The sequence below is a fragment of the Phacochoerus africanus genome, chromosome 12 (assembly GCF_016906955.1).
Source record: "Phacochoerus africanus isolate WHEZ1 chromosome 12, ROS_Pafr_v1, whole genome shotgun sequence".
NCBI classification, from domain to species: domain Eukaryota; kingdom Metazoa; phylum Chordata; class Mammalia; order Artiodactyla; family Suidae; genus Phacochoerus; species Phacochoerus africanus.
In genome coordinates this window covers 71,712,377-71,783,687 of record NC_062555.1, presented here as the reverse complement: position 1 = coordinate 71,783,687, position 71,311 = coordinate 71,712,377, and the positions used below count along the sequence as shown (strand labels likewise).

At 48.2% G+C, this 71,311-nt stretch overlaps 2 long non-coding RNA genes and 1 pseudogene across 6 annotated transcripts; 1 reads left to right on the top strand and 2 right to left on the bottom strand.

Moving 5' to 3' along the window:
• Positions 1 to 32,708: 32,708 nt before the first annotated feature.
• On the bottom strand, positions 32,709 to 37,190 carry LOC125112801 (uncharacterized). Its single transcript, XR_007131261.1, has 3 exons — positions 36,897 to 37,190; positions 34,147 to 34,657; positions 32,709 to 33,393 (listed from the first exon to the last, which is right to left on the bottom strand). It is a non-coding gene; the product is annotated as an uncharacterized LOC125112801 (long non-coding RNA).
• On the top strand, positions 35,182 to 38,622 carry LOC125112800 (uncharacterized). 5 transcript variants are annotated; one of them, XR_007131260.1, is made up of 5 exons: positions 35,190 to 35,808; positions 35,928 to 35,963; positions 36,252 to 36,524; positions 37,189 to 37,381; positions 37,857 to 38,376. It is a non-coding gene; the product is annotated as an uncharacterized LOC125112800 (long non-coding RNA). The 5 variants fall into 5 exon arrangements; XR_007131258.1 differs by having other exon boundaries at positions 35,190 to 35,839; XR_007131259.1 differs by having other exon boundaries at positions 35,182 to 35,808; positions 35,928 to 36,524; positions 37,857 to 38,377.
• Positions 38,623 to 69,842: 31,220 nt separating this feature from the next.
• LOC125112494 (UPF0669 protein C6orf120 homolog) overlaps positions 69,843 to 71,311 on the bottom strand; it is a 5,584-nt pseudogene continuing 4,115 nt past the window's right edge.

Below are 71,311 nucleotides of genomic sequence, written 5' to 3'. Positions count from 1 at the left end.
TATAAGGAAAATGGCTAGTTTCGATATGGATCCGCCCGTCCTTATTACTAAGTGTCTTTCGGTTTCTGTCGGACCTCAAGCTGCCTGCCTGGGCATCGGGGTGGGCATGGCAAAGGGGTTCTGAGAGAGGGCACTTCCTGGCAGGCCCTCCGTTGATTTCATCATCTAGACTCTCGCCCGCTGATCCCCGTGACAGCCAGGTCAGCATCAGGTCAGAGTCCAGAAGGGGTTCCCCTCTTGATGTTTGGAAGGACCTTGCAGGGGTCCCCCATATTTAATAATCACCTGGACGGACGCATTGATTTCCAAAGAGCATGCCACTGCGGAACAGCAGCCCAGGGGAGAAGCTCGATAAGTGCCCTCTTGACTGGGCACTGAAACTCTTAGTAAGAAACTCCTGGTGTCCAGAGCTGTAGAGGCACACTCCACTCTGGGTAAACTCTTAAAGAACGGCTACGCGTGAGAGCTATTATTATTATTATTAACCTTTTAAAGACATAAAACCCCTCTCTCTGCAGGGCTCATGTGCTTAGGCTCAGCCTCCAGGCGGCCAACCTCGGAGTGGGGCTGCGGTGGGAAGGCGGTGGGAGGCGCAGCGAGCTGGGCTGTTGTCCTGGGGAGGTGCTGCGGGCTCCTTGCAGGCAGAGGTCGGTTATGGGACTTTAGGAGCAGATTTCAGCACCCTGCTCTTATCTCTTTGCCATCAGTTTTGTCAAAATGTTAAAAATCACCTATCTGGAGACACCCATGTGGAGGAGAGAGGGGGCCTTTGTTTAGGTAGGAGCCTCCTCCTAACTCAGCCCAGCAACCTTTCCCTTTGAAGATCAGCCCCCCGCCCCCCTGGAGATGCCTCTGGGGCCGCAGTGCTGAGAGCCTCAGGAGGTCCCGAGATATTTTGAGGACTTTAACCTCCAACCAGTGTCCGCGTCCAGCCCTCCTCCTCCATCGTGGGTCGGGAGAGGTGCCCTAGGCCATCCAGCCTGCAGCTTCTCCGCCACCCAAACGCGTCTCCCCGGAGGGTCCTTCCCTTAACTCCTCTCTGCCGACACTTTCCCCCGCTGTGTGGACAGTGGCTGCCCGGAGGGCATCCCCTCTAAAGACATGGCACCTTCCTCAGGCCCCCACCCGGGTTCTCCTTGAACCGCGTCTCCCGCTTGGAATAGGCCAGATGGGGGCGTGCTCCGTGGCTCGTGGAATCTGTCCTGGTAAAATGTACAACTTACTGAACAAAAACCTCTGGTTAAAAAAAGAGATTTTCCTTGTATTCCTCGATTCTACGAAGAGGCAGAAGTGGAAAAAAAATGTCCTGAGAATTGGAGTTTCCCCCCAATTTATTTTCTTAAAATTAAAAAAAAAAATTGAGATATAACGGACCTATAATATTCCGTTCTGTACTGGCTTCAGAGGTGCAGCGTAATGAGGTGATCCGTGTGTATACTGCGACGTGAGAGCCACAACTACGTCCGGTTATCATCCGCCACCAGCCACCACGACAGATTTTGTTTTCGTGTGATGAGAACTTCTAAGACCCCCTCTCAAAGCGACTTTCCAATATACAGCAGTCACAGGTGTACTACTTGAGTTTTTCTTCTAGACGGAGACATCATCATTTCTGAAATCCAAGTCCCAAAGGCAATTAATTGGGACCTTCTTAGCTGGTATGTAACATATACTTTCGAAAGTAGGGGTCCTGTATTCATGACACCGGTGATTAGGAGAGTCCCGCACGGATGCATCCATTCTTCCCACCTGGAGTCAACAGAAAAAATCTATCACACAGACTCATCGGCAAATAGGTACTGGGTGTTTTTGAGTGAGTGGCAATTGCAGATCCCCTGGGATCCCAAAGTACACATGACCTGCTGGCTCATGGTTCTGCTGGCAAACGGGCCCCTTCCCTGTGCTGGTCACCTGGCATTGTGCAGATGGTTATCAGGACATTTCAAATGCCATCCTCCTCTACATCAGTGGCTTGGGTTTGTTTTATTGACACAAGCCCCCCCCCCATCACCATAGTAACCCTTCTCATTCCTGCAATAATTCTCCTCCGAGATAATACGGTGCTTTAGGAGGGCTGAACAGAATTCATGTGGGGGCTGGGTTGTAATGTGAGAAAGCCACCCCTCTCTGAAATGCTGTCATGGTTGGGACTCTACTCGTAGTGTGTGTGACCTCAGATTCCTTAAACACGGATATTGCTGGGCTTTATGATAAATATACTTGTGGACATTAATTAATTTTGTTTATTTATTGACTTAAAAAATTTTTTGGCCTTGCCCATGGCATGCAGAAGTTCCTGGGCCAGGTGTCAAACCCACACGACAGTAGTGACCTGAGCCCCAGCAGGGACAAGGCTGGATCCTTCCTCCGATGAGTCACCAGGGAACTTCTACGAACACTAATTTTTAAGAAATCTTTGTGAACATGAATGAATTAAAATAAACTTTCCCATACATCTAAAAGTATAGGAAAGAACAGCAGTGTTTCTTTCCTTTTTATTTATGATTCCTGTTTGAGTTTTTTTTTTTTTTTTGCGTTTTGGGGCGGTGCATGTGGCCTATGGAGGTTCCCAGGCTAGGGGTTGAACCGGAGCTTTAGCGGCTGGCCTGCGCCACAGGCACAGCAATGCAGGACCTGAGCTGCATCTGCGACGTACACCTGAGCTCATGGCAACACTGGATCTTTAACCCACAGAGCGAGGCCAGGGATCAAAAACACATCCTCATGAATACTAGTCGGGTTCGTTACTGCTGAGCCATGGCGGGAACTCCTTTCTTGTTTTGTTTTGTTTGAGCTGTTTATTTACAGAATGGGCTTGAGGTTGACTCGAAACTCAAAGGTGGACTCACCAGGACACCTGTTCTAGAGCTCTGACGGGCTTACCTGCCATCTGGGCTCCTGGATCAGCTCCTTCCCGACTTGCGCGGAGGACTGGGGGGCATCAGCGTATTCCCCGTAGATGCTGTATGTTCCATAAGCACTCGTAATCCCACGTGCTGGGGTCCCTCTCAGTGGCCATTCACCATCTTGGATTAGAGCGTGGACCAAAACAACGCCCTCAGGGACCTCTCTCTCCTGCTGCCCCCTTTTATGCCTGGCAGGGAACCACCTGGAAGTGACCACGTGTGTGGGGGTAACTAAAGAGAGCAGCTCTGTCTGAGAGTCTGTCATGGGGCAGGTGCAAGTTTACTTTCTGGTCTGGGGCTCTCACTTCTCCACCAAGAGCCTCCATCTCCATCTGCCCAGGCCTGCTTCCCACAGCCATCAGCTGTGCTGGGAGGTGACACAGAGCACACATGCTGTGAGTCTGCCTATAGCCGATGATAAGGGCTTCACTGCTGGCTTTCAACAATGGCAGGGCCCACATGCAGGGGCACCCCAGTCCTGGCTGCCCTTGGATTGGGCAGAAACATGCTCTGTTGGAATTAAAAGGCATCCCCTCTTGTGTGGAATGGCTCCCCCTTTACGTGTGAGAGAAACCAAGGGCTTGATTGGAAATAGACAAACCTCCAAACATGGAGCTGGTAACTTTCAGTGCCGGTCTCAGGCCTGAGGGCTGTTGACCCCCCTGAGCAGGAGCCTAATGGACCCCGTTGTGTCTTGACCCAGACAATTCCTGCCCTCAGGACACATCAGGCCCTACCTGCTCTGCGCTGGGAACCTGGACCACCTGCCTTCTGTGGTTGGGCAGTTCCACAGCTTAATTTGGTGCCATTGGCCAGATTCACGGGGGCACTTAAACCATTATCATTAGGAGCTCCTGTTGTGGCTCAGTGGGTTATGAACCTGACTAGGATCCATGAAGATACGGATTCAATCCCTGGTCTCGCTCAGGGGGTTAATATCTGGTGTTGCCATGAGCTGTGGTGTAGGTCACAGCTGCAGCTCTGATTCGACCCCTAGCCTGGGAACCTCCATATGCTGCAGGTACAACCCTAAAAAGCAATAAAAATAAAATAAAACGCTATCACCATATTCAATTTTAATCTGTGGAGCATCAGAAGCTACTGAGTCACACGCTCTCGGTGCTGGAGCAGAAGGGAATCCACAGGCCACTTCCCGATGTGACTTAGGTACAGCTTGAGGCGCCCTGGGAGACCTCTGCTACCTTCCTCACAGCCAGGTCTTTGCTGCCCGAGTTTCTCATGCAGAGCCGATGAACACAGGAGTTTCCTGTTTTCCTCTGAGTCTCTGTGAAGATGCAGAGAAAAAAGGGACGATTTTAAAAGTGTCTACGGACCTGGTTTTCCTTACACGCTTCCTCACTCGAGTGTGAATCACGCGGCGAAAAATGCACCTCTGTGCGGGTTTCGTGAACATCTGCCGGTGAGCGTGCTCGGCAGGCTTCAGGGACTTGGTGTGTTACTCCTTCAAAAGGGGGCAGCCCCAAGCCCTGGTTGTTGGGATCAAGAGGAGAGCCCACCTCTGCCGTGGGTCGCTTCGACCTTGGAGCTGCAGGACAGGAGGCTGCAGAATTAAGCCAGGCTCACGCTGACACTTTCTAGGAAGGGCACTGCTGCCTTTACCTGTTCTGCCCAAATGCCATGTTTGCTTAAAAGAGATGCAGGGAGCTGGATGCCACGGGCACCCACTGGTGGCTCTGGAGTCACCTCAGTTAAAGGAGCATCCTTGCTGTGCTCCTGGGTCTTCGTCTGTTTGACAGTAGATGGTCAAACACCGCTGCCCTGACACAGGGGACTCCCACCTGTAGCAGCTTTTTCTGGCGACTTTGGGGGCCAGGAATTTGTGGTGGGCTCCAGCGTGCGGAGCTCCCACGGGGCCCCCCATGCCCTTGCAGCTGGACATTGCCCAGGGCTGCTGTTCCCCGAGGGCCAACCGGGCTGGAGGTTCAGGTGGCTCAGGGTTACACGTTGGCCACCAGCTCGGCCGGGGCTGCTGCCTGGAGCAGTTGCAGGTGTCCCCACAGGACAGCAGGCCCTGCAGAGCTAGACTTCCAGCCTCCCCAGGGCGGACGTTCTGAGCAAACCACACTGGGGTGCATGACCTTCTCAGATGCACTTCCGAGGCCCTGCAGGCTCATGATCATCGTAAGCTGTGGTCGGAGACATCACGCATCTAGCCAGTGTCAAAAGGAGAGGCACGGACCCCATCCCATGGTGGCAGAAGGGTAAAAGGATTCCGTGCCTTTGTTAAACTCTGTTACACACTTCCCAAATGCGGTGATGCATTTTATCCTTGGTGTTATTGTCGGCCGGCTTAGACATGACACTGCAACACGTAGGAATTTTGCTCAGAGAGGAACAACACATTGGAACATGGAAGTGGCCGGTATATCAGATGGGGGCCACTATGTGCCAATCACAGTTACGTTTTGGGTAGCGCTTTTCCGATTGCCCATACGAAAGGGTCCCCCCGCCACCACCACCAGATTAGTTCTGGAGAGGTTCCCAATGGTGCCCTGGGCTTGCTTTTTGGTGGGAATATAAGCATCGAAGTGGGATTTTCCAGCTCTTCGTGTCTTCTCACGCATCAGCTTCAGAATGCTCTGGCCTGGAGGCTCACCGATTTGTCCAGCCCTAGACCAGAGCCTCACAGGACTGAAGCCGAGGCCGCGGAGGGCCTGCTCTCTGTCCTTCTTCGACCCCAGGGAGGGCAGGGACCTGAGAGGCTCGACTTCACCAGCACATCGTGCTTCTCTCTCATGTTTCTTCTCAAGAACCAAATGCCTGGGAGTCTGTCTGGAGAACTGTTTACTGGCAAGCACCCGAGAAAAACAGAGCTAAAGTAAGCCAAAGGGAACATGCACTCGGGGCTTCTGACCCACGAGAAGGGTTCAGTCAGTCTGTGCTGAGCACGGTCTGACCCCAAGCCAAGTTCCGGAACCGGAAGGCGGATGAGCTGGCTCAGGCCGCTGTGACGTCATTGTCCCTCCTGGAGAGCCCCCCCCACCTCGATGCAGGAAGGAGTCCGAACCAGCGGGACGAAAACCTGCAGCTGAAAGCGCAGGGTCTTCACGACTGACCATCCCCATGTGCCTGTGATCTTAAAGTTTTGGGACTTGCAACTGTCCCCCCGCAGGCACCAGGGGACCCCTCTGTAAAGAGATCACGAGGGAGAAGATTCCGCGGCACACGGGCCGGTGGACATGTCATTGGTCTCAGTTGGAAAGAGCTTCCCTTCCCCGCGTGGGGTCACACTTGTGATCACGTCACTTACACTCCGGCGCAGGAACACCGTTGGGATAAAAAATACTCATCCTTGTTTCCTGCACCTGCTTCCGAACTTCACAGTGAGGGGCAGCATTCCTTTCCCAGCACGTGCACCTGCAGGGTAAATATATTCTACCGCTCATTATCATCCCTTGAACATATTTCCCTCGATCCTGCAACTCAGTTTGCAGACAGTAGCAGACACTGCCCAGGGCTGCTTGTCTGCGGGTCTCACGTGTGGCGGTGCGGCGGAAGGTTAGAGAAAGACGGACGACCAGAGGGAAGGGAGGCACGACAGGTTCGGTTCAGGTCCTGCTTGTGAGTCTCTGTCCGCGTGTGGATCATTACTATTGCTTCTTAACTGGCGGGCATCTGTCAGACCTGCAGCTTTCTTGACAGGTGCCGGGCCGTATCAATATCCCAAGGACCTGCCTTTCAGAAACTGATTCTCTTCATCACCAAGGCTGTTTGAGGGCCGTCTCCACACACAGCTAATCCCTCGTCTGACACAAGCTTCTAACCTGGGCTCTATTGTAGTGGACAGCAGATTGCATGTGAAAGCACGTGGGACAAGGCACCGGCTGACAGAGGGGACCTGCAGCGGAGTCAGGGAAGCCCCTGGCTTGTGACACAAGCGCACCTGAGCTCTCCCGCTGAGCTGGAGAGCAGAAGCCAGGCCCTTTCTGACCTTTTCATAAAACTCTCTGCAGAGCTGGGCTCCTCCTGGAATTCCTGAGAAAGGCTCACCCTGGTGCCCACGGCCCACCTCCGAGGCCGTCCTGCCACCAGCAACCTGAGCCCACAGCGACCCCCAGAGATGGAGAGAGTGTCGCACGGAGTGAGCCCCCCGTCCTGCCCAGTTTTCCCGCACGGCGGCCTCGGAGAGGGGAACAGGCAGTGTGGCTCCCATCGCTGCCGGCGTGGCTTCACGGGGCATGGGAGCTGTGGGCAGAAAGTGCCCAGAGCCATGCAGCATCTCCCTCAGAGCCGCGGGGTTTATGGGACTTGCCTCCTTCAGAAACCGACTCTGCTGAGTCGAGTCTGTCTCCTTAGTCACTGGAGCTTCAGTTAGAGGAGCCGGCTTTTTTCCATATAGGGGGGTTTGTGTGTGTGTGTTTGCATGCCCGTGTGCACTTACACAAACACACATGAGCACCCTGACTTCCCAGTAAGGATGTATTTGACTGTCTGCGGGTGTCTACGTGGCGAGCCTGCCCCGACCCTTATCTTCAGCAGGCTACACGCCCTGGGGGACAGTGGAGTCTCCACAAACCCCACCCCTTACCCCCGGGGGAGGTGGGATCCTGTGATCAGTCTTTCCTTCCTCTGATTTTCATACCATTTCCTTCCAGAGGTGTATAATTCTCAAAAGCTTATGTTTTAATTCTAGGTTTTCTGTGAACTTAACAAAGAAGGGTACCAAGTTGTGTATCATCAGAAACTTCTGTTTTTCAGCAAATACAGGACGGTTAAAATGTATAAGGTGATATCTGACATTGTCCCAGAAAAGACAAAAGACTCGTTAGTGGGACTGACAGGCGGGAAGAAGCTGTGTGTTTGCAGAAATATTCTCTGTCGATTGGGGTTTGGTTCCCCTGGTAGGCAGTTGCTAAAATTCATCGAATCAGATCCTTAAAAAGCATCCTTGGAGTTCCCACTGATGCTCGGCAGTTTAAGACTAGCATTCATGAGGACTCGGGTTCGATCCCTGGCCTCGCTCTGTGGGTTAAGGATCCCGCATTGCTGTGAGCTGTGGTGTAGGTCGCAGATGTGGCTCAGATCTGGTGTGGCTGTGGCTGTGGCGCAGGCCAACAGCTGCAGCTCCAATTCGACCCCAGCCTGGGAACTTCCCTATGCCCTGGGTGCGGCCCTAAAAAGACAATAAAGGGTGGGTGCACCTTGGGGGCATGCAAATTACACTTCAGTCCTGCTGACTAGAAAACAGCGCCTTCTTCATACGCTTGGGATTGAGGTCAGGCGAGCACAGAGCAAACGGACCGCAGGGCCTGGGATGCACACAGCCTTCGGGAGGCCTTTCTGCTCTTCGGGCTTTGCTTTTACACACAACGACCCTCGGGAAAGTTGGCCTTGGAGGGAGGCTGTGGAAAAGCTGTGACTGTCCTGCTTCAGGGCTGGGTCTACTGGGCGCTCAGGCAGCTCTGCGGCACTCTGTGGAGTCTCTTATTGAAAGGCCAGGGCGAGGAGGGCGGGGTCCCCAGGTTGGAGCCTTGGGGTCCCGCCGCTCTTTCTTACCCCTTGCAGGGCGCAGCGGGTACCCTGTGCGGTACTTGCTGAACGAATCAAGGGCTGCGGGAGTGCAGACGTCACGGATGTCAAGCCTTGCTGGTTTTTCTCTCAGCAAAGGGGGAGCCGCCGCCCCTCCTTAAGTGCCAAGTGTGTACATGCAATAATTTTTCATCTTTGGAAAAATAGCTTTCCAGGATAGGCTCTTTCAAGTTTTTCCAGCATTTTTTTTTTTTTTTAAGTTTTGGTTCCTAAGTTTTATTGACGAATTCACACAAAGTATTCCAGATAACAGAGTTTTAATTCTCATCTTCCTCTCCTCTTCATTTTAACTAATCTGGACGTATCAGAATTCACAACTCTCTTTGCTGTTAGCAACTATGTGTAATCAGTCACGTAGGTGCTGCTTCTTCAAATATTTTTTGGTGAGATATTTCAAATAACTTTCGGAAAAAGCCGCCGCAGAAGTTACCTTCATCTTTTGCTTTTGTTTCTTTTGATTGTAACAACCTCCTCTACCCGCCCCCCCCCCCGCGCCCCCCACCCCACCAAGATTCCCAGCTTTTCCATTGACTTTGATTCTCTCCTGAAGAAACTGCTCAGTCTGCAGCATCCATGATTCCAGCTCCTGTGAGATTTGTGCAGTGGAGAATAAACTTCAGAACCTGCTTCTTTTTGGCCCCTTTTGCCACAAGTGTTTCACAAGCGCCATGCTGGCAGCAGAGGCAGAAAGCTCATTTTTTTCCAGCTTTATTGATGTATAATTGACAAAAATTATATATATACACATATATATATGGAGGGTGTGTTACGTGATGCTTTATACATTGTGAAATGATGAGGACAATCAAGCCAGTGGACCCATCCCTCACCTCACATAGCTGCTTACATAGATTCTATGTATGAGTGAGAGCTGCAGTGCTTGTCTTTCTGCGTCTGATTTATTTCACCGAGTCCTCCAGAGCCAGCCACGTTGTTGCAAATGGCAGGATTTTCTTCTTTTCAGGCCAGTAGTATTCCATAGTCAATAAATTGAAACCCACCATTTCAATTTATATCATTCATAGATGTTGGCACTTAGAATTATTTTCTATCAGCGTTAATCCTTAAGCTATGCCTACAGATTTGTCCGTGGCAGAAAGCTTTTATTTTGTTGTTTGTTTGTTTTGAAGAGAAAGACCAACAACTGGGTCACCAGAAGCCACTGGATTTCCGGCTGAAGAATGGCTAATTCTGCTCTTCCCCGTGAACCAGAATCCTCCAGTGGATTCTAGTTCACGCTCTCCATAGATTCTTGTCAAACAGGAATTAATTTCTCACAAGCTTGTGTGATGTTTGCCTTTGAGGTGGGTTATCCCTAAAGCACACCGTGGGGACTTCGGTAAATAAACAAACATTTTGCAATAAACTTTCAATGAGACAAAGATGTTTTTCTCATGACTAATCTTTGGACCTTCCCCAGCAACATGCTCAGATACTGGAACGTATGGATGCTGACCTGGTGATTTTTTATACATCAGTTTCCTCTTGGATGGAGTTTACGGAGCCAGGATGCACCACTCAGAAGTGCTTTAATCACAGGTCAGATGAGTTACTGCTCATCAGCTCAATCACTAGAGTCTTGACCCTAAAGCATATGACCTTGTAATACACAGATGCAATTCGGCAATTTTATGGCATCTGCAGCATCTATTGGATGGTACCAAAACATGCATTTGTTTCGTGAGTCCTACTAAAAGTAACTGAGGATGGGGCCTCTTCCTGAGGAATCTGCGTATGTCGTCCAGCTGTCCGCTTAGGAGGACGGCCTCTCTGTTTCTAGGACTTGCTGTCAGACAGGGTAGAGATGTGAACTGTTAAAATTTCATGAAGACGCACGAGCTCCTTTTATAAAATAGATAAGCAACAAGGACCTACCGTACAGCACAGGGAACTGTATTGAATATTGTGTAATAACCTATAATGGAAAAGAAACTGAAAGCAAATTTAGAGTGTGTGTGTGTGTGTGTGTGTGTATAACTGAGTCACTCTGCTGTACACCTGAAAATAACACACCCTTGTAAATAAACTCTTCTTCAATAAAACAAAGGGGTAAAAAAAGGAAAATGTATGAGCCTTTTCCATCCCCGCCAAAAAAAAAAAAAAAATTAAAAAGCACTGTTTTTTCCCAAAGATATGAGGTTGTCTCTGCCTGCGGTGTGAAGTTATTTGAATTCCTTCTGTGTGCTGGATGCTTCTGGAGGGATATTATCAGAATTCCTTGTTCATCTTGCTCTCAAATTGCAATTCTGTGCCCTGATCTACCTTTGGTCCATTAAAGCAAACACAGCATTCGGTGTGAATTAAAATCCAGGAGACCCTTAATCATGGCATCAAGATCGAAATATGGAAAAGAAGAACATTTCAATCAAGAAGAGCCTTGTGTTGTAGGAAGCACATGTAGCAAGTGACTCCTCTTCTAAGGACGTCTTTCTTTTGTTTGGTCTTTTGTTTAAGGACTAGGAATGCTAAGCACTTTTATTTTAATCAGACTTGGCTTCTGGGAAGTTCAGCTATTCTTCCCTCCTGTTTATCTCCGTGCTGGGTAAGTGCTATCAGCCACACTGATTAGATAGTCAAATGTGCCCAGACTAGCTTGGGCTGTGCCCCACATCTTCAAAGACAAAGAAAGTCTATAGGAAAAGGCACGTGGCCTGGTGATAGAACGCTGCCAAGTAATTGAAGAAGAAATGAGGTCACAGTGGAGAGTCCCAACAGATACCAAGAATTACCTTTTGTCTCTAACCCATCTGATATTCACTGATAGTAACTCAAGTTAGAAAAGTTTTGTCAGGAGTTCCCACTGTGGCTCAGCAGGTTATGAACCTGACTAGTATCCATGAGGATGTGGGTTCGATCCCTGGCCTCCATCAGTGGGTTAAGGATCCGGTGTTGCCGTGGGCTGTGGTGTAGCTTGAAGACATGGCTCGGATCCCGTGTTGCTGTGGCAGCTCCGACTGGACCCCTAGCCTGGGAACTTCCATATGCGCAGGTACAGCCCCAAAAAGCACACACACACACACACACACACACACACACACACACACATACACACACACAAAAGCTTATCATCTCAAAGGAAATGGCTTTAGGTCATCTTTTCCATGCTGATTCCATTCTAGGCATGACTTGGTGAAGGTTATTAAGCATGGATGTGAAATGTTAGAATACAATTATCAAGGTGCTTCAAGCCCTTTATCTCACTGACATTCCCAAGAGCAGCGTGGACATTTAGGAGACATCGGTGTCTCCAGAAGGAGGAAGAAGACCAGGCACTTGGTGGTGGTTACTGACTACCTTGGGGCCACTTGGCTGGCAAAGTGCAGATGTTGGAGTCAGATCTCATCTGTACACTAATTCTCTCTTCTCTGAGTGGCCTGGAGGACAAATATTTTTAAAGCCTATGTTCTACCTGTTGCAATGCAGAATCAGAAGAAAAGGCAATTTCCTTTTCACTTTAGTAGGTTAAGAAAGTAACCCTTTTTTTTTTCTTTTCTTGGGCCGCTCCTGTGGCATATGGAGGTTCCCAGGCCAGGGGTCAAATCGGAGCTGTAACCTCTGGCCTACGCCAGAGCCACAGCAACGCGGGATCCGAGCCATGTCTGCAAGCTACACCACAGCTCACCGCAATGCCGGATCTTTAACCCGCTGAGCAAGGGCAGGGATCGAACCCGCAACCTCATGGTTCCTAGTCGGTTTCGTTAACCACTGTGCCACGACGGGAACTCCGAAAGTAACTTTTTGAAACACAGGCTTAATGTGATTATTTCACATGGTACGTTCTCAAAATGACTTTATAAATCTACCTAGTATACCTGGGATCCAAGTTATAATTTTGTATATTTAAATATTCTATATAAGTAAAATATCTAGAGCAGTCATCTCTATATTTAGTTTTTTTTCCCCATCAATTTTACAATAATTCTGAACCGTTACCAAAAACAAACGAACGACAACAACCAAAAAACCCCCCAAACACTTAATTGTTTAGCTAAGGTGAAAAAGTCTCCAGAAAGTGTGTGAAATAGAGTTTTGCTGTCCCCGTGCCCTCTCCACGAACCTATTTTCACTGGATAACCCCATCTCTCAGACGACATTTTGGCTAAAAAGTCAGTCGTTTTTGTTTATGTTTTTTGCTTTGCTTGGGTCCAAGTTGAGCATTTAATCCACATGAAAGGTCTACCTAGAGGATTGGGAGACTGGCGTCTTTAAGGAACAAAGCTGGGGCTGAGGACAAATGCCAGGCGAGTGACATGGGCCAGCCACGTATTGTATGGCTTAGCTATAAAACATTGTAATGACACAGTGTATCCTATGTCCTTACGGCTGAATGCTCTTACCAGGTTGGCAATGGAACCCCAAGCAGTGAAAAATAACCTGAGAAGGGAAATCTGACTGCGAATAACACCTTTATTCAGCGTGAAGGGCCAGCAGAGACTCTGCCCCAGGCTGGAATGGTCCGGCCAGGGCCCTCCCAGGGCAGGACGCACCGGCCACAAGGAAAGCCTCCGCTCTCAAATAAGGACTCTGTTGCCTGCAGGAGAGAGCAGGTTGCTTGGAATCAAGGTGGAGCAGTGGGATTAAGCGGATTTTTAACCTCAGGCTACATTAGGACAGGCGGTTCACCTTAAAGAGAGTGTTTAAACAATACGGAGTGGAGTGGACGTGGGCCCAAACCTGCAAACTGGAGCAGCCTGGAGACAGAAGGAAGACACTGCCCATCACTGTCACTCTTCCTCCAGAGAGGCGTGCACTCACGTTGGGGGCACTTAGAACACTTACCATTTAATGGAAGGAAAATTACCCGGAGCAACTGCATCTGAAGTATGCAGATATGTGTAAATAGCCTTGTAATTGAGGGGAGGGGGGAGGTTCCAATCCTGTCACCTCCCTTCAGCCTGCCCTGGGGCCTCTAGGATCACAGATTTTAGGGAAAATCTGCAAAATCCCACAGGCCCCAGGACAACAGCTCAACAGCTCCTGCCCTAACAGGATCCTGAGAAATAAACCAAGGAACGCATGGAATGGGCTGCCGTTACTTTACGGCAGAAACGAAGAAGCAGGCAAAGGGGCTGCTGCCCAACCGCCGCCCCCCCCAGCAACCACGGGTAACCTCAGGACAGTGACAGACAGGTTCAAACTGGCCTGGCGTGACCTGGCCGCGGGCCAGCAATTCTACGCCTCTTAGGGACAGAAATGTCTTTTTTTAGGAAAACGAAGTAGGTGAGAGTTCCCTCTCCAGCCCCCTCCAGCGCGCACGCACTCAGGTCAGCCTCCATGGGCTGGGAGAGAAATGGGACAGAAATGGCATCACAGGAGAGGTGGCCAGAGGAGCAGGTGGCTGTGGGGCTGGCGGGTGGCTGAGCCAGCGGGGTCCAGTTCACTGGAGACTTTCCAGTGGGCTCGGGGGAAGCGGGGGGGGGGGGGGGGGGACGTAGGCCTGGGGAAGCAGAGTGGGCAGGGCTACTGCCCCCCCTCCTGGGGGGAAACAAGTGGCCTCCCCTGTGGGAGGAGCCCTCCCCTTGGTCTGGGTGGCCCTTTGGGTCACAGCCTCCTTATCCACAGGCCTTTGCTTTGCTCCTCCAGGCGAGATGCCCAAAGGCTCTGGGGCAGGTTGCCATGAGTCTGGGTGAGAGGAGAGCTCGGGGCCTGGCCAGTGGGCATCTGTATCTGATGGCTGAAGCCCAGCTCCTTGTCTCTGCCCAGGTGGTCTCACACGGCTCCACCAGGACCTTGCTCAGAGCCTGGCTTGTGGGGACCCCACCCAGGAGAGGGCCCGGATGAGCACTGGCTGGAATGTTGGGTGGGGGAGTTAGAAGAAAGGTGAGGCTACTTCCTCTCCCCTGACCCAGAACAAATAATTTGTGTGTCTGTGTGTGTCTGTGCATAGGTGTGTACACATGTATACTTGTGTCTGTGTGCATGTGTGTATATGTGTGTGCACTTATGTATATGTGTGTCTGTGCCTGTGTGGGCATGTGTCTGTGTCTGCATATGTGTAATCATCTCTGTGTACATGTGTATACATATGTCTCTATGTGTGTCCATGTGTGCATGTGTGATGCGTCTGTGCACGTCTCTGTGTGTGCATATATGTATATGTGCATGCCTGTATGTGTGTGAGTGTGAGTGTGGGGAGGGGGAGGCCACAGGGAGGAAGTGCAGGCAGGAATTGAGGGGAAGCACTTTGCTACCTAAGCTCGGGTGTGTTTCCAGGAGCAACTGCCTCCTGCCGAGGGGCACAGGGCCCTCGGAGGCTTTGGAGCGACCCTGCCTTGCATTTTGGGAGAAACCCGCGAAGCTGGGTCCACCCAGGGACTGTGGAAATAGATCCGCCTGCGCCATAAAGTTCCACCACTTTGACTAAAGAACGAATTATGAGCGTTCCCTGTATCCTATTTTGCAATAACCTATAAAACAATGAGCAGGCACAGCTGTGAATGATGCAGTTTCTGCTGCAAAGACAGACACTCCTCACAGGCTCCCCTGGCAGGATGTTTCCCACTCCCTTGTCCAGTTTTCTTTCTTTCTTTTTTTTCTATTACGACTGAGCCCTTTGACCTCGGATGTAGTAACGTGGATTTTTAATGCACTAGTTTTCCACTCCTTTTAAATTGTGGTCAGAATCGAAATTGAAATGAGGAAAAACTGGAGGTCTTGCGTGTGAGCCTCAGGAGCCCTTCAGAGACGCAACTCGCCTCTGAACCTCGTGGTCAAAACCAAGAGGGGTCATCGGGAAGAAGATGCTGGGCTGCAAAAGCCAGCATTGATGTTTCGCTTAGTTTCTCTTTGTAAAATCCAAGAATCCACTTACACAGGTTTTTAAAGGGGTTTCTCTTTGTAAAATCCAAGAATCCATTTACACAGGTTTTTAAAGGGGTTTCTCTTTGTAAAATCCAAGAATCCACTTACACAGGTTTTTAAAGGGGTGGATCTCGTATTTACTAGAAGCCTGGAGAGGGTGAATAAGGACTTAGAAGGGGGTCACTCAGGGCCTCCCACCGCAGACCAAGAAAGCCAATGAGCCTAGTGCCCTTGGCTGAGCGCACGAACCTCAGGCTGTCCTCAAAAAACAAAGCAAAAAGGTAAAGCTGCTTCTCGCATGGTCCTTTAGTGGGCTATGCCCTGGTGGAAGTTTCTGGAAGGTGTTGCTCTCTGCCCCCAGCAGGGCCTCAGTCTCCCTCCTCCATGCCCCCTGTGTGTTTAGGGTCTGGGCCCCTGTTGCCCCCACAGGACCCCGGCTCACCGCTGACATGGGACTTGCCACTTGGGCTGAGAGCCTGGTCTCTCAGCTCCAGTCTCCAGAGCCTCCGCTGGGATGGGCTCCACAGGCGGATCCTTAGAGCCGAGTGAACAAATCCATGATTTAGCGGGGGTGAATTAAGCAACCTCGGGAGTTTTGCTGTGAGGTGGGGAGTCAGTCCATGCCACTCAGGGGCCAGCTCTCAAGGCCTTGTGCCTCCACAGAGAGTGTCCTCGGAGGCCATCACAACGGGAACGGCCTCGTGGGGAAATGTGTGGGGAATTGTGATTATTTTTTCTTTTCCATGTTACACTTCCTTCCGACAGATCTGTAATCTCCAGGATGAGAGGAGAAGGTTAGGCCTTTAGTAAGTATCATGAAAAAGATTACACACAGCAATGCAACATTCCTCCCCCATCAAAGCGATGAGTCAGCAGCTAGTAGCAGAGGCAATGACTTAGCATTAAAAAATAAAAACAAACAAACAAACAAAAAACAAGCCAAATGCTGGAAAATTCACAATGGCGTCAAGCACATTTTTGGGCTTACGAATTCCTGCTGTTGAAAAAGTCCACGAAGCTTGTTGTAGTTTGTGAGTTGAGCACACATACTAGAAAACAAAACAAAACCAAACCCAAAAAACAAAAAAACGACAAGCATCTGCCAACGCCCCTGAGATTAGCTCCCTGGAAATGACGTGCTGACCCTGACAGGGGCCCTGCATGGAGGCGCGTTTGGGTTCTGGGTTGCAGCCCTGCAGACGCTGGGTGACCTTCTGTGTGACACATAACTTCTCTGAGGCTGTTTCCTTTATGTAAAACATGGAGATAATCCAGAATATTCTAGCGCAATGTCTAAAACATAGTAACAGTCCACCACAATGAGTGTCGGGGCAGAACAGGGCTTCAGAAAATGCTGAAATGTATGTGGCAAAAGAGGCAAAACTTTTTGTTGTTGTTGTTGTTGTTGTTTTAAACCATTTGTATGAAGGCATTCAGACAGGATGGCCAAACAGCTTCCCTAAATCCCCACTGTCTAGATCAGGATTCAAATAACTGCTATTTCGAAAAATACTAATAGTCAATGAATTAGTTTTCTTTTCTTTCCTTCCTTCCTTTCATTTTTTGTCTTTTTAAGACTGCACCCTCGGCATATGGAGGTTCCTAGGCTAGGGGTTGAATCGGAGCTACATCTGCGACCTACACCACAGTTCACTGCAACGCCGGACCCTTAACCCATGGAGTGAGGCCGGGGATCAAACCTGAGTCTTCGTGGATACTAGTTGGGTTCCTTACTGCTGAGCCCGGATGGAAACTCCTAGTTTCCTTTTCTTGATTCAAATAAGCATCTCAGCCAATTAACAGAGGATTCCAGAAAACCGATCCCATCACACCTGGAAAGAAAACAGCCCATTCATTAGAAATTCCCTGCTTTGGAGGGAGCTCAGGAGAGTCCAGTGTCAGAAAGCAAATGAAAAGCTGATAACAGTTTGTGAGCCAAACCAAGAGGGCAGGAGGTGCACATCAGGTCATGGGTGTTTCCAGCGGGGCCAGATTGTCCTCTGTTTTCAGAGACCCGGGTGGATCCGACTTGCACACGAGAGAGAACTCTCTCCACACACAGGGAGAGGTTCTTCTGTAAAATGCCAACAAAATGCATAAGCGACTACTATTTAGCATTATCTGTTGGGGTTTTATTTGCATTCTAAATAAGGGTTTGAAGATCGGCTATTTATAGGGCTCTGTACCTGGAACTCGAGCCGATTTTAATGCTATTCTTGGGCTTTGGTGATAGGAGACGACAGGAAAAGAACAACATCCAGGGGGACAAAAAGGGTACAGCTTTGCTTTCCCCTGTGATTTAGAAAGATCAGCTCTATGCGGATCACGCTCTGAGATCAGCTTTCTCTGGGGAAGCTGATTATATTTCTCCCGTGTCCACACCAACCCGATTTAGCCGTAACACGGACACGCGTGGAGAACAGAGGCTGTGACTAAGGAATCACACCTGGGCAGTGAAGGAAGAGCATTTCTCCTTTTCTGAGGAAACCTCAACCCTTTCGGAGGAGCCTGAAGCAATGGCATTAACCACGTACCTTTGATGTGTTGTTTTTATATGGAGATTTTCCTTTGGCTAAAAAAGAGCCATTTCTTCGGGCTCCTGAAATAAGAGGGACCCTGGTGATTTCATCGTTTTTGTAACTGAGGTCTGTGCTCTTTCGTCCCGGAAAGCGCAGTTGGCTCTTCTCGGGGCCTCACAAGACAGCCCTGGATTTACGTCACTGCTGAAAGAATTCCGAGTATGAAGAAGTACAGTTCCCATTTGCTCTCATCTCCAACGTAACCTGAATTAAATGTGTGTTTCGGGAGAAATTGTGACTGGATCCGGTTTCCTTGTGTATGCTTGAAAAGTCACGGCAGGCTGCAGAGCCCAGACGCTCAGCTCTCTCAGCAAAGCTTCCTGAGTGCTGGTTTAGTGACTGTTAAGGTGATGGGGACATGGGGACAGATATTTTTTTTTTTTTTTGGCCACGCCATGTAGAAGTTCCCAGGTCAGGGACAGAACACGTGCCACAGCTGCAACCTGAGCCACAGCAGTGGCCATGCTGGGTCCTTAAACTGTTGCACCGCCAGGGAACTCCTGAGGACAAGTTTTTAATTACAGTCAAATGACCACACAGGCCCTTTCCTCAGAAACTAAAGGAAGGGTGTTCGTTGATAAGAGTCTGGTGGTTGGTGCTCACACCTTCCTCACTTTTACACAAATGACTCATTTCCCACACCACCGCTCCGTGAGGGTGTGAATTGCTCTGACACCGTTTCAGGAGTGAAGGGTGGAGATTCCTGGGTTTCAGGGCCCAGGGGTTCGGCCGAGTCTTCAGGGTGAAGACAAAACCCTACGTGTCTCGCCTTCTTGTTCCGTGCTTCCACTTGACCAAGTATTCACATCTCATGGGATGAAAGAGCCAGAGAGGGTCTCACCTGTCGCCAAGTGGGTGAGAACACGGCTTAAGGATGGGTCCCAGACAGCTGTCTGTCCCTGGGACAGAGACCTGGTTCTGCCCGGATCTTTCTTCTCTAGACACTGGGAGTCTAGTTTACATTTTTAAAAAATTGCTTATCAAAGTATAAAGCATCATTTGAAATCAATGGAAACAGACTGCTGTTCCCCCTGAAGTTAGTGGCTGACTAGTCCTGAGGAAGAAAAGCCGTTTCCTGAGCATCCCGCTGGGAGAGGCCCAAACAGAGGCGCATGGACCGAGGAGCGGACGCACGTGGACAGGAAGGGGGCTGTTCGTGCCTGTCCTGACAGAGAGGACCCTCCGGGAAAGCTGACTGAGGAAAGGCCGGGGGGGGGGGGGGGGACGGACACACACCCTTTGTGTCCTCACCTCCCTGGGGGGCAGGTGCGTGCCTCGCAGGCTGCGTGGGTCCCTCAGATATCACCATCCTGGTTCAGATGTGCCCTGAGTGACACCCAGCAATCCTTTGTATAAAAAAGGATGGAGTCCGAAGGTTCCAGGGTTTTATCGGCAGCATCTGATTGAGATGTACACCAAGATCCCGGAGTCTGGCCCCAGGCGGGCCCCGGGGGGGTGCTCTTTCTCTTCTGTGTCGTGGTGCAGTCAGGGCTCGTGCTTTCATCCTCCAAACTCCAGTTTCCAATGTGAAATGAGGGGATGGGGCTGCCTATCCCCCAGGGTTGTGAGAAGAGAGGAGATGGCCCATGTAGAGGCTTGTGCCTGGGACTCACAGGTGCTCAGCCTTAGCTGCTTCTGCACTTGATGCTGTTATTCGTAGACAGCGCTTCAACTGCGTGAGCTACGTGTAAAAGCATCCTCAATGCAGAGACGGTAGATGTCTCATCTGAGGGCTTGCTTCTGCTCTAGCATGGTGGGGGGGAGCAGGAGGGAGGGATCCCCCAGTTTTAGAGACAGGAATATCGTTTTCACATACCTTGAAGTGAAGCAGGAACTGTGAAGTTAGCAGGGGGCCTTCAGGCTGTGGGTGCTCAGTGGAGGGAGGCTTGGAGAATGGCTGAATGCGCATGTTTCTGACTCTCATGTACCCCTCCTCAAACACCGGGTCCTTCCTGTGTGAGAGCTACAGATGAGATCCTGGGGAGAAAGCCGGGCTGGTTTTTTGATTTCGGGCAGAGAAGGGCTGTGACCTTTCAATTCCGTCATCCTCTCCACCCTATGGGGAAGGACCGAGTTGGTCCCCACCGTATCTGCACACCAAGGACAGTGTCTGGCCCAGTACAGGCTCCCAAGTACCTGTTTAATAGACGATAAATAAGTTTTCATCACCTATAAAGATGGCTCCTTCCTAAAGCCAGACTTTATCATCCCTTGATCAGGTCCAAAAATATTTGTTTAGTATGAACGTGCACATTAGCAAAAGATAGAGAGCCCTGTAAGGACTGAGGTCACGGTGGATTTTACATTAGAACAGCTATCGATTTCTGTAGACCCAATGGCCATCTCTTGGAGGGAAGTGATTGGATCTACTCATCTTTGTTTCATCAAATGTATGTATCATACACAGTGCTTTTCCTCAAAAAAAACAAAAAAAACCAAAAAACGGAAAACAAAAAAAACCCTCTTTCTGGAGTTTCCTGATGGACTAGCGGTTAAGGATTCCACGTTGTCACGGCTGCAGCGCAGGTTCGATCCCTGGTGCTGTGAATGCAGCCAGAACACTCCTTAAAACAGAACACGAAAGTCTCTTGCTATCGCATTGGATTTGACCAATTGAGAAGAATCAGAGTTGGGGGGTCTCTGAAGAGAATGAAGACCAAAAGGTGAAGTGGACCCGACTGAGGCACCGAATGGCAAAATGATTGGCATATTTAGTCAAAAGTTTTCAGCAATATGTGGAAAAAACAGTAACAATTGCTTTCTCTTCTGAGTTGGTTGAATTAATCACATCGCTTAGCATTAAATGCACTGTTTTTTAATTCTAATGAATGGAAATTTAACGACCTGCACCTGTCTTAATATCCCTGCTGTTTAGCTGCAAATTGCCAGGATGTGGACCTTACACTTACGTGTTTTCCTTTTGTGAATGTTTTAGCTACTTAATAAAATTTTATTGTGTGAAAATGTGAAAGTGTGTAATTGAATCTTTGATAGTTATTCTAATATGTTATACATCAGTAAAAGCGAATTTAAAAATTTGTTCAAATTAATAATTAAGTTTCTGCTTTTTCATGAAGGCTCTTAATAAATGCGTAAATTTATTAACTCCGTTAATATATGTTAATCGCCCTCTAAATACACTCACCTACTGAGTAATATTGAACCATTTGTCAAATTTTTTTCTCTGAGGGATTTGAAAAGAACATTGACTCAATAGTGACCCTTTAAGCTCTGAGGGAACCACATTTAAATAAATAATTCCTTCCTCTCCTCCAGTGAAATACGTGGCTTCTTTTGGATTTTTTTTGGAGATTGTTTAGTTATTGCGTCATAATTTTTAACTGAAATGAAGCTAGTCATTTAGCAGCTTGTTGAAGGCAGGCTGCAGTTATAAGACCCTTGCAGCAGAATGATTTTGCGGACAGCTGCTCTTGGCACGTGGGCTGAAGACCGCAGAGCAGAGGGAAGCTGTCGCCAGTAGATCTTCCCAGAGGCTCACTGCTGTGTTCACAGGACTTGCCTGCTGGAACCCCCTGTGGTTTGGCCCAGTTTTACTGAGTTACTGCTTTGAACCTTTTAGAAAAATGGGTGATGTTGGTTTCGACAGAGTAGTGTCTGGGCAGTCATGGGGACAAGACAGGATGGAGGAAGTACTGCTGCCTTTTGAGCATCCGCATGGGTTTAGCATAGACGACGGACTCCCTGGGTCCTTAAAAGTTACGTGACTTACAGAGCTTTATATCTACGTCAGGGACAACCCATCAGTGTATGTAGGCACTAACTTTCTCGGACCCATTGAGGGAGGAGAGAGAAAGAGAAGGAGGAAGGAAGGAAGGACAGGAATGAAGGAGGAAGGAAGGAAGGAAGGAAGGAAGGAAGGAAGGAAGGAAGGAAAGGAGGGGAGGGAGGGAGGGAGGGAGGGCGGGAGGGAGGAGGGAGGGAGGGAGGGAGGGAGGGGAGGGAGAGGGGAGGGAGGAGGGAGGGAGGGAGGGAGGGGAGGGCGGGAGGGCGGGAGAGCATCGGAAGAGGGAGAGAGGTAGCTGAGATAGAGCGAAGGACAAACGGATAGGCAGTACATTGAACCAAGAAACTCAAACCAATCAAGTGCGTTATGGTCTTTCTTCTTTTTCTTTCTTTCTTTCTTTCTTTTTCTTTCTTTTTCTTTCTTCTTTCTTTCTTTCTTTCTTTCTTTTTTTTTTTTTATTTTGGTGACTCCCAGTATATGGAGATTCCCAGGCTAGGGGTTGAATTGGAGTCGCAGCTCCTGGCCTACACCACAGCCATAGCAACGTGGGATCCAAGCCGTGTCTGCGACCTATACCACAGCTCATGGATCCTTAACCCACTGAGCAAAGCCAGGGATCAAACCCACATCCTCATGGATGCTAGTCGGGTTTGTAACCCACTGAGCCACAAGGGGAGCTCCTGGCCATTTATTTCTGTTTTGTATTTCTACTATATCCAAATACCCTCTAGAAAACTGAAATCAATGTAAGGGTAGGAGATTAAGAGGCACAAACTATTAGGTATAAAATTAGCTCTAAGGATAAGTTGGGTGACATGGGGAATATAGCCATTACTTCATAATAATAATAATACCTGAAGTATAACCTTAAAAATTGTGAATGCCTATATTGTACACCTGTAATTTATGTAATAGTGCGTCTCACCTATACTTCAATAAAAAAATACAACGGTTGAAAAAAAGGAGACTTACATCTATATGTTAAGGCATGTATATTTTTATTTCTCTATTTGTACCCATGGTTATATTTTGGTGTAAAGCAGTCATATCTAGTGATAGCTTAACATTGAAATTAGCCCATATTTTCCCCATAGTTTTGTGTTTTTATTGTGTCTATGTAGGAATGTCTTCAACCTCAGCTTTAAAAATAATATTTCTACATTTTATGGATTCATTCCAACTATGTAAACTGAAAACTAGAGCCACTCAGATTGTCAAGTCTTCCTAAGCTCTTACAGGTGGAAATGATAGTTTATCAATTACAAGTTGGCATAATGGTTTATAAAAGCAGACTGCCCCTCTAAAGAGCCCTCGGTGCTTCCGGGACCAGGTAAGGCCTTCAGGATGCAGCAGTTCCACACTTGGAACATTCACACTTGGGTGGAAATTAAAATCGGGCTTGAATGCTATCCTGTGTCGGTACTCACAGCGGTTCATTTCTCTCTAGACGGAAATCTGGCTGTGTGTCAGCAGAGCCTGCGGACGTTTTAGTTTGATTCTATCCATGTCAGAGGGCTGCACTGAGTCATTCGTCGCTATTGTTTGTATTTTTTGTGCTTTTGTTTGTTCCGCTTTTTAGGGCCGCACCCACGGCATATGGAGGTTCCCAGGCTAGGGGTCGAATTGGAGCTGTAGCTGCCGACCTACACCACAGCCTCAGCGATGCTAGATCTGAACCGCACCTGCCACCTACACCACAGCTCACAGCAAGGCCGGATCCTTAACTCACGGAGCGAGGCCTGGGATTGAACCCACCACCTCATGGATACGAGTCCGATTTGTTTCTGCTGTGCCACACCATGAACTCCTTGTTTGTATTTCTGAATGGTCGGTGTAAATAATTTGGTATTTTCTTTCCCTCCCTTGACAAAATAAGGTGTGTACAGACACGTATGCTCAAATCAGGAATCAGGAATCAAAAAAAAAAAAAAACCCCACCAGGCTTGCTGTGACGTTTCGCCAGATGATTGGCAGATCACCATCTGGCTTTAAGTACCTGGAATGAAATTCGGGCATCAGCCACCAGTCCCGACCATTTCGACTCTTTCTTTTTTTTTCCATCTACGATGATTTTTATTCTTTCCATTATAGCTGGTTTACGGTGTTCTGCCCATTTTCTGCTGTACAGCGAGGTGACCCCGTTCCACACACCTGAGAAGATTTGTATTTCTACTCTTTCTTAAAAGCCACCCTTTCATGGAGAAGGGAAGGACTCTTATGCCAAGAAGTTATTTCCTAACTCCTGCCTCACCAGTCTTTACTTAATCTCCGTGCGGCTCAGTTTACTCGTCCAGGATGTGGTACCTGCCTCCTGGAATTCCTGCAAGGATAAAGTGAGTCAATACTTTTAAAACAATCGGAACCGCTACAGATATGCAATAATTCCTATATTTGTGTTGGTTGTTCCCCTGCACAACCACAACAAAAATAATAAAACAACTCACCGTGTTGAAATCATCCAGGATGGTTCAAAATTTAAATTTTAATCACGTTACTTGAACAAATTTTAGTGAATACATCTGCTTCAGTTTTTAATGGCAAAAGGTCTGTGCATCTTTCCAGCATGTGTGAGGGGTTCTGTCACCCCAATTAGCTTAGCTGTGCCGAGGGTGGTTTCTGGATATTTCTTACAGCTCAGCGATTTCTGTGCGCCTCGACTGTACTGACAGGGGACCACACAGGTCATTTCAGAGCCCCCAGCAGTCATCCATCCTCTTGGCTTAGTCTGGGCGAACAGAGCTCAGAGCCCAGCTCCAGGAGCACTCTCTCTTCTGGAACATTCCTCTCTCCTCCTGGAGGGGAGCCATGCCTGCAGTCGACTCTGCTTTGGAAATGATTCCTTCTGAACACGAGGTATAGCTAATGCCCCACGCTGGCTATCAGGCCTCTTGCAGAAGTGAGCAGCCGTCCGATATCCATTAGACAGAAAGTAGTGGCGACGTTGGTCTAATAAGAGTACACTGGGCTCCTTCTCGTAGTTCTAAGAGCTTAAACTGCATTATTGCAATTTTGGCAGTATTTACCCTAATGGACTGAGAATTAAAAAGCTGTAGTTATGGCCACTGTAATGTATTTCTTCATTCAGTGTGGATGCGTGTGCTTCAGATGGCCTGGCTCTTTGAAATCCCAGCTAAAGCAGATTCATCCAGGAGAGATGAAATATAAACTAAGTGTTAACAGGAAGCCATGAGGCTGGGAAGGGTGCTCGGCTGGCCTGGGGGTGGGCAGGGCTCAGAGTCTCTTGCTCTGAGGGGTGGGAGACACTGGGGGAGTGTCCCCAGGGAGATGTGGGGAGGCCGCTGGGGTGGGGGGCGGTGGGGGGCCTGCTTTATTGGTGGTGCCCAAGCCAGGGGCCAGGAGGAAGGCAGGTGCCCAGGGGGAGCCTGGCAAGGTGGCGAGAGGTTCAGGCGCAGGCCTGCTGCATCCTGCAGGGGCTGGGAGGCTCTGCAGGATTAAAAGCAAGGAGACGGCATAACCAGACTGGTATTTTAGAAAAATACAGCAAACATGAAAATGCCCACAACAAAGCAGTTCAGTGGGTGTTAGAGAAACAGCATGCTTGTTGCCCATCTCATTTGCCTGAAGCTCAGGCAAGGCCACACGCACAGCCCCAGCAGACCCTGGGCTTCTAAAGAAACTCACCCAAGTCCCCCTTGAAGACGAGGAGGGGGAGGGGAAGAAACGGGGGGTGAAGGCGACCACGGAGGTTGTTTCCAGAAGACAGAATATTCCAGGGTGTCCCAGCCGGCAGGGGTGAGTTCAGCAGCACGCAGGCGCAGACTCTGACACTGCTCCGTGCCCCGAGATGGACCTAAATTGGATGCTGAACTTCCTTTTGATTAGAACAAAGAAGAAATTAGCTTCATTACAGGAGTTCAAGAGTTGAGAACAAACCAGTTGCTCTGTCGAATCACAAACTTCTCCTGGTTCTGAGACCGGCAAGCAGTATTTCCAACAGGCTCTCGGAAGGTGGGTCGCCAGCACAACCCCCAAGGGCCACGTGGAAGCCCATTTCGTGAGGACACGGCAGTGCTCTTGTTGATTATAACACGTCATAAACATATGCAGATTTTATACATATGCACTCAGGCATGATACAAGAAAGCAGAAAGGTACTAAGGAAAAATCTCTCCAGGAGTTCCCTGGTGGCCTAGTGGTTAAGGAGCTAATGTTGTCACTGCTGTGGCCCAGGTGCAATCCCCAGCCCGGGAACTTCCGTGTGCCAGGGAGCAGCCAAGGAAGGGGGAATATACATCAAATGACCACAGTACCAAATCCTGAGACCGTCTTACCCTTTTCTCACACTGTTATACTTGCTCACATTTTGTGCTTATTGTTTGCACGTGCTGATTTATATTTTTTATCTTACACCCACCTGTAAACCACACATTATTTAGTTTGGCAAGTTTTTGAACTTCATCTGAATGGAGTGGGTGTATTGCTTTGTCTGTTCAGCATCAGGGTTTTGACATTTGTCCGTGTCGCTGAGTGTTTTGAGCTCCATTCTCTTCCACTGCGGGGCAAATGGCACTTTGCTGTGTTCATAGACCATGTTTTGCTTTCCATTCACCTGTCAGTGAACGACAGGTTGCACTCAAATCATATCAAGCATGATTTAGTAGAGAAAGAGTCAAATGATATTGCCCAGTTGTGCGGCTTTCTAACAGTCTTAATCCAGAATGTGGTTTATAATATCTAGAGGATAAAATGACCCCACATCCCTCCCGAATTCCCAGTGCCTTTTAATAACAACAAACAGAGAACTATTATTATTTTATCTGACAATCATCCGTATGCCCAAATTCTCTTTTGCAAATCAGAACTCTATTTACTTTTATATGAATCAAAATGTCAGGCAAACTTGATGTTTTCATATGAAAATTAAGAAACTGACTAGCACTATTTATAGAAGACCACTGAGTATTTGAAGGCAGAAAAAAAAATTATAAATCAGGACACTTCTGACAGCCAAAAATGAGTGGCCGAGAAATTAAAACTGTAAGAAGATGTCAGCTCACACCTGTCAGAATGGCCATCATCACAAAGACCACATGAGAAATGTTGGCAAGAATGTAGAGAAAAGGGAACACTGCTGGTGGGAATGTAAATTGGTGAAGCCCTTATGGAAAACCGTATGGAGCTTTCTCAAAAAATGAAACATAGAACTACCTGTGATCCACCAATTCCAATCCTGGGTACTTACCTAAAGAAAATGAAAACACCATCTTGAGAAGATCTGCACCCCTGTGTTCATTGCAACATTATTTACAACAGCCAAAATATGGAAACCTAAGCCAAGTTTCCATCAACAGATGAATGGATGAAGAAAACATCTTATGCACACACACACACACACACATATGAATGAATATAATGGAATATTATTCAGTCATGAAAAAGAACGAATTTTGCCAGTTGCAACAACATGTTAAGGACCTTGAAGGTATTATGCTAAATGAAATAAGTCAGACAGAGAAAGCCAAGTACATTATGTTATCCCTCATATGAGGGATCAAAAAAAAAAAAAAACCAAAAAAACCAAACTCATAGGCACAGAAAACAGATTGGTGGTGGGGGTGGGGAGAGAATAGTTATAAATAAATAAGTCCTGGGACGGAATGCAGGGCGTGGTGACGTACAATGCATATACATATGTGTGCTGTATACTAATGTATACGCTAGATATAGACGTACATACACTATATCTGTGTATATATAATACATACTCTACATAAATTTTGTATATGTATTGTATATATACATATGAATATGTATTTTTTTTGGTCTTTTTAGGGCTGCACCCACGGCCTATGGAGGTTCCCAGGCTAGGGGTCGGATTAGAGCTACAGCTGCCGGCCTATACCACAGCCACAGCAACCTGGGCTCCAGAGTGAGTCTCTGATCTACACCACAGCTCACAGCAACACCGGATCCTTAACCCACTGACTGAGGCCAGAGATCCAACCCGTGTCCTCCTGGATACCAGTCAGGTTCTTTAACCGCTAAGCCACGGCGGGAACTCCTACACATGATTATGTATTGTATATTTGAAATTTACTAAGAGAGTATATCTTAAAAGTTCTAGCCACAAGGAAAAAATGTATGTGTGGCGATGAATATTAACTGGACTTAATTCCTCCACAATATGTACAAATACGGAAACACTATGTTTTACACTTGGAACTGATACAATGTTACATGTCAATTATACCTCAATGAATTAAAAAAAAGAAGCACGACTCTTTTTTTGATTTTTTTCAACTGTTGAAAAATGTAAAAAACCATCCTTAGACCACAGCCACACAGAAACGGTGTGAAATTACCCTGAGGCCAGCGTCTTTGGATCCTGAGTTCCCCCTGTAAGTAAGGCCTGAGAGGCAGGGACTGTTGTCTTGGCGGTGATTCTGGCTGTGACACTCAGGGTGCCTGGAGCAGAGGGGTGACACCACATCGTTGTTCACTGAAAGGGCATAAATGGAGTGGTTGCCATGAGAAGGAGTGCTGATTTTTAGAAGACAAATAAATTATTTTTTAAAAATAAGTGTGCCGTTGCTCCGTAAAACACCTTCTCTCCAGGACCAAGCTTTAGGCTCTACCCCTTCAGTCACAGGTCTTGGGACGCGACTTAGTTTCTCATCGCTGAGTCTCCTCTGCTCCTAAGCTGACTGGCACAGCCTGGGGCTCTGCTCCCTGGCGGGGGAATTGGCCGAGTGGAGGGCAGATCTGGGGCTGCTGGTCATCGTCCTGGCAGGTCAGGCACTCATCTGGGAGACGGACCCCCTGGCAATCTGATTTGGTGCAAAAGCAAATGAAGACCCGGAGGCTGAGTTTGTTGTTATCAGACTTGCAAAGGGGAGTGGTACCTAAAAGGACCCTCAGGGAAGAACTGTCCCCAACCATGTGTGCCCACCACTCTGCCCTGGACAGTTCACGGCGCTCGGTCAAGGAGGAGCTAGAGTTCACGGCTTGTCATCCAGAAAGGTGACTCGGGAGCGTGCGCGGGGTGGAGGACTGCCTGGATGCTGTCCTGCGGAGAAGCCGGGGCATCTTCACTCTCACCGACTGATGGAAACACACAGCAGTGCTGTGGGTGCCTTTTTATTCACTTCCAAAGACTTCCTGATGCCTGGCCATGTGCCAGGCATTTGGCCGGGTGTTGGGAACAGGATGGTAAGACAGACCTGACATCCGCCTCCAGAAAGCTTATCAACTGAACGTTATCATTATCTATATTTAAATCTCTATCTTTATATGTGTGTATAGTTATCATAATAATAGTATTTAAATTGTCATGATATGTAAAAACAATACTGTATTAATTAAAAATTCACAAAGATTCTGAGTAAAATTATTCATTTTTTTTTTTTGGCTGCCCCCACATCATGTGGAAGTTTCTGGGTCAGGGGAAGAACCCAAGCCACAGCAGTGACCTGAGCCACAGCCATGATAAGGCCAGATCCTTAACCCACTGAGCCACCAGGGAACTCCAAAATTATTCACTTTTTGGTGTGTTCATACCTAACACTCTTAGAGAATAAACATTCCCTCCCACCCCACACTTTTGTCTCAAAAGGAAAATGGTCTGAACTTTTTTCTTATAGCCGGGCCTCCACTGCAGTGGGTCTAAAACCCAAACATCTGGGGGCCATTAGGGGGCACAGAGATATGCTTGATGAAATTTTGAGAAAAGGCCCAGAAATCTGCTTTTCTACAAGCTCCCTAGAGGATTTTGTTGAAAGTGCTATAGAACTCCCATTTTAAATTTTGTTTGCAAATATTGTCTTAGATAATATTTTGGATACAGAATTGTTTGAATATTTTCATCCAGAATGGTCACCAGCTTAAAGCCACGTGACCTCCAAGGATGTAGGAAAATCTTTTTCAGGTCATTTAAAAAATACCTAGGAGTTCCTGTTGTGGCTCAGAGGGTTATGAACCTGACACAGCTCCCACGAGGATGTGGGTTCCATCCCTGGTCTTGCTCAGTGAGTTAAGGATCCAGCGTTGCCCTGAGCTTTGGTGTAGGTTGCAGACGTGGCTTGGATCCCGCGTTGCCCTGAGCTTTGGTGTAGGTCGCAGACGTGGCTCGGATCCCGCGTTGCTGTGGCTCTGGCGTTGGCCAGTGGCTACATACAACTCAGATTGGATCCCTAGCCTGGGAACCTCCATATGCCTCGGGAAGCGGCCCTAGAAAAGGCAAAAAAAAAAAAAGTGTAATTATTCAGTACATTAGGCAGACCTGAAGTTTGCAATCGTGTAATAACAGTTTTGCTCAGAAATTTGAACACTTTTATTGTGTAATCCCTCCCTTGAGGGTTACTTGGCTTTTGACATTTTTTTCTTCTTGCTTTTTCATTTCTTGGTACTTATCTGCCTAAAAGGAACACTCATTAGCATAGCCCACCCTGCCGCTGCCCGGACCCTGGAAGTTAAGTTGCTGGGAGTTGGGGGTTAGTCAGATGTGCCAAATCACCCATTCCTGTGACTCCCGGGTTGTGAGATGTCGGCTTGCCCGGTGGTAGGGCTCCCTGGAAATTAGCGGGCAGTTCTAGTTCCCGAAGCAGAGCTAAGTCTGAGACAATGTCCCCAACACCGCATATGACCATCAGGCCTGTTTCTCCCTCGCTCACCTGCCCTTGAAAACGTCCACCGGGATTCGGGGTGTTCTTATAAACACGAGTAAACTGGAAAGTCCTTAATTATATTTTCATCTTTATCAAAATGCCTTCTTCCCTACAGGTGACATTATACTCTTGTTTGCTGCCGGTGGCCTGCGTTAATCAGAGCGTGGCTTGTGAATATTGTAAATGCTTCAAGCCGGTGTTCACTCTTTCCAGTTGATTGTCTCATAAAATCGTGCTTATGAGATGGGTTTCTTTGTCTACGCTTCTAACTGTACGTGTTACAGAAAAATTGAAACAATTTAAATCAAACCAATATGGCCCCAATTGGAAAGAACTGGATTATTTCATTTTTGCAAGTCTGAATGGAAGAAAATCATCTCTTCGCTGTGATACTTGATTTCCTATGGAATGTGAATGCATGGTCTGGGTATATATCATACCAGATTTTTCAGTTAGCCCTTCAGTCAGAGTACTTATAATCTAGGTGTGTATATAAATGTGTGTGTGTGTGTACATATACAGTACACTATTTTGTTTTATGTTATGTTATTTTTTGGCTGCGTCCACGGCATGTGGAAATTCCCAGGCCAGGGATTGAACTCATGCCACTGCAGTGACAATGCCGGATCCTCAACCCACGGAGCCACCCAGGAACCCCTATGCAAAGTATCTTTAAGGACGGTGAAGGATCACGGAAGGAAGCTTCTCTTAAACTTGCTTGTTTTGCTCAGGCCCATGGCACCCCGCACATCTGCACCCCCGGCCCTTCTCACGGCCCTTAGCTTTTCCCTTTGTCATTGGCCATAGAGACAAATCTTTGACGACACGCGCTGCCCACATAGATTAGCCTTTTTTTTTTTTTTTTTTTTTAAGAGGCAGTTCCTCACAGAGCAAAGAATCTTAAGTTCAGAGCCATGCCTCAATGACGGAATTTTATGTTCTTTTAAGAGATGCGATGGCACCGAAACTGTGCGGCGCCGTCGTAGTGTTCTAACCAGATCTAGTCATCAGAAATGACAGAAATATCAAGTACATTTTCCTTTTTTTAAAGTAGAAAACGGGACCCAGTGTGTTACTTCCAACACGAGCTAATACTTTTGAAGGCAACCCCATGCCTGGATCAGGGTTGCCTCTTGCTGAGGCTGCCGGGGGTGCTCTGACACCTAGGCCCCAGGTGTGGTAACGCCTGTATCCTAATCCTGCCAAGAAACAGCGAGTTCACGAGAGAGTGAAAAAGTTTACTTTCCACCGCTTAACTTTTCATCACCCCCAAGTGACCTCACAACTGGTCATCTCGTCCTCGGTGGGACACTGCACCCACACAATGCTCGAGGGGGGGGTAGGCAAAGACAGTTTTGTCTCCTCCCTTAACTGCTGTTTCAGTCTAGGTTCTAATTTACACCAAACTGAGTTACCTGGGATCCGTGGGCCTCAAAAGCAAAGACCTTACAGATTTGCTTGGGGTCAACAGCTGTGACTCGGTGGAGAGCTGCCAGCCAGGAGTCCGTCTTACAGGAGCAGCCGAAGTCGGACCCTTGCCTCTCAGCTGCTCGGTTGGCTCTTGGAGTTAAGGGCTTCGGAAGGAGATGGATAATCATCAGGTGTCTCCAATCCACGGGAGAAATAATTACACAGTATTGATCTGCTATCACAACAGCATAGGACAGTCTTTCTCGAAGTAAAGAATGATACCAATACTACTGTATTTATTTTTTTATAATGATTTTTATTTTTTCCATTGCAGCGGATTTACAGTGTTCTGTCCATTTTTTACTACTATGTTTAAATCGAGACAGGCAAGAACACTACAGCTTTCTCTCGCTGTGTGTGAGTGTAAGTAAAAAATGTCACGCTGTGTATGTACAGAACTATATATTTATATACAATATTGTATACACACATATCTTTTTTTGATACTAAATAAAATACGACTGTAAAAAGTGTAAGGCAGTCTGAATCCAGAAGAGTTGCCATGGCGAGTCTAGGTGAAGTCAGCTCTAATAGACCGACGCAGTCCCTTTCCTGACGAATAGAAGCGGGTTGACTTGCATCCCGAGCTCTTACGACGGGCTTTGGCAGCTGAGGGCACTGGCCTTTGCTGGCTGTGGCGGTGAACCTCCTTCTCGCTTGTATGGGGAGGAGGGGCTTAATTTCTTCCCTTCTTCCTTCCTTTTTTCTTTTTAAAATTTCTCACCCATTCATATAACTGACCAACCAAATGCTTGGAGAAGGTGGACCCCAAAAACCAACTAAAAGCCTATATAAAAACATACATAAATCTTGGAGTTCCCGTCGTGGCGCAGCGGGAGCGAATCCGACCGGAAGCCATGAGGTTGCGGGTTTGATCCCTGGCCTTGCTCAGTGGGTTAAGGATCTGGTGTTGCCGTGAGCTGTGGTGTAGGCTGGCAGACGAGGCTCCAATTAGACCCCTCACCTGGGAACCTCCCTGTGCCACGAGTGTGGCCCTGAAAAGATTAAATAAATAAATAAATAAAAACATATGTCAATCTTCAATATTCTGCTTTTATTTATTCAACAAATGAAAATTGAAGAAAATCTGCAATATCTTGCAGATAGATACGTGCATTGCATTTTTTCTTAAAAATATTAGCACTTAGAGAAGAAAAGACACGCGCGAGTGGCGATGGAGGAGGGGCTGACCTTTGCGGCGAACTTTTACTGCAGGCGATGAAGGCAGAAGAATGCGGGTGCTCGTGCTGCCCGGCACGTCCCTTTTCCGGACCGTCCGGTTTTACTGGTCAGCGCGGCCACCGGGAGTTTTAAAGTTTTCCATCGATTCTCTGATTTTCCAAGCGTTCTCTCCATTTGGTGGCCTTCAGCCGTGGAAGGCATAGTACTTGTCATTTAAATTGTATACCTACAAGAATTTCATATCCACCGAAAGAAGCTAATCTGAAAGACCTCATTAGATTATGAACTATGTTTTGAGTCAGGAAATACACATGTGGTTGTTCAAGGGACAGGCGAAAGCGCACAGTTGCGTTTCGAGGTCTGGGCGGCGGGAAGTCCTCTCGATTCTCTTCCCGAGGCTCCCGTCCTCTTCCTTCGTATCTTCTGTTTGGAGCGTTAACACCCTCGGGAGAGGTGACGATCGGAGCCACTCTAGGTTGAATGAGTTTGTCCTCTGTTTTTCTGAAGATAAAGATACTTGGTGGGCTCAGCCGGCTCTGGGGGAGGAAGGACACACACACAGGTCAACAGAATGGAAGGCAGGTGGCCGCCAGCCCAGCCCGAGGCTTCCGAAGCAGCCCTAACTCAGCCCCCAGGGGAGAGGCCGGCTCTGAGCCTACGGAGGCCCTTTTGCAGCTTGTAGAAAATAATACTCAGTTGTTAGGTGATGGGGGCGAGCTTAGGTTAGTCTTGAATAACAGATACATTTCAAATAAGATTTAAAAAAAAAATGAGGTTACTCCATAGCCATCGTTTTTACCCCTTAAAACTTGCTTTTCTAGGTTTAAGATGAGTGTATATAAAAGTGCTATGACACCACTTTTGTAGTTTTTCAGAGGAATCTAAATTGTCTTTATTGAAAAACATATTTAGGGAGTTTCTGCTGTGGCTCAGTGGATTAAGTCCCTGCCTAGCATCCATGAGGATGTGGGTTCAATCCCTGTCCTCACTCAGTGGATTAAGGGTCTGGCATGGCCGTGAACTGTGGTGTAGCTCCCAGATGCGGCTCAGATCTGGCATTGCTGTGGCTGTAGTGTAGGCAGGCAGGTGCAGCTCCGATTTGACCCCTAGCCTGGGAACTTCCATATGCCACAGGGGCAGCCCCTCTCCCCCACAAAAAAATAAAAACATATTTATCTGGCCATCATTAACTACTGCTCTCTCTGGGAGGATAGCTACAGGAAACAATTGGTATATTTAATCATTGGATTGGTATTTATTGACATTTTAATCATTATATTGGTATTTACTGATAATCATTGTGCCATCTCTAAGAATGGACTGCCCTCTCCAATCTTTGGTTGCAATGCTTTATCTTCCAGCAATTACTCAAGGTTCGAGAGATCAGCCCTCTGTGGATGTGTGGATGGCAGAAGAAAGTTGAGAACAGACATCGCAGCAGCACGTGAGGCAGAGAGGCGCCTCACAAGGAAACAGACATCGGGAGTCCAGGAGACCAGCTCTTAAGTCACAGGAACGATGCGCAAAAGATGGCTCAGGACTGCCTCTGACGGCGGGGAGTCGAGAGCTGAAGGGACAAGTGAAGTTAAGGGCAAGCCAGTGGCAGAAATACAGGACATCCACCTCTCAGCTTTCATGAAACAAGCTGGACTGGGGGTCCAGGAACAAGTTGCTTCAAAAACAAGCTGTGTTGGGGGTCAGAGAGTGACTTGTCATCTCATTACAGTTCTCGACTTCCTCTTTAGGCTCTGACAAAGCTTCTGTATTTTCTCGAGATCTCCCCAAAGCAAACAGGCAACGCTGGAAAAAAAAAAAAAAAAGAAAAGAAAAGAAAAAGGGAAGTTAAACAATGACTTGCTAAATTTGAAAGACACATAACTTTTGCTCATGATATCAAAGCTTTCCCGGAGCAACGCCCCTTTCTCTGCTGTTGTCCCATTTTCCAGCGAAAGCCACCTGGAGGAGGTGGCGTCCTCAGCCTGGTGAAGGACAGTTGGTTCATCTTGGCTGGGCCACATGACCCCATCCTTTCCTCCTCTCGGCTGGCTCTCACCAAAATCAGTCCTTACAAGCGGAAGGCTGCCAGTGCTCCAGCGACAGGACTGTGGGAGCCACTGTCACACTGGCTCTTCTGGGACCAGTGGTGTGTTCGGTAAACAGAGATCTCAGTTTGGCTCATGCAGTTTTACTGGCATCGCGATGGGAGATAGCTGGTCACTGTCAATTTACTTCGTCACTTTGTTTTGGCTTTCTTTGTCTCAAGGAGCGAACCCTAAGGAAACATTTTTTCCTTTTTTTTTTCTGCTTAATTTTTGTCAACATAAAAGCAATACCCGCTCATTAAAGAAATGGAAAAGAAGAGAAACTCGTTAGGAAGTGACTGCTAATCCCCACCACTCACACACAAACACTGCATCTATCTGCCTTGATTTTTGAAACCTGTTTGCGAAGTCTTTGTGCATTATTTTCGTGGGTTTTGAATAGCTGGAAATGAGGACTTTCTCCGTCTGTTCTGGAAATGCGACATTCTTCCATGGTTACTTAAGCCTGAACTATTTCAGCCGAGTTAAACTTTGACCAACCCAGGTGACTAGTTTATAGGTCTTGAAACCGTGTGGAAGACTTTGTATCAGCAGAGACCACACACCCCGAATTCCTGGACCGGGTCTGGTGTTTTCCTTCCCCAAGTATTTCAGACGCATTCTTCTCATTTGAAAGCCGTGCGTCTTACTCAACAACCTCTCTATCTAAACTATGTTAAAGACACATAGAAAAGAGATGACATCACGGGGGCCGCTTCTGTTCTTGCAGCCCCGTCTGTGTTCAGCTAAAGTGGAGCGGCCGTAGTGAGTCATGCCGTCTTGTGACCAGCCGGGCACTTTTCCAATCCAAGCGACTGTTAAGATCTCTGACAGCAGAACCTGTCCTTGTTTGAAGAGCAGATACCAACGGTGAGCTGTACGCTTGGTGATCCAGGCTCCTGTGAGTCACCGCATGCGTTCCCATCCCACAACAAAACGCCAGCCGTGAGGTAGCACTTAGTAAAGCTGACTCACTTCCTCATTTACAGATGAAAGGGATTGTCCAAGAAATGACAGTCTCACAGGTAAGTCATGGCTCCTTCAGGTCATAGCTGGTGAGTCTTTTAAAACACGCCTGACGGTAACTCCCTCTTGGCAGTGACGAGGTCTGGGACAAAGCGAGTTTCTTCTTCGCGAAACAGTGTCACACCTTCAAAGCCAGGTCCACCTTTATCCTTAACCGTGGCCGCATCGCTGATTTCCGTCGCTCTTCAGGAGAAGGAGCTCTTGCACAATCAGACGTCAGGATGATTGAAAATGTCCCATTAATTGAGTGCGAGTCAACGTCCACTTTCCTTTTTCTTGTCCCCCAGGCACGTTTTGCTGGTGAAGCTGCGGCTCTTGCCCTGGACATCGGAGTGGAACCTCATGGGCGAGGGGTGGATACCCCTCCGTGTGGACAGATGGCCCGGTTCCGTGGGGCTGTGGGACTTCCAGCCAAGTCACGTCGACTTGAACTGACTGGTGGGGGTCAGGGGGGAGAGGCTGCCGTCCTGGGAAACCTGGAGACTGCCTCTCCCTGACGGCCTGTAATCTCCTGGGCTTTGCAATCAGGCTGCCTTTACAGATGCATTTCTCAAAGCCAGGTTGGAAGATATATATATATATATTTTTTAAATGCAAATTAAATACAAAATTAAATACAAATACCAATTTGGTTTTCTTAAATACAAAAGTTGTCGGGAGAAAAACGTGAGATCAGGACACTCCTGTGCACACCACTGAAAGTTGTAACTCGTTTCTTTTTAGGCTAGAGTTTATGAGCAATTTTAAAAATTGAAGTATAGTTGATTCAGAGTGTTTTAGGTGTACAGCAAGGTCATTCAGTTAGACCTTCACGTGTTTTCCGCTTCTTTTCCATTAGAGGCTGTTACGAGACATCACGTGTTCTTCCCCGTGCGGTCCAGCAGGTCCTTGTTGCTTTATCTACTTTATCCGAGGTCGTGCTGGGGGCTTACCTGTTACAGAAACGGAAGTAGGCTCCTCAGACGGGGATCCCAGGCCTTCCACTCGTCTAGAGCGTGTGCATTGCCCTCTGTTGCCTCTTTCCCTACTTGGTAGCCCTCGGAGTTCTCATGTAACTTTCACAGCTGTGCCATCGCTTCTTTTTGTCGTTGGGAAATCACGGATTATGAAACGTTAAACTGAGTACATTTAAAAATAACCTAGGCTTTTCTGCTGTTGGGGTAAAGCCACTGGCTTGTTTGGGGTTGCTAATGGGAATAAACGACCATGTGTGATTCCTTCTAGAGCCAGCTTGTTTGCCCGGAGGAAAGAATTCACTGAACAGCCACAGACTGCATTCCAGAACGTTAGCCAACCACTTTGCAAAAGTGTCCTGTTGGGTCAGGGCACGGCCTGCCGCCACTCCTGGCAAAGAGACTCCAAATGCCTGCCCGTGGGACAGAGGTCTCGTTGCAGGATGTCAGTTCAGGCGCTCATGGTGAGAATTTTTATTAGAGGTTATTTCTTCCTTTTAGTTTCCTGATAAAAGGCCATTGGAATTTTTAAGTCTCTGGAAATCCATGGGACTCTACTTGATTTTTTAGAAGCTGCTGCCTATGCTTTGCAATGACTTCTCCCGGGGAACATTGGTCTAATGACTATGTGGTGAGACAGTAGAAGTGTGTGTGTGTGTGTGTGCGCGTGTGTGCGCTCGCGTGCATGCGTGCCTAGAAGATAACTTCAGATACTTCAGGGCCCAGAATAGATTCGTCACTTTGCGTTTCTCTCCTTCCTCGCTGACAAGTCACAGTGCAGTTGTTCTGTACTTGGAACCTGGGGATGTGCAGAGGCAGCTCATTGGTCCCCAGGGAGGATGGCCGCGAGCAGGGCAGGTGGAATGCGGCACTGCTCACATCCCCGCCCCTCTCTTATCTGTTCTGGGGTCGGACACCTCTACCTTGATCTGCTTTCAGGGAAGACTTCGCTGGAGCACAAGGCGATGATGGTGTTGCTAAGATGTCTGAGAGAAAATGCCAAAGCAGAGCCCAGAGAGGTTGGTGCAGGCTCCCCGGGTCCCTCGGAAGTGGGGCTGGGCCTCAGAGGATGTGCGTGAGCTGCCGGCCAAGGTGTGTGTCCCCCCTGGCTTATCGGCCGAAGGGGCTGAACGGAGGGGGAGCCAGGGCCTCGTCTTGGCGCCTGGAAGCCCAGTGCGGCCAGACTTGGGGATGGAGCCTCCAAGGAGGTGGCGGAGGTTGAATGAGGTCATGGGAGGGATCCCGCATCTGATAGAGAGAACCCCATTCTCTCTCTGCTGTCTCCGTCTCTCTTCCTCATGAGGACACAGTGAGAAGCCAGCCGTCCACAGACCAGGAAAGACCTCTCACAGGAACTTGCCCGTGCAGCTCCCTGATCTTGATGCCCAGCCTCCAGAACTATGAGAAATAAAATCCTGCTGTTTGGAGTTCCCGTTGTGGCTCAGGGGTCATGAACCCAACTAGTATCCATGAGGAAGCAGGTTCCATCCCTGGCCTCGCTCGGTGGGTTAAGGATCCAGTGTGGCCGTGAGCTGCAGTGCAAGGTGCAGACGTGGCTTGGAGCCCGTGTTGCTGTGGCTGCGGTGTTGGCTGGCGGCTGCAGCTCTGATTCAACCCCTAGCCTGGGAACGTCCGCATGCCGGGGGTGGCACCCTAAAAAGCAAAATCAAATCAAATAAAAATAAAGTTCTGCTGTTCAAGCTGCCTGGCCTGTGGGACTTTGTGATGATGGCTGGAGCTGACTGAGACAAGGCCCCTCAGCCTCCGGCACACGGGAGGTGGGGGGGTCCTGTCCCCCCAAGAGGCCAGCCTGCTTTGCCCGCCTGCCCCCCTGCCCTCTGCGTGGGGGTGCTCGAGATTTTCTCCCAGACTCTGCCTTCTTCCCTCCCACCCAAATCAGAAGCTCCAGCCTTAGGATTCCAGTAACAGGTCACATAACTATTTGTACCCTTGGGTCCTGGCTGGATACATTTCTCACAGCATAAAAAGTAATGTTTATTAACTGATGGACGAGTCTAAGAGATGACCAGCCAAGTTGTACCAGATATGTTGCCAGAGCTTGTCTTTACGCTGGTTTCAGATTTGGCAAAGAAATATGAAGATAATCTGCACAAAATTCTGCAAGTTGGAGAGGGGTGAGTGTTTCTTTTCTCCTGGAACAATCCAGAGGGTCACCTCCGTACCTTGTTTATAAACGTAAAGTGAAGCACAGGATCCCAAATTCTACAAAAGCACACTTTACTTTTCTTTGAACAGAGGCCCTTTTCTCAATAATATTAAAATCCCATCAAATTATCTGATGCGTGACCAGGGTGCTTCGGACTCTTCTCTTTCTTTATAATTATTTAATCTATTTTTTTAGTAGAAAGGGGAAAAAAAATCTCTTGAACCAGATTCCTTTCGACTTTAGCAGTGCGGCTTCTTTCACTCCGGGTGAAATAAACTTAAAAGAAAGAAGCCCGCCCCCCCACTCCAGGCCACGCGATGTAACGCGAGGCAGGGTTTTTCAATTCACAGCAGTTCCTTTTCGGTCTTGATCAGAAAACTCAAGCCACATGAACTGAGGCTACAAGGGATTAACACTTCTTAATTGTTTTTACAGAAAGACTCTGTATATCAAAGAAATAATCCAAAAGCTCTTTCATTTGCATTTCTAACCTAAAATGGCCCTGGGCCTTAATTTAAGTGCTTGATGAACAGCCAGTGAAGCAACTTACCTTCCTAGTAAATTGTAAAAATCAGTTTTAGTTCAGAAGGTGTTTCAGAGACACCTTTGCTTTGTCAACACTAAAGCTCAGAAAAGTCTCATCCATGACATTACCTGTTTCTCTCTGAACTTTGCACATGTATTTTGGAAAACTGTTGTGCCATGGTTTCATTAAATTATGGCGTTTGAGAGAAGAGGCCGCATCACAGCCTGCTTGAGCCCCACCTGACTGATGCCTTTGGCTCTGTCTCTAGAAGCAAAGGTGAAGGAAGCGATGACTTAATTCTCTCAGGAATTTTGGCCACAACCTCCTTCCTCGCCAGTACAAACCTGGCCTGAGCACGGGCCAAGCCACGGAGACAGCTGGCGTCATACAGGTTTTGTTCAGGGAGTTCCCGTCACGGCCCAGGGGTAACGAACCTGACTGTGGTCCATGAGGACTAGGGTTAGGGGTTCGATCCCTGGCCTCGCTCCGTGAGTTAAGGATCCAGTGTTGCTGTGAGCTGTGGTGTAGGTCGCAGACGTGGCTTGCATCTGGTGTTGCTGTGGCTGTGGTGGAGGCCGGCAGCTATAGCTCTGATTCGACCCCTAGCCTGGGAACCTCCATATTCCTCGGGTGCAGCCCTGAAAAGCAAATAAAATTTTTGCTCAGATTGTTGGATTCTTAGCAGATAACTGCTTATAGCTCTTCTGCACTGTCAGCTTCACTCTTCTGACCCTGCCCTGACCCTGGGTCTTAACACATTTAGGATTACATTTGGCTGCAAGTCACTGAGAGCAGAGTAACCAGACGTATTCAGAGATGAGGTTATATTAAACACACATAAAAATTAGTACCAAGGAGGAGCGTTTGGGGCTAACACAGCAGCTTTGTAGTAACATCTTCAAGGATCAAGTTTCCTCCTCTCATTTCTGACCCCTCTTCCTGCCTGGTCTGGTTATTCTTGTGGTTCTAGGATGCCTGCTATCCATTTAGGCAGCTCCATGTGCAGGTTTTTGCCTCTTTTTTTTTTTTTAAGGGGAAGAAGGTTGTTCCATGGGGATAAATGCAAGATAAGAGAGTTCTAGAATCCGCTGCATTGCCTTGTGCTCACAGTCCATGGCCCTATGCTGTGCACCACAAATTTGTCAAGAGGGTTGATCTTGGGTTATGTGCTCTCACACACACACACCAAAAAAGGGGAGGGAGGGAGAGGACAGGAGGAGACTCTGGAGGTGATGGATAAGTCTATTAGGTTGAGTTTGGTGATGGTTTCCAGGGGGTTTGCACACGTCCAACCTCATCCGATTGTACACACTCAATATGTGAGGTTCTTTTTTTATTATAGTTGACTTGCAATACGCTGCCGATTCCTGCCGTACAGCAAGGGGACCCAGTCATACACAGACATACATCCTTTTTCTCACATATCACCCGTCCTCTTCCATCACAAGTGACTAGACACAGTTCCCTGTGCTGTACAGCAGGATCTCACTGCCCATCCACTCCAAGTGCATCGGCTAACCCCAGACTCCCAATCCACCCATTCCTTCCCCGTCCCTACTCAGCAAACGTAAGTCTGTCTGCCAGTCCATGATCTATTTCTGTTTTGAAAATAGATCATTTGTGCCATATTTTAGACTCTGCACAGAAGTGATATCATGTGGTGTCTGTCTTTCTCTAACTTATTTCACTCAGTATGAGAATCGCTAGTCTAGTTCCACCCGTGTTGCTGCAAATGGCATTATTTTGTCTTTTTAATGGCTGAGTAGTATTCCATTGCATATATACCACATCTTTTTTTTTTTTTTTTGCTTTTTAGGGCTGCACCCATGGCATATGGAAGTTCCAAGGCTAGGGGTCAAATTGGAGCCACAGCAACATAGGATCCAAGCCGAGTCTTTGACCTACGCTGAATGAGGCCAGGGATTGAACCTGCATCCTCATGGATCCTAGTTGGTTTGTTAATTGCTGAGCCACTAAGGGAAATCCCTATACCATGTCTTCTTAATCCATTCATCTGTGGATGGGGTTTTAGGTTGTTTCCATGTCTTGGCTATTGTGAATAATGCTGCAATGAACATATGGGTGCATGTGTCTTTTTCAATGAAAGTTTTGTCCAGGTATAGGCCCAGGAGTGGGGTGTGGTTCTTTGTCTATAAACTATACCTCAATAAAGCTGCTGAAAAGAGAAAAAAAAGGCAGAGGAAAGAGGTTAAAGAGTCTTTCTGCTGAAGAATATTCTTCTTTTTTTCCCACATATTTGAGAATTATAGACTTCGTGGGAAGTTCTGCTTCCCCCCATGGTCCAGGACTTGGCCATGTGTCAGTGCCCAGCTGTAAGGGGGCTTGGAATTAGCTTTCTAGCCTCCACGGCTGGGAGACAAAGGTCAGGGGTTGAATGGTAGCTCTCTGAGGCAGCCCCTACCCCTTCCTCTTTCCTGGAGGTCCTGACACGCACAAGGGAAAGGCCCACGGTGGGTTTACCTCCCCCAAACACAACTACAATTAAAAAAAAAAATCCCAATTGATCTGGACATGTTCTCTAGAAGTAATCGTGATGTGAAATGAGCCATGGTGGGTTCCAACTCTGCTTCTGTGCAACCCAGGCAAGAGACTTCAAGCCTGTAAGCCTTGGTTTCCTTATTTGTAAAAACGAGCCTCTGCCCTCAGTAGGTTTTTACAGAAGCCCCACCCCCAGCCCCGCCGCCGACCCCCAATGTGTCACTCCTGTTGCGTGAATTTGTCTTCCATATTGAATCTAGGCTTCACCCACACCAGCCTTGGCCAGTGAGATATTAAATCACATGAAACAGGAGTTCCTGCCCTGGCTCAGTCGTTAATGAAGCTGACTAGCATCTATGAGGATGAAAGTTCGATCCCTGGCCTGGCTCAGTAGGTTAAGGATCTGGCATTGCCATGAGCTGCGGTGTAGGGCGCAGGTGTGGCTCAGATCCTGAGCTGCTGTGACTGTGGTGCAGGCCAGCAGCGGCAGCTCTGATTGGACCCCTAGCCTGAGAACTTCCATATGCTGAGGGTGTGGCCCTAGAAAAGCAAGAAATAAATAAATAGCACATGAAACAAGCAAACAGAACGCAATGAGCATGAGGTCGTCTTGTCTTATGGTGAGGAGTGGAAGAGGGGCTCAACTCCTGAGGTCCCAGTTGAGCCCAGCCCCTCACAACCTGCAAGCTGTTTGCAGCCACAGCAGAAGCCCAGCAGACGTTGTCTAAGCAACCCGCCTGAGCCCAGGGGGTGTTGAGAAAGTCGGGCATTGTTGGTTTAAGCCACTAAGTTTGGGGGCAGAAAAAAGTTAACTGGTACACACAGCAGCTTTCCAGCGCAGCTGCCAACAAGGACGGTGAGATTCCAGGCAGAACACAAGCCCCTGAAAATAGTTATTATTACTGTTCTTGCTGTTGTTATTTTCCATTGCACAACATAGATCCATGTAAAAGCTTTGCCAATTAGAAAAAAAAAAAAAATCAGGAGTTCCTGTCGTGGTGCAGCAAAAATGGATCTGACTAGGCAGCATGAGGTTGCGGGTTCAATCCCAGGCCTCGATCAGTGGGTTAAGGATCCGGCATTGCTGTGAGCTGTGGTGTAGGTTGCAGACATGGCTTGGATTTGAGTTGCTGTGGCTGTGGTGTAGGCCAGTGGCTGTAGCTTGGATTCGATTCCTAGCCTGGGAACCTCCATGTGTTGCAGGTGTGGCCCTAAAAGGACAAAAAAACAAACAAACAAAAAAAGTCATCAGCAGCACATACTTTCTTAGCACCTGCAGTCTGTTTAGCACCATCCTGTGTGCGATGGGGACTTTTCTTTAAGAAGATTATATCCTGGCTGATACAGTTAAACTAATGTAACAAATGATCCCAATACACTGATCCCCACAGGCCATGAATAAGCAGCAGGAGAGCCAGTTCCCGGGAACACAGCAAACGAGTAAACACTCAAGGCGTCAGGAATCGATGTAGATTTTTGGAGGAAGCTTCACGGAAAATGTCTCTCTTGGGCCAGGTCTTGAGTGGAGGGAAATACTTGATAATGCTCTTGATATTTGACAGTTGTTGAGAGTTCCCTGCATGCAGCCGTGACAATAAGCATTGCTTTTTGCCCTTTCGGAATCCATCCTTCCGTAACCTGATGAGGCAGCTTTGTCCTATCTTCCTTTCCTCACGGAGACTCTGACTGAGGAAGGAGGTGAAAATTCCCCGCTTGTCCAGTTCTGCTCCTGGTCAGCGGGAGAGCTGGGATTTCATGCCAGGGTTGCCTGACTTCACAGCAAACCCTCTTCTTTGCACAGAAGCTGGCAGAGAAATTACCTGTGTTTCGATCCTAAGAAAACTCCTTCTGAGGTCAATGGAGAATTCACCGTTACTGCGGTCGCCAGCCTCTTGCGACCTGCGTTCTCAAAGTTCCAGAGTCAGTGTATTAACAGAAAGTTCATTTAGTGATTAAAAGACATAACCCACTGTCCTAAAGCAAAAGAACACAATGAGCTGGGAGTTCTGTCATGGCTCAGTGGGTTCCGAACCCGACTAGTATTCATGAGGATGCGGGTTCAATCCCTGGCCTCGCTCAGTGGGTTAAGGATCTGCCTTTGCTGTGAGCTGTGATGTAGCTCCAGGCGTTGCCGTGGCTGTGGCGAGGCCAGCGGCTGCAGCTGCTATTTGACCCCCTAGCCTGGAAACTTCCATATGCTGCAGGTGTGGCCCTAAAAAGCAAAACTAACTAACTAATGAGCTGGCATGTGTGTGCCAGGCACTGGTCCCCTGCCTTAGGCATTTGCTGCTTACTCGATTCCTTGCAATAGGAGGGTGGGTTCTTTGACTTCCCTCACTTTGTAAATGGTGTAACCAGAGGCAGAGAAGTTAAGTCAATCTCCAAGTCACAGGACTGGTAAAATGATGGGTTGGGGCGGGGGATGGAAGCCCCCATGGCTGCATTCTGCCCATGAAGCCCAAGTTGTCTGCTTGCCGCCATGGGAGGCTGGCACACGGGCACTCACGCTCGGCAGAAGCAGTGGTGGACGAGTGCACCCAGAGGGACAAGCAACCTTTCTGCACATTTCAGCTTCTGCCACCGGCTGTGCCATGTCTCTAAGCGTTGGCATGTCGCCCCCGTCAAAGATGAGGACTCCGAGTTCTAGGGAATGAGTGAGGGGTGGCCCTCGTCCTCGGGGAACGCTGGGGCTGGGAGCAGGTGCTCCTGTGATGTCAGGCTCCCTTTCTTTCTTCATTCGTCTTTTCAAACGTTAATTGTATTTAATAAAAGCTCCACATGGATGTGGTGGGAAACCTGTCCTGTGAACCACGCCGTTCCCGGCCCTTCTCTGCTCTTTCCTCTTCTCGGAGGAAACTTTCTTCCCCAGATCTTTTCACTGGGTCTCTTGGAATCTCTAGAGACCACGCTGATCTTTCTCGAACTTCCAGGTCTGGGACTGCTCACTGACGCTCCACCTCGGAAGATGAGGCATGAGGCTGGCAGCCCATCCCGCCCTGCGCCTCCCGGGTGACACCGTCCACGTGCTTTTCCTTCTCCGTTCAGCTTCTTGGTTTCTCTGCAGTCCCCGGGATGCGCGCGTTTCCACTCTGCTTGGGTTTTAATGTATTTATCACCACCCAGCCCCTAACTCTCTCCTAATTGCTACGTCCTCCCTCCCAATGACACCCCCCTCACTCGTCACCTCCCCAGACCCCGCTCCCTGCCAGAACCTTCTCTCTGCTCTGTTCCATGCAACATGCTTCCCAGGCTTCCTGCAGAAGCTGCTTCCGGAATTTTCTTTCACCGTCATTATGGGAACTCCCTTGACCTTGGCCTCGTGTGTCTTGCCTGTTTCTGAGATTCCGGGAGGTCCTTCTTCATGGTTAACCTGCTGAGTTTGATGGGTGCATCTGTGTTAGCGCCTCTGGGCCGGGCCACGCTCACGGGTCTGTGGAATCTTGGGGACCAGAGCAGATGTCCCTTGCCAAACCCTGCTGGTTCTCTTCTTTTGAGCACACAGTGGGACCATATTCCTTCCCTTCCTGGAGTAGGGAACAGCTCTGAGATTTACCCATGCCATGTGAAATGAGGCTCTTCCAGCAGAAGCTTCTGGAGCCAGTGTGTGCTTCGCTGCCTCCTCTGTCCTTTGTGTCCCAGAGGTGACAGATCGTCCAGGGCTGGGCTGTGAGGCACAAAGGTTTGCTGGGCCTTCCCCTGAGATCTGGGGCCTCCTTGTTACCGGAGTGGAACTGAGAGCATCCTGGCTGGCCCCAGAGGGATGTGGCCAGGCTCGAAGACAAGAAAACCTCCAACTGAGTCATGTCGCCACTTCAGCAACACTTGGCGATTTTTTTTTTTTTCAGCAGCTGCTGAAGCCTGGCAATGGCTAAGAACTTCACATTCATTATCTAATTTGCTCTTTCCACTAAAGTAGGAATTATTCTCATTTCCATTTAATCCCAATATCCCATTTAATCCTATTAACCTAATTTATGACCCAGTCTTGATACGGAGGTACATATTAATTAATCTCGTTTTACTGATGAATAAAGTGATGCTCAGAGAGGTTCAGAAACTTTTTTTTTTTTTTGGTCTTTTTGTCTTTTCCAGGGTTGCACCCACAGCATATGGAGGTTCCCAGGCTAGGAGTCTAATCAGAGCTGTAGCCGGTGGACAACACCACAGCCACAGGAACGCAGGATCTGAGCCGCGTCTGCGCCCTACACCACAGCTCATGGCAAGGTCAGATCCCCAACCCACTGAGTGAGGCCAGAGATGGAACTTGCAACCTCATGGTTCCTAGTCAGATTCATTAACCACTGAGCTATGACCGGAACTCCCAGAAACATTTTTAATGTTATGCTGAGATAAGGGAGCCTGGGTCTGAACTCGGTTCTGTTTCATGCCAAAGTACCTGGAGCATAAATTTATAAAAGTCAAGATAGACTAGCTACTTAGAGTCTTTGAAATGTTTCAAAGGATAAGGTAGTTCATATTATCCTGAGTATGGGAAAAAGTGGGAACCCAATTTTCTCTGCAAAACTCCTCCTAGTTTTGCCAAGAATTGAACAGAAATTGAATTTATTAAAAATAGTGGTATTTAAGTACATGCAACTGAGTCTTTTTTAAGGCGTCAAAAGCCCACCTTTGCACGTAGGCTTTCTAGGAACCACTTTGGGCGAACGGCTGGTTTGTGTTTTAGAAGATGTGTGCTCCACAGTTCTGGGTCTCTCGCTTTTAGGTTAAACTCCACTTTCAGCGGACCCTTAAGAATGCTTTTTTCCCCCTTGGGATCTCCTGGAACGCAGAGAAGAGCGAAGACTGAGTATCTCACGGGAGGAACCGCTCTATGTGCCAACTTGCACACGAGTGACAGGGAGCAAAATTCCGCAGAGTCATTGACGTGGAGGTTTGCCTCAGCTTTCCACCGTTTTAAGCTCTGGGCAAGCCAGCGATTCAGGTTGAGACCCTATTTTGATGCACCTACCTGGTTAATGGCCTTGGTATGTCCTTCCCTCTGGACACGTAAAACCCACAGAGTATTTCTTTTTTAAATGTGAGTGATCAAGACAGCCGTCCACAAAATCAGCAATTCAGGGGAAAACACAAATACCAGTTGACGATCCATCGAATGAATGGCATGACAGCATTTGCCAAAGGCTGAGTTTCTGGCGCATGACGGCTTTTTGCCTGAAACTTCAAACTTGCTGAGAAGATTCCAGACAATGTGAATTCCAGGCCAAGGATGCGTTCCTCCCTCCAAACAGTTTGGGACGCTCCTTGCGGATGCTTTCAAGTCCTCCCAGACTCCAGGTCTGTGAGTTAATGACTTTGGGGGTTCTTCTTGACAGCTGGTGGCTCATCTGGGGACTGCCGCTTTCCGGTAAAAACAAACAAGCCAAAGTTGAAGTGTGACTCTGCAGTCATGGGCCCGACCCTCTTCTGTCATGGATTCAACCCAAAACGACTTCCCAAAGAGGGATTTCCTGATCCCTTTGCACCCTATCTTTCAAATTTTAAGCCATTTGACTCAATGAAAAAATTAAAGTGAAAATGAGAGACTCATGTTTTGGGCTTTAGGCGCATGGATCACAGGCACACAGGGCTTCATATTTGGGCAGGAGAAGGAAACCCTCTCGGGAGTGCAAAAATTCACGCTCAATTTACCTTTTTTTTTTTTTTTTTAAATGGATGCATCCTCAGCATATGGAAGTTCCTAGGCTAGGGGTCAAATCAGAGCTGCGGCTGAGGCCTATGCTGCAGCTTGTGGCAACGCCAGATCCTTGACCCCCTGAGCGAGACCAGGGATGGAATCTGAATCCTCTTGGACACTACGTTGGGTTCTTAGCCCTCTGAGCCACAGTGGGAACTCCATTATTTGATCTTGTTTTATGCTTGTAACACGCTCGTGCCTTGCTGTCAATGTGCTCGCCTGAACGAGGGGCTCCCTCATCTGCGGGTTGACAAAGAAGCTGCGTGTCCTCCCTCCGGTGGCCGGGCTGCATTCCTTCTGCGCCCACATCCAGCCGGCAAGGATTTCTGGCTTCTTCCTCCCTTCCCCCCCGTCTCACTGCCCGCTGCTGACAGGTGGAGCCCCCGTCTTTGCAGATGGGAGCGGGCCTGCTGTCATTCTCCTGCCGCCGTGAGGAGAGCCCTGGTGACGATGTGGCCCTTCTGCCCCTTGTTCAGAGTGTCAGCAAGTGGCCATCAGGTGACCCTCCCTTTAGGACCCGACATCCCTTCCAGCCTGACGATTTACAGCTGTGCAGGCAGGGGCTGTGTCCCTCGGCTTTCACGGCACCGGACAGTTGCCACTGCAACTTCGGCTGAGGCTTTAATTTTTTCACTTTTTGGGAAATACAATATTAATACAATTTGTCACAATTCTCTAAGGAGCACTATTATGCTAGGATTTTAGTATGTTTTACCAATTTAGTTGTCATAATGGCCTGCAAGTGCCTTGATTTTTAAATCCTTATTTCCCAGGTCTTTTGAGAGCTGGCTATAACCTGAGATTATTTCCCTAATGGACCGCCTCTATAATGTTCCTCTTAAAAGCCAAGTGGTACTTATCACTTCATTTTGCAGAGCGAGTGACATTTTTAGCTTGGTATTAATAATCCAACATTATAATAAAAATAATATTAGCAAGGATTTGAAAATCCATTACAAATCTCCTTAAACCCAGGTGAACTCATTAACTCTTAGGTAAAAGAAATTGGAACTAAAAAAAAGGAAAAGGAAAAGAAAGCTCTGCTTTTATTCTGCCCCTTGTGGTGACTTTGAGGGAGCGGGAGAGGTAGAAGTGAATGCTCCTGACTTCAGATCTGGGGTTGGGCTCCCTGGAATGGCCTGTTAAGACAAGCCATGAGAGTTAAAAATGAAACCAGAGAAAGAAACATCCCTCTTATCTTGGAGTCAGACAGATGAATGTGAGGGCAAAGGCCTTGTTTCTGCTTTTGTGGTCCCAGGAGGTGGGCTGAGGCCAGAGAACAAAGCGGCCTGGCTAAGCTCCCCCACCTTGCAAACAAAACCTGCAAACAAGCTAGGATTTTCCAACAATCCGAGTCTTATCAGAACAAGTTTCGTCCTCTGTTTTTCCATCTGAGAGATGGGCGCTTCGGTCACGGAGCGGGATGCTGGCCTCCCAGGCCTCTCCAGTGTCGGGCTGTAGGTGGACGTCCCAACCCAGGGCCTGAGGCTGTGGCCTGACGTGCAGACAGGGTCTGTACAGTGAGGATTAAGTTAGGGGGTCCTTGTGGGGCCCGTGTGCTTATGAAAGGGGACCAGGACCCGGCCTCACCCAGGGGAAGCAGACTGTGTGACGGTAAAAAGATCAGAGACTGGGGGCTGCGTCTGCCAGCCCAGGGACCACAGGCTGCCAGGAAAGCCACAGCCACAGGAGAGAGGCCTGGAGCAGATTCTCCCTCGGAACCTTGAGGAGAAATTAACCTGTGGGCACTTGACCTTGGATTCTGGCCTCTGGACAGTGAGACAGGAGAGGTCTGACACGTCGTTTGTGTCTTTGTTACGGAAGCCCCAGCAACCCAGCACTGGACACACGGGGACCCAAAGCCAGGCCCCATGATGCCCAGGCCCGTCGAGCGCTCCAGTGAGTTTAGTGGGTGATTCCCCATGAGACTCTAAACGACCACATGCAAAGCATCAAGGGAAGGCCTCAGAGTGATTCGAACAGCAGATGCTGTCAGAATTCAGAGGGCAGGAGAGAGACAGAGCTGGAAACTTCCAAAGAGTCCCACTGCTTGGATCAAAGAGCAAAGGAAGAAGAGAGCCTATGAGTCGAGAGGAAGAAAGCAAAGGCCTGGTTTTGGAGATGCCTGCTGGGAACCAGAGCCAAGGCCCCATCTCTTCGCAGGTCTCATTGGCTGTGGAAAGAGAATCGGTGGGAGAGAAAGGACCCCCTGCAGGCGAGGGGCTTGGGTGGTGGAGGAGGGAGCCCTTCCATCAGACTCGAGGTCTCTGGGAGGTTGTGTTTTCCTCTACCCACCAGTTTAAGAAAACATAGAAAAGCCAAACTATAAAGATGTATTCTGCTACTTCCACGCAGCGCCAACATCAGGGCCAAACATCCAGGTAATATGCAGGTACATCCCTGGCAAGGCCCTTACTGCCTGGGAATGACTTTATCATTTAAGACCATGAAAGAAAGTTGGATTTTATGCTTAAAGATGGAACCATTTCTTGCCATTTGTAGAGCTTATCCAAACTCAACTTCACGTTCCTATTCAATCCCCATAAATGGGAAAAAAAGCTATTTAATGATTGACTGGGGTTGCCTTTAAATATAGTTTTGGCCTGTCTTTGAGGGCTTTTTCTTTCATTTTCTCTTAGTGGGTTTCCATTTGCTATGGCCTCTCCTGGATGGTTCCATCTTTTCAGCAGCTCATGCGATTCTGCCTTTATGGTGCAGATGCAACCCCGCCATCATTTTATTTTCCTCTGAGGAAATTCTCAATATGTGAGTTTAACTCTCAAAGTTGGTGAGACAAGGAAATGGCGAAAAACCACAGTGGAAATGTGACTCACTCAGAAACTTCAGAACGGCCATGTGCTACTAAAAAGAATTAGTCATCCCCACGGCCTGGCGAGACGTCTTCTTGGATCTCCTGTACATAATTTACTCGTCTTTCAGCGCCTGGTTTGTTCAGGTGAACAGTTGCTACCCGAGTGGGCATCATCCTCCTTGCCACGCGGTCTTCCTCGCCTCTCCTCCACCAGGGGGAACAGAGATTCATGTAGGCCATGTGTGCTCAGGAGGATGCCTGCTGTATACTTTCACCCACTGAATGAAAAATTAAAAGTGAGTAATTCTAGGATGTGGTCGCAGTCATTGAAATAGAGGTAGAAAGGTTGACAAGCCTCATGTAAACATGGGCATTGCAGTCGTTGGATAGACATCTGATTGAATCGCCATCTGCTCCACTGGCGTGCAGCTCTTCAGAGGAAGAAAAACCAAAGCATAGCTGGGTCTGAGGCATCCTGTTGGAAGGTCAACAGCAAATTACACTTGTGTTTCCCCAATACCTACTTCACCGTTTCGGTGATGCGCACTCAACCACTCAAGACTCGTCTGTGGTTTAGTAGCAATGTGGGTCTTGGTACAAATTAGAGAGAGACCCCCTTCCTCATCACGCATATGCTGTGCTTGTTGTATTTCTCAGAAATGACTGACTTTTTCCAGCTTCCCCGAGGTATGGTTGACAAATAAAGCTTGTCCATATTTAAGGTGCACCATGTGGTGGTTTGGTACACGCGTAGGTTGTGACACGATCACCACAAGCAAGTTGATGAACATATTGCCTTCACATCGTTGCTATGTGTGTGAGTGTGTGTGTGTGTGTGTGTGTGTGTGTGTGGTGAGACCACATAAGATCTCCCCCCTTGGAAACTTTCAAGTGCGCACGTAGTATGATTCGGTGTTGTCGCCACACTGTAGATTAGATCCCCAGAATTTGCTCCTCTTAAAACTGAAAGTCTCCACCCTGGCCCATCTGCAGACTTTGCTCACCACGGCCCCTGATACCCACCATCCTGATCCCTGCTTCTCTGAGATTGGCTCTTTAGATTCTACATGTAGGTAGAATCTTGCAGTATTGGTCTTTCTTCGTCTGGCTTATTTCACTTGGCACAATGTCCTCCAGGTTCGTCCACGTTTTCCCAAAGGGCAAGATTTCTTTCTTTTTTGTGCTATTATCCCACATTTTCTTTATCCGTTTACCCATCCACAAGAACTTAGGTTGTGTCCAAATGTTGGCTATTTTGAATAAAGCCGCATCAAGCACCAGACTGCACGTATCTCTTCCAGGTAGTTATTCTATTTCCTTCAGATAAATGCCAGGAGGAGGGTTGCTGGATTATAGGGTAGTCCTAGTTTTGATTTTTTGAGGTAATTCCATACTGTTTTCCAAAATGGCTGTACCAGTTTTATGGCCACGAACAGAGTATTATTCCCTCCCCCCATCCTCCTGCCAGCACTCGTTATCTCTTGTCTTTTTGATCATGGCCATCGCAAGAGGTACGAGGTGACATCACACTGTAGTTTTGACCTGCATTCCCCTGATTACTGACCTTGAGCATCTCTTCATGTATCCACTGGCCATTATCTACTGTGTGTCTTCTTTGGGAAAAATGTCTATTCAGGTCCTTTTTTTTTTTTTTTTTTTGCTTTTTAGGGCTGCATCTGTGGCATATGAAGGTTCCCAGGCTAGGGGTCCAATCGGAGCTGCTGCTGCTGGCCTACACCACAGCCACAGCAATGCAGGATCCAAGCCATCTCTGCGACCTACACCACAGTTCATGGCAACGCTGAATCCTTAACCCACTGAGCAGGGCCAGGGATCAAACCTGTGTCTTCATGGACACTAGTCAGGTTCATTACATTCTGAGCCACAGCAGGAATCCCCTTTACCCATTTTTAAGTGGTGTATTTTTGTTTGTTTGTTGTTTGTTGGCTCTTGAGCTGTAATACTTTGGATATTGGATTTTAATGTTTTACCAAATGTACACTGTGTAAGATTTTCTCCCTTCCAAAGGTTGCCTTTTCATTATGTTGATTGTTTTCTTTGCTGGGCAAAAGCGTTTTGGTTTGATGTAGTTCCACATGTTTGATTTTGCTTCTGTTGCCTGTGCTTTTGGTGTCCGATCAAGACAGATTTCAAAGACTAAGGATTAATAACCCTCAGTTCGTCCTGGGCTCTGTCAGAGATCTCAAAGATCTTTTGTCAACGAAGAGCGAAGAAGGACTCATTCCCAGCCATGGCGCAGATACTGTCCTGAGAATGTGCCTTTGGCTCAGGGGCGGTTTTCACCTGGTTGTCCCTCCCTGCCCCTCATGCTTCATGATCGTTCCGTCGAGTTATTTTATCCTCAAGGAAGCAGGCAGAGCCCTTACCTCTAGTTCCCAAGTCGTCCTTCCATCCAGCCTCCTTCTTACCGGTATTTGGCTGAAACCAGCTTGTTCTGATTTGGGTAACACAACGAGGCTCAGTTCACGTCGGCACCGAGGGTCCGTGGCCAGTGTGAGGTCAAAGACAAGGGGAGCAGAGGAGCACTTCAGGTGTCACGTCCCTCCGTGGAAAGATTTCGGTCAGAGCCTCCCAAAGACGTATTCATGTTGATGTGGCCGTTGCAGAAACGAAAACCTTCTGTTATACGTCGAGCATTAGAAAAGATACACAAAAATGTACATTCAAAAAACCGGTCAGATAAGAGTACCTGTCAGTAGAAGTCCCAGTTGTTACTCCTTGGCTTCCGATTTGTCGTTTCATGCAGGCTGCGGGGGGTGGGCACTCCTGTTTTGAGACCCCTGAGCGACGTGGGACCCGCAGGCTGCAGGAAAGTGCTCAGGAAGAGAAGGAGGGACCCTTCCCCTCTTTAGAGCCCCACTCCTGAGGCTGTTTCCTATCAGCGAGTGAAGCCAGGGAGCATAGGAGCAACTTATACTCATTGGCCTGAGTCACCTGAGTGTTTGCGCTTTGTAATCACCCAGGATGAGCTGCTCTCTTCCAGGTAGGACACAGTCACAGGAGGCTCGCCATAAGCCCAGAGAGGGGGTCGTGGGGTTTCTCCAGGGCACACGGGCCAAGGTCATGGACCACGCGTTCTTCTTCAAGGCTGGGGGAGGATGCAGACCAAAGTTCATGGCCTACGCACCACGTGCCAGGCACAGGTGTAGACGGCTGGCGTGTGTTAAAGAGATGGTGGATCCAAGGCCTCTACCTAAGTGTTGATACAGCAAATGCTGTTATTCGGGTTCTTATGCGATCACCGAAATGACCCACAGTTAGGGATCAACGGCCTCACCCTTTACACCTTACATCGTAAGCCGCCCGAGCATCAGAGAGGTTTGACCACCTGACCTTGGTCCCACTTAGTGAAAGATGGACGAAGCCTTTCTGATTTATAGCTAAATTGTCAGGCGTTTCCCCACTTTTCTTTCTTCCTTCCTTCCTTCCTTTCTGTCTGTCTGTCTTTCTTTCTGTCTTTCCTTCCTTCCTTTTCTTTTTCTTTCTTCTTCCCTACCTCCTTTCTTTCTTTCTACCTACTTCTATCACCATACATAGAGTCATGTCTACTCCTCTTTTTTTTTTTTTTTTTTTTCCCATCTATTGTCTTTTCAGGGCCATACCCGCAGCGTATGGAGGTCCCCAGGCTAGGGGTCTAATTGGAGCTGTAGCCACTGGCCTACGCCACAGCCACAGCAACTCCCGATTTGCGCCGTATCTGTGAACTACACCACAGCTCACGGCAGTGCCAGATCCTTAACCCACTGAGCGAGGCCAGGGACCGAACCTGCAACCTCATGGTTCCTAGTCGGATCTGTTTCCGCTGCGCCACAACGGGAACCCCACTCCTCTGGTGGACAGTGATGGTGGATGCTGTTTATCCGACACTATCCTTTATGCTGTGTGCCTGTACTTTACATGACATTGTATATATTTAAAAAAGGACTTTATGGTTAAGGTGATTTAATTAGGTTGAGTTCTCCAGTGAAACAAATAGGATATATAAATTAGAGAGGTTTATTTTAAGGAATTAGCTCATGTGATTGGGGAGGCTTGGTGAGTCCAAAATCTGATGAAAAAGGCCAGCAGCACAAAGAAAGGGTTAACTCACCCATTTAGTAGTTTGCGAAGCCTTTGTTTTCATATTTATTCTATCCTTAAAAACTAGATAACTAAAATTGCTATTTTAGAAAAAAAGTAACTAATATGCCTGAAGGAATATTGGAAAATACAGAACAGCAGGCAGAAAAAAAATAGTCAACTGTACTTACTACCTCTTTTCTGGTAAGAGCTTTCTTTATGGGTTGTCAATATGCTCTGTGCACACACACTGTTCATGTGAATTCTTTCACTCATCATCATCCTTTTCTGTGTTATGGAAGAGTCTTGAAACTATTACGCTGAATGTGTCTGCGACCTTCCCTTAAGTGGTTAAACCCGTGCTTAACAATTACTTTTCCAATTTGTTTCCGAAATTTCTCCTAACCATAAAAAAGCAAAGCATGGATTTGGGGTAACAGGGATTGCTATGGGCTCATTTCCTACCACCTGCCCCCCAAATTCACCGATTGAACCCTAAGCACCATTGTGTCTGTGTTTCGAGCAAGGGAGTAATTGAGGTTACATGGGGTCACAAGCGTGGACCGGAGCTGATGGGATTAGCATGCTGAACAGGGGAGGGCAGAGATTTCTGCCTTGTCTCTGTCTCTCTGTCTCCTGTGAGCCCACAGGTGGTGTCTGCAAGCCAAGAAGAGGGCTCTCCTTGGACACTGGCTCCTCCGGCCCCTTGATCTGGGACGTCCAGCCTCTAGAACCTGAGGAATCCAGGTCTGCCCCGGAAAACCCCCAGGCTGGGGTGATCTGTTACCCCTCCGGAGCTGACTGATGCACTATCTTTGTGCACGAAGCTCCCCCTGCAACCCCCACTGCATCTGCTCGTGCTTACACTTCAATAGCCATCAGACTTAAAGCACAAGTTCAAGGATAAAATAATTACGAATTTGAGGTAGCAACAGCAGAGCATTGAGCGAGGGTGGGCCCTCCTGACTTCGCTCTGTCTGCAGGTCCCAGGCGCCGCCCCCCCACCCAGAGCTCCGGGGTTTCCCCTGGGAACCGAGGGCCTTGCTCCCCAGTGCTACCCACCCTGATGGGTGCTCCCCAGAGCCTCCTGTCCTTTGCTGTGCTGTGATGTGTAACCACCTCTCGGATCTCTGTTAAGGAGGTTCTGTGGGTCTTCTGATTAAGAACAATTTTTTAGTGGTTACTTTATAATTCTATGTTTATTGAGAATCAACCAGGAAATCACAGAAACACAGAGCTGGAAAGAAGCACCTATTCAGGGTTCATGGCTGTTTATGTATTTTGCGTGGTGTAGGTGGTAGAACCAATCCTTCAAGGAAAACATTTGAAGAAGGTTGTTTGTTGTGGAGGGGTGCGGGGGGGGCATAGAGCTGCCCCGATGGGGGTGGGGGTATCACCCTGCCCCGCACCCCCTTCCCTGAAACATACTTTGAAAACCAATGATGTGGCCTCAACTCCTCACTTAAAATATTTATTTTTGTGTTGCCCTCTAGAGACCTGCAAAAAATGGCAGGATTACATTTTTTAAAAAAGCAGTATTCTGGGGTTTTAAAAAGTGCCAGGATACCTAGTGGTATTTACAACACGAAGACGTGGGGAACAACACCTCAGGATGTACGTGTCTCTCAGCCCAGAGCAGCAGCCGTGTCCTCCTCTCTCTGGCCTTCAATGATGGGAAACCCTCCAGATGATAGGTTTTGCTCCATGGAAATAGGCTGGACCTTTCCCCCGGGTTTTATGGCCGAGCCCCAACTTCCTTCTTGTCCTTGACGTTTTGTCACTTGTTTTGCAGCGTTTTCTGACTTTTCTAAGAGACTGAGTCAGCGTTCTCGTGTTCACAGCTGGGCAAAGTCATGGACTCACTGGCAGAGAGCTGGCATCATAGTGCCTTCTGATGTTTTTAAGGCCTTGTATTGTTTCACTACGGTCTCTTGCTGCGACAACTTTATGTATCCGTTCATTCCACATTGTGGGAGTGTTTCCTGTTCGCATAGCTGCCGAGCTGATACCCCGGGAGTTGCAAAACTAAGACATGATCCTTATATTGCAGCAGGACAGTATATAGGATGCAGCCAGGGAGTCCGTTACCCATCAACGAAGACTAGGCTGTAGTCCAGTTATGGTTTCAAAAGGGCATTCATTTAGAAAAAAAACTAATTTTCTTGTAATAGCCCAATGACGTTTGTATTTTCTAAATATGTGCAAGGCTTTAAGAAACATTATTTTAGAATCTCAAAATGTAATTAGTTAAAACATGTGCTTTCTGCAATGTTTGTTTGCATTTTAATGTTTTTTAGGAAACATAATTTGGCTTATAAAATGCTATCAAAAAGTTGAGTCAAAAACAGTTTTCAGTGGATTTTCTCATGGAATATAAATAGGTTACAAAAAGGAACACTGAAAAACAGAAAGAGGTTTCGATTCAGACGCTTAATAAGAGAGAAGCGGACAGATGAGAGACGTGAAATCAAGGTTTTGGAAACTTAGCTTAAAAGTCCTACCAGGAGACAAAAATGTGCGTGACTCTGCTTCTTTTTCAAGAAAACCTAATTCCTCTTCCCTCTGCCGCCTCACTCTCTAGTCTTTTACTTAGAATTCTTACGTTACGTTTACATGCTTCCCTTTTCAGTATCATTATTTACAACATTATCACCGTTTCCATAGTTCGGCAGAACCTCCGTTTCCATAGCAACGCTCTTGGTTTCCTAAACAAATAGTATCACAGTGTTAATCTCGTTTCAGTGTTATTGTACTGTGTTATTAGATACAAAATTCAAAAAATAATTTAAGCAGGGTTTGAAAGGAGGTCGGTTGGTGTTATTGTTGGGTGCTTGCAATAGTAAATTTCAATTTCATGTTAAAATACGTATCCGTTTGATAAATACTGGGAATTTTGCATCGTAAACATGATACCAATTTTATTCACTAGTTATAAAACAACCTAATTTAATAAGAGAGCGTTCCAACACATGAGCAATGTACGGGGAGAGGTTTACCATCCTCAGATTAAAATGACTGTTTTTCAGTTGCCCCGGATAATTCAGCCTCCCCAAATCTCTGAAGTCCTTTATAACATACTCACAGCAATATTTCCTTTTGCCCTTTTTGCATTTTAAGTAATTTCCACCCGTTCTGCCTTTTATTTTACAGCCCTGCAGGAACAACCATAAAACAGACGTCAAGGGAAAATTGATGACTTCTGTTTTCTTTGATTGAAACAGAAGAGGGAAATTAGTAGGTGTTTGTGTCTTTGTTTTTAAATTGGCTTATCATTACCCTTAATTTCTTCTCTTCAAAGCAAATCTTCTGGACTCGTTCAGAAAGGGGACTATGGCTTGCGCCCAGCATCCAGTGCACGTCTGGCACATCCAGGTTGCTTTAAGTGGGTGGATGGCATTTGAGTCCTCCAGGAGGGCATCGGGCAAGTGGGGGAGAAGACGGCCAATGTTCAGGTGAGGGAAACAGGAATGTGCGTGTCATCTAACCGCAGTGAGGGGAGCTGCAATAACATCAGCATCGCCGTGGCCTGGCAGATGTTTGAACAGGGCCTGCTCGGCTGTGCACATCTGGATCTCGGCACTCCGAGCTCTGGCTCATTTAACACGGCCTTTCAGAAGCCTCTGCTTTTTCACTCTCCTTTTGAGTATGTCTTCCCTGAAGCACACATTTAAATGAGTTTCCTCTCCCAATTTCAGCACCCAGGGCATTGAGCAAGGGGGTACAATATCACAGGTGACAGTGGTGAACTGGTTTGCTCTGTGATGGAGAAAGGAGTCAATAGTGATGGAAGCTGATAAACTTTGGACCCACCACACCCCAGAGGGGGAGCGGGGACGGCCAGGCACCAGGCCAACGCATCTCCGCTCTGGCACCTGAGCTGCGTGATTTGCGGCCCATTCCTCACCTCCTCTGAGCCTCAGTTGCCGTATCTGTAAAGTTAGAAAAATACTACCCAACCTGACATTGCTGGGAGATTAGAGATATAAATAAGCAGTATGGTCACACTTGCTAAGAGGTACTGGTCTTTCTCTCTTTTCTCCCATAATTTGAAGTTCGGGATCAGAAGGAGCCCGATTCCTCCGTAGTGTGCAAGGGAGCTGTGTCGGTGAAGACGCCACACTGGCCGGGCTTGACGAGCATTCTCGCCATCACCCCCTGTCTCCGGCCCCCGTGCCCCAGGCAGCTTTAATGTCCCAGTGGGGGAGGTAAGCCTTCAGACTCCCCAAAGCTGCCCCGTTGGTGGGGGTCCCGTCAGCAGGCTGCAGACTGGAAAGTCACCGAGAGGAGGTCCCTTCCTGATCTCTGTCCCTGCAGGGACCCTTCCCCATGCTTGTCAACCTCCCACGTGGGTGCTGAACATCGGAGGCCTGCTGAAATGCAGATTTGCCTTCAGCGGGTCTGGATGTGGCCTGAGTTTCTGCAGCTGGCGAGTTCTCAGGTGATGGCACGGGAGCTGGGCCAGAGACCTTGCCTTGAGTGGGAAGGATCTCAACTCCCCAAATCAGAGATTTTCCTCAGATTTGTTAAAACCCTAATCAGGGGCCAGTTCTGGTAACCCTGGGTCCCCGAACTACTTTGGCCCAGGCATATTTGGGGTTCTTGTTCTAGTACAAGATCCAACCCATCCAGTGTCATTGACCTTGGCTTCCTTGAAAGATGGAGAGATGGGGGCTGGCTGAAATCTCTTGGGTCCTTTTCAAAGATCAAAAGTGGCACTCTTTGTTCTTTTAGACACAGACACATCAGGACAGATGCTGAGTCGCATCTGTTCAAGTCATCATTAAGTGAATTCTGTCCGCTGATATGGCTTTGCCTGTCCATTGAGCCTTGGGATCAATGCGATTCAGTTGTATTTGGAAAAATATATATTCAAGACGAGAACTGCTTATCAGAAACAGTTTAATACCCCGATCAGAAATTCAGTGACTTGTCTATGAACAAGTTTAGAACCTGGCTGTCGCATGTAATCCTCAAAAGGTACAGAGTACTTAGCGTGTCCGAATCCTCTAATAAAGTGTGTTAATTCTTTTTGCTACGGAGTCAGGATCACAAATCCAGTTAGGTTTTCTTAGACAAAGTTGTGTTTGGTTTTCTGTTCTCTTGCACTTCAGAACCGTGTTGGCATTTTAATTGTTATATCTTGATAGCAACATTTCTTTCATGGAAACCTTTTAATGGCAACTCACTCTTCTCTGAGATATTTTAAGAGGCAATTGTATTTGAATGGTCTAAAGAAAAAAAATCCAGGGCTTTCTAGGGGATTTTGTCAGTTGGGCTTTCCTTGCTTATGATCTCATTGTCCAGGATTGTATAAGCTTCTAAGAATCAAAGGGATAGTGGTTTCTAATAAGTATACGCAAACACAGAACTATTTTCACTTTTATTCATATGCTAAATATATTCGCTCAACTGGCATGGACTGCATAATGAATCATGATGAGTCTGTTTGCCCTCCTCAAAAAAACCCAAAAAAGCGATAAAATTGTAACAAAATCAATTCCCTTTGGAAAAGGAGGCAGCCAGTTTTCCAGTACTGCTTGCTTGCCATGGAAAACTCCCCCCCCCCCCGCCCCCGCCCCGTCAGTGATAAACTAGCAGAAGTAAGTATATAAAAAATGTAGATGAAAATAGGTGTCATCCTCACAGGGTAAGGAGCTCATGAAAATTAAGCTCTTAGAGCAGTGCCTGGCGTGCGCCACGTGGCCAGTTAATCTCATGGATCGTCCTTATTCCTGACGCTCATCTCATTGTGTGTAATCAGCCAACTTGCAGTAGCATAAGTTCTTGCTAGCTTTCTCTGCCCATGTTAAGATATATATATGTAATATGGTACATCTCTCTCTTTTTTTGAGTAGACTCTTTCATAAATGATGGTTTCAAATGGTTGCAGAAAAATCTGGCATCGTCTGGGGGAAGGAAATAATGCAAATATCCTCTGAAAGCCTACGTGAACTGTAATTTGAGTGTTCAGTTCAAACAGATGACCGTTGTCAGGGTTCTCTGTTCATAGAATGTCCCTTGGAGGGTTATGATTTATAAAGAAACTGTTTTCCAAATGAAAGAGCAGAGCATCTCAATGGGGGAGGAAACCTCGAGCCTGTAAAACACACATGCCGATGAATGTATAGGTTTCGGTAAGAAACGCATGGATAGTTCCCCCTGGTCGCACTGAGGAAAAACTCGTCTTGTCCGGTTGCGTCACCAGTTGTGCCAACAGAGCACTCGTGCTGAAGCGGTGTTTGCACAGGACAAAGGAAAAGGGGAACTTGGCATGCAGCTGGTTTAGTGAAGCCAGTCTACCATTTCAAATCACCAAGGCCAAACATTCAGTTGGATGGATAGTTTTCACTTGCTGAGACCACGAAGCCATTCTTTTCTGTCTGTTTGGTGCCAGTGAGGAGGGGGACGCACGAGGAAAGTCTCCACCACTCGACGGGGATTTTCTGCAGTGTATTTATGCAAGGTGAAGCTCAGAGGATTTTCCCTGTGTAACAGCACGTCAGGATGGCTGTCGGGTTTGCCAAAGATGCTCAGCAGCAGCAGCAGCAGAACCCCAGTGACTCATCAGATAGAACAGCCGCCAGACACAGCCCCCCAGGAATACGATTAAGCACACATTCTCAGCTGTCAGATGCCTTGGGCTCAATCTCAGGCTCAACCCTTCACGAGCTGCTTGACTTTGAGACAGCTCCCCAACCTCTCTGAGCCTCAGAGGAGGCACTCTCCTTGGCAATAGGCTCTCTGGACCTGATCCCAAAGGCCATGGAAAGAGGGGCCACAATCACGTACACAGAGTGAGCAGAGCAGTGCCTCAGGCACAGTGACCAGCACACATTAGTGATTATTAGACAATGAATAATGTTTCCTATAACTGCACTGAGATCATGAGTCATGTAGTGTATTTTGAGGAGCGGCCTCACATTTGGCCAGAGATACAGATATGAACATCATGGCTTCATTCGGTCAAATCCTGGTGACACGGAGCCACTCTGAAGCTTCTCGACCACGTTAAGGTCTCAGATTCTAGAGCGAGCTCAGTAATCAGGCACCATCAGTTTAGACTGATCAGGAGTTTTAGATAAAGTCCACATGGCTCGGATATTAAATAATTCTCAAACTCTGGATTTAACTATGTCAGCATAATTCCGGGAGTAACCATTTAACCAACTGTTTCCGTCCGCTCTGGCTGCTGTGACAAAATACCACAGGCTTCAACGACAGATTCATTTTCTCCTCGCTGTGGAGGCTGGAAGTCCAAGGTCAAGGAAGGTGCTGGCAGGTTCAGAATCTAGTGAGAACCTGCTTCCTGGCTTGCAGGTGGCTGTCTTCTCCCTGTGTCCTCACGGGGCCTTTGGTTTTATGACTGCCTTGCAAAGAAATTGCTGATATTCCTTAATAAAGATTGCTGAAAAATTGGAAACGTGGTTCTAATATGCATGCAAATCAGATAAAGAGCAGAGGTTCTAATATGGGGAAATTCCAGACCCAGGCAGACCTCAGAGAGATTTTGGGTTTGATTCCAGACCACTGAAATAAAGTGAATATTGCAATAAAGCAAGCCACACATGTTTTTTGGTTTCCCAGTGCATATAAAAGTCAGACTACTATAGTCTAAGTGTGACACAGTGTTATACCTAAAACACATTCACCCCTTCATTTAGAAATACGCTACTGCTAAAAATGCCAGAACAATCACAAGAGGGGCTGCAAAGATCACCAACCACAGGTCACCGTAACAAATATCACAGCACTAAGAATAATAAAGATTGAACTGTTGTGAGGCCTGCCCACGTCTGACAGAGACATGACGGGAGCCAATGCCATCGCGAAAATGACACCCGGAGACTTGCTCTTCCCTTCGGTCTGTAAAACACGTGTGTCCACAAAGCCCCACAAAGCGAAAGCCAATAAAATGAGGTGACGTGAAGTCACTCTTAAACTCCGGTGCCCGACCATTGATAACGTCGCTTCCAAGGCTGCTTGGAGCAGAGACGGGGATGACACGGGCCTAGGAACTGAGCCGTGACAGTGACCGAGGCAAACGGAGCTTTAGGGAGAAGACACAGCCTCCTCGAAGACAACAGTCTTGCAAGCTTGAAGGAGAGGCGGGAGAAGCCCCAGCGGGAAGAGAGCAGGTGGAAGGCACGGGGAAGGAGCGAAAGGCGGCAAAGACGCCGTCCTCCCTGGAGGACATTTAGGGTACAGACTGAGGACCTAGGCTAATGAGGTGTAAATACAGCCCCGCAAAGTTGCAGTGGAGAGTTAATGAGTCAAAAGAAAAGTCGCAAGGAAACCCCGGCCCCTGGTGGTTAGTCTTCACCGCTCACAACCTGTCACATGTGGCCTTAGGCTTTCACGGGAAGTACCTAGAGTCCCCTTGACCTAGAAGCACGATGTTGAGAGTTTCGCGTGGAGGACCAAAGAGCCTTAAAAAGAAGGACTTCTGACCGTCTGGCTCAACGACAAGTGAACATGGTCGGATTTACCAGGTTATCTTGACTAAAGGCTCTTCGCAGTTGAGTTACCTGAATTAGACACATCTTTTAGCTTTTTAAGCTTTAGTAAACACTTCCTCCCACACAGACTCAGAGCCATACTGGCCTCTGATTCTCTGAAAGGGAAATGCCCTGCTCTGAGGTCGGGTCCTGCTGCCCTGATCAGCTTTACGTCTCACTTGCTGGAAGGTCTCTGCGTGGGGCCAGCCGGGCCGATGATGGGGAGTGAGGATAACTCGCCCCCACGGGGGTCGAACGCAGCTCAGAGTCCATCCTTACTCCCGGACTCTTGCCATCTTCACCTCCTGCGTCCACCCTGTACCCACACGGCTGGAAAACAAGGTCTACACGGCGTGTCACTTGCTTTCTGTCCCTTCCCTAGAGCCCACCTGCCCACCCTGCCTGTGTCAGGGCGAGCACCCGCTAGGATCACGTGTCCCTACGGGACAGATCCTTCTGGGTGCCCCGTTTGGGCCGGTCACCCCTCCTCAGCAAGAGCAGAGGCTGACATTAGGCTTCCTTTCTGGCATTAAGTTTTCTTTGTAAACTGGAAGTGCGAGCACTGCTTTACTGGTGCCCAGAGAGAAGGGTGAGTCGGAGAAGCTGGTGCCCAGGGAGTCCATCCTAGAGGTGGAGGCTCCACTGTTTTCTGTCTTTTAAACATCAACTCTTTTTTTTTTTTTTTTTAATTGTCTTGGTGTGTACTTAACTTACAGAGGGGTGTTAGTTTTAGGTGTGCAGCAAAGTAAATCAGTTTTCCGTATACAAATATGCACCCTTTTCAGATTCTTTTCCCGTTGGGTTATCACACGGCTCTGAGTAGGCTGCTCTAGAGCCGGTCCCTGTCACTCATCTATTTACACACAGTAACGTGTGTCTGTCGTCCCAACCTCCTAACGGATCCCTCCCCTGACACTTCCCCTTTGGGAACCTTAAGTTTGTTTTTGAAATCTTTGAGTCTCAAATAGCAAGTCTCAGGAAACGTCTTCTGAGGCTTTTTTTTTTTTTTTTTCCTGAAATGCTTGCTGATTTTTCTCTCTTTCATATCTCCCCATAACTCAGTACTGGCATTTTTCGAAATTGATAGTTTCTCTCCCTTTGAAGAAATTTCAGTGAGCTGAGATTCCTTTTTCTTATTGATCAGGAAGATGCCGCCTCAAGCTGCTTTCCTCTGGAGACGGAGGGGTCACTTTTGTGACGGTTTTGAAAGCAGGAAAATTCCGGAGACCTGGCAAAAGGATCCGACCTCAAGGTCTGCCCGCTTAGAGGGCGTTCTTTAGCGATGAGGTAATGTTTAGGGGAGCTTCTAGTGGGACTGAACTTTGTGACCCTACCTCGCTTGCTGGGGGGTGTTTCACCGGAGCCCACTCAGCCACAAGGACCCCTGACGACAAGGACGGAGATACTGGTCTGACCTGAAAGGAGGCGTTTTCTAACTGCCCCCAGGCCTCCTCTCCACACTCAAGCTGCGGAGGCTTTTCCCTCGCCCTCCCTCTGGCTTTTCCTATTACGAATCGAAGGCAGGCAGGGAAGGATGGGTCAGGTCCTTTCTTTCAAACCCCTACTTTCAGATCAGCGGCCAGCAGCAGAGATAAATGAGTCACTTATTACCGACGTCACAGGGAACTCCAGGCCACAGATACTGTGCAGGGTTTGAAACAGGAGGCAGAGAGCATGTGATTAAATCTGCTCGCTCCCTTTAATGACAAGACCCACAACAGACAAGGAATCAGGAGGCACGACGGACGCTCCTCCTTGAGCCACAGAACGAGGGGATAAGGGGACTGGGCTTCAGGAGTTAATGGGCAATGATCCACGGGGTGGGGCGGGGGGGCCTCCCTCTGCTTGTCAGTACATTCCATGAAGCCTTACTTCATCCTGGGGGCGGAGCCACCCAGACCGTGAAACACCTTCTGTTGCAGGCTGAGTGGCCGTTATTTCCAGACCCTTACCACATATGCTCAAAGCGGTCTGCTGGGTCGCCCACTTTATTTAAGCCATCATGTCACATTTCTAGACATTCCCGGAGACGCCTGTGAATTCAAGGTAGGCGAGGAACGTGGTAAATTAGAACGAGTCCACCTTTCCCTCGAAGGAGAATTTCCTGGCAAAATTGAGCCTTGGGGTTAGTTATAGTCAGGGCATTCCCAAGGCTGGATGACCTCCCAGCCTAAGTGTGCCCTGGACACAAACCGGTCTCCCCAGACTCCCCTGCCCTGCTCCTTTTTGCTCCCAATGCTGCTAATCATTTATTAGTCAAATATGCTTGGTAAGGAGTTCCCACTGTGGCGCAGCAGATGAAGAATCTGACTGCAGCAGCGCAGGTCACTGCTGAGGTATGGGTTTGATCCTTGGCCCTGTGCAGTGAGTTTAAGGATCCAGCGTTTCTGCAGCTTTGGCTTAGGTTGTGGCTGTGGCTCAGATTCAATCCCTGGCTTTCCCTGTGCTGTGGGCGCGGCTGAGAAAAAAATGCGTGAAGAATAACCATTGACTACAGTCACCAAGGAGGTCAAATCACCATCCTTGACCTCAGGGCCCGTCGTCAAGGACCTGATAAAGTTATCGGCTACTTGTACCCAGTCAGAGGGCTTGAGGGTGGGTGCCAGGGGGCTCCCTGCGGGCAAGGTCACAACCCACCAGCTTTGCAGCCTCTGTGCTTAGTCTCGCACCTGGCACATTGACCTCTGTGGATACACGTGACCTCAATAAGGAGCGAATTCGAGCAACACGATAGGGAGCTATTTTCCGGGGCACTCATCTCCGGGCATGGTGACCCTGACAGGCGACCAAAGGTACGGAGATCTGCTTAATGCCCACTCTGACAGTGACAACCGAACGGCATGGCAGGCAGCAATTTTTTACCGAGGGACAAGGGGGTGGGGTCTAGGAAAAGGGGGGTGGAAAAAAAAATTTATAGAGATGGAATTGTTCCTTAAAATTATATCTTCACGTTTATTTTTGCAGGTGTCATTGTACATGTGGAACCTGAAATACTGAGTTTCTTGTACGTCAGGACTAAATATCCCTTTTTACTGCTGCATCCACTGCTGATGTGTTTGAAGCCTTGCAAGAAGAAAATCACTACCTTACGAGCAGTCTTAACTGAATCAGCTATTTTGCACCAATCAAAAATGTATCTATTTTTATCAGGATACAAAAAAAAAAACACCAACCCAATACGTCTATAAGTAATAAAAAGTTGAGGATAACAGGTGCCAATTGATTGACATCCCCTCAGAGCACCGCCTCCCACCTCCGCACACCCTGGTCTGACGTCCAATTTTAAATTAAGACTGGTAGATAAATTCAATTTTCTGTAATTTTATTCAGCTCTAGGCCCGAGTTGTTTGGGAGCTACTGGCCTGAGGCACTAAGATTCTCATCAAAGGGACAGACTAACGAGGGTTTCTTTCCAAGATCAAAGCATGTCTTTGTTTCTGGGTGATTACTTCTCTTTTAACGGCCGTGTTTATTTTTGTACACATGGTCCTTTTTGTTTGTTATCTAAGATGTTGTGAAAATATCGCTGCCAGGACTTCAGCGCTGAGTGGGACCCTCTCGGCCTCAGTTTCTCTGGGCCTCTGTTCCGGGCTCAGCTGACCTGTGGGGACGGGACTCCCCGCCCTCCCGCCTGGCCCCTGGGCCATCTGCCACCCACCTCTTCAGCTATCAAAGGCTCTTTGGCCAGAGCGGTATGTTTTGGTTTCATCTCCAGGTACTTTGGACTCGGGAATGTTTGGCAGGAGAGAGAAAAACAGAAAAGGTCAGTTTCACTTGAGGCCCCATGATGCCAGCGGTCGTTTCCCACAAGTGACCCGGCTCTGACTCAGCTTTCACTTTTCTTGTGACGGCGTCTCTGATGGCATCCACATTCCAGATCAGCCGGCGAGGGAGCGGCGCGAATATTGGCATCTACACGGCGGATGCTCAGCCTCCAGCCCGGCCATCTCCTGCCGCCTGTCTTTTCCCCGCAGGGGTGCAAGCTGGCAGGTAGACCCGGGGGCCCCCGTGTTTCCTGGGTCCCAGTTTTGATCTGCATGGTATTTTTAGGGGAGAGACTATGAGCCAACATGGAAAAAGGGGAAGAGTTGATGTACGCATCTAGGGGGCCGTCTGCTGAAAGTGATGGCCATCTAGCAAGACGAGAGCCGCATCTCCCCGAGGCTGCAACGGGCCAGAGATGAGGGGGCATCCCCTGCCTTTTGCAGGGGAACTGCCTTCTTCCCTTTTCCGCAGTCTCCAACACGCCTCATAGCGGCCCCTGCTGAGGTCAGGTGATCCTTGCCAGTCACGATGGTGCTTATACGCCAGTTTTTCTTACTTCCAGCCTGCATTTCTCTTTCTATGCCTTTCTTGGCCCATGCAGGTATTTGGATTTGCAGCCTCTCCTCCACGGAGTATTTTATTCATAAAGTCCCAGCTTTGGGCATTTTGGGAGGTCATCCAATTAAATGGCTAAGAGTATTTTATTAACCGCATTGACTTCCTTTAGGCCCTGTCACTGTCACTTGGGGTTCCTCCCCTTGTCTTCTCCTGAGAATAGGCTGGTATTGTTTCCCACCAGACACAGAAGTCAGCCTGTCAAAGTCAGGCAGGGGACAGGTACAGGGGACGTCCCATTTTACGATGGACCTTTCACCTGGATGGCCTCAGGTAACTCTCAGGACAACTCGGAAAGGACTTTTTATCACCTCTGCTTTATAGACGGGAAGGTCACGGGGGTGAGGAGCTGGCCCAGGACAACACAGTGGGGGGGGGGGGTGGAGCCCAAACAAAGTCCCTCCCATCTTGCTCCCTCACAGGAAGATGGTGCTGCCTTGTCGAGTCCTGGGCTTGACAGTTGGAAATCTTTAATTATTGTCAGAGGAGCACTAGAATTTCCCAGCTGGATGTCTTTAAAGACAAAGCCTGTATTTTACTATTATTATCATTACTAGGGATGTGCCGCCAGCATGTGGAAGTTTCTGGGCCAGGGATGGAACCCACACCATGGCAGTGGCAACGCCAGGTCCTTAATCTATTGTACCACCAGGAAACTCCCAGAGGTTGAATTTTAAAACAAGGCAAAGAGAAAGAGAGCTATCATGAGTGGTTTCTGGGTTTGAAAACGATTATGATTTTCTAAGGACTGACGGTTCATATAACCTGCATGGCTCTCATTCTGCATCTCTCACATGCGATCCCGTGTATTCTGACTGCAAGTCATTATTCGATGGTGTGGGAGGAAGACGACTCTCCAGCGTTCAGGCTTGGAATGAGCAGCTTCCTCCTGCTCCCTTTCTGACCAAGCCCTCTGCTCTGGGCGTTACGGCTCAGCTGCTGGAGGAGAAGGTATTTCCCTTTCCTTCTGACATTTCAGAGATGCCATTTGATATGTCAGCTGATGTGGTCATTTTTGCTACAGCAACTTACAAAGGCTGCGCTTCTTCCCAACTGCTGCTCTCCCAGGGATCATCACTTACCCATGGAGACGGCCGTAAAGAGGGGCCGTCCTCTCAAGGCTTTTAAAAGGATTTCTCTAGAATCATATATACATGTGTGTGTATATATGCATACACACATATATGCATATATGTGTGTATATGCGTTTCAAACATTAAAAAATTTATTTTGCAAAATTCACTTCCAGTGAAGGGAGGAAAGGTGATTTGTGTGATTCCCCCTCCTACCTGATGACTCAGTTCATTTCAGGACGATGGTTTTAAACAGAATCATAGCAATGGGGGAGCTTGATCAACGTTTGCATCTATCTTCCTGAAAACTGAATTCATACCAACCCGCTATCCTACAAGAGAGACTAGGTCACCCACCTGAACTTTCTTTTGGATTTCCATCTCGATATTCCAAGAGAAAGAACGATCTTGCGGGATCCTTTCTTGCCTTGAAAATGCTGGGATTCACTCCATCTCATCATCTAACCACGCCCTCAGCAACGGACAGTGCTTCCTCCCCAGGGACGAGTCCCTTACGCTGCTTAACCCTCCTCTTTAAAGGGGCCGAGTACCCAGCCTCCAGCCTCCACCCGCGGTCTCTCCAGGGGGACAACACTGTCCCTAAAAATCAAATCGCGTAAGGGACTATCACGAAACGGTGGGAAAATGAAGAGAGGAGTGAGCCGCGAGTCCTTTGCGCCGGCACTCAGATCCGAATGGGAAGGGGCTCCCTGGCGGGGACCTTTTACGAAGGCAGCGAATTAGACAAGGGTCGCATTTTCGTTGAAAGGGAGCAATGGTCTGTTGACTCCTGCTCACTACTGAGGCCACATTCCCAAGCATCGGCTGGGACAGGCTTTCCCAAAGGGACATGTAAGTTATGTGACTTGCTGGGGCCAGCTGACCCTCCAGGACAAGTGGACGTGAATGTCAGTGGCCCAGGGTGCTGTCCAGTGGGGGCTGTTGTCAGCTCTTCTCCAGGCTTCTCAATGCAAGTGGCTCTGTTTGGATGTAGATTCCTTTCTGCATCGTTTGTTTGATCTCATTTCTTACCTTCCCGTTATTCTCTGCCCCCACCCCCCACCCCCTGCTTTTCCTCCTTGGTGGTAATTGAGGTAAAGGACTGTGCATGGCTTTGCTTTCCACCCCCCACTAGAAAAGGTAACCAGGATTTCAACCAGACAAAAGTAGCTAGTTTTGCAATGACTTGCCATCAACCTCACAGATAAAGGGTATAACACACCAGAGTAAGCTCGAGTTGAAAAAGAATGTCAAGTATCAAATAATATTTCAAAACACTAATTAATATCTTCTTGAGATGCACCTTCTGGGGCGTGAGCATGCCTCCGGCTTGTATCTGTACCATCAGAATGAGCAGTCCCACCAAATGCATGGCTCTGCCATAACACACATCCATTTCCCACCTGCTTTAGTGGTGACGTGGCTGCGCCCGGATCCCTGTTCCCCTGGGGTCTTGGAAACGTGCTGGTGTAAAAACTGTGTCCTGGTCATGAGTGACAGACTGTGATTTGTAGTCATCCAAACTCAGAGGGAAGAAGACATCAGATATGTCCAGGTCTGCGTCACCTGCTAAGCTCTGCATCTTAAGAACTGTCTTTCCTTCATGATTTAACCTCTAACAGCTGTAATTCCCAGCTCCTATGTGACCTTAAACAACTTGCAGAAAGAGCCAGTCTTCTGGAACTTCTGCCTCTTCAGAGAATCCCCTGAAGAGGCAGCCTGAGATGCTGTAAGCATCAGAAGAGCACTCCCCCTGGGAGCTGCCAGGATGGGTGACACTGGAGCCACAGCAGGAGCATTAAGGCCAGGGCTGGGGGGCGGGGGGGGGGAGAGGGCTGCCAGCCGCCTTCCTCTTTGCTTTCTTTTTCTCTTCTGGGAGCCCTAAGTATTGAGGCAGGATTGAGGGACCTGCCACAGCTGGAGGAACTTCCCAGAGAAGGGGTCGAACTTGAGTGGGGAAAGCAGACAGCTAGTGGCCACCTCCCCTCCTATTAGTTCTGGGAGGGTCCGTGTCACATTTGCAACCAAGAGAAGGTGGCAGAAGTCACGTTATGGGGCATCCGAGGCTGGGCAGAGTTAAGGCAGTATCCTCCTTGCTCTCTGAAACACTCAGGCTGGAACGCTGGGGAGCCGTGTGAACTGGCCCTGCTGCCCTGAGCTGCTGTGTTGGGAGGAAGCCCAGACTGGCTCACACAGGGAGCTACGTGGAGAGGCTGGAAGCTACTCGGAGGAGAGAGGTGGGGGGGCTGGGCCAGTGCCCACCTGCTCCCCCAGATGTTCCAGCCCCTTCCTCCACGTGACTGCAGCCAAAAGAGAGACCTTGAACCAGACACACCCAGCCAAGCCCTTTTCAGAGTCCAGTCCCCAAACAAGAGAGCACAAGGAAAGGGGTTTCTTTCGGTCTCCGAGTATCGGGAACACTTGCTGCACAGAACTGGAGGAGATCATGAGACCTGGGGTCCCAGGTGTGGTTTGCTGCAGACTCGACATCCGATACCCCGGTCCCTCGCTGTATCTTCCTCCTGGAGGTGGTGATGTACTTCCAACGAGACAATGTACCTCTGAGAAAAGCAAAAAGCACCGCGTCCACAAGAGCATTTTAAAACTTCCACCGGAGAGAGAAGAGCGTGAAATAGACGAATTCGGGTAGGTGTTTCTAGAAAGGAA